The sequence below is a fragment of the Punica granatum genome, chromosome 2, assembly GCF_007655135.1.
Source record: "Punica granatum isolate Tunisia-2019 chromosome 2, ASM765513v2, whole genome shotgun sequence".
NCBI classification, from domain to species: domain Eukaryota; kingdom Viridiplantae; phylum Streptophyta; class Magnoliopsida; order Myrtales; family Lythraceae; genus Punica; species Punica granatum.
Window position 1 is genome coordinate 27,783,843 of NC_045128.1, and position 72,089 is coordinate 27,855,931.

General features: G+C 41.4%; 4 protein-coding genes and 1 pseudogene across 4 annotated transcripts in view; 3 read left to right on the forward strand and 2 right to left on the reverse strand.

Annotated features, from left to right (window-relative positions):
* Positions 1 to 24,610: 24,610 nt before the first annotated feature.
* On the reverse strand, positions 24,611 to 26,781 carry LOC116193847 (annotated as a pseudogene).
* Positions 26,782 to 47,059: 20,278 nt separating this feature from the next.
* On the reverse strand, positions 47,060 to 48,978 carry LOC116194566. The gene is made up of 3 exons (XM_031523416.1): positions 48,830 to 48,978; positions 47,431 to 47,716; positions 47,060 to 47,320 (listed from the first exon to the last, which is right to left on the reverse strand). Exons 1-3 carry the CDS (start codon positions 48,893 to 48,895, stop codon positions 47,304 to 47,306), a joined length of 369 nt encoding a protein of 122 aa, XP_031379276.1. The 5' UTR covers positions 48,896 to 48,978; the 3' UTR covers positions 47,060 to 47,303.
* Positions 48,979 to 63,315: 14,337 nt separating this feature from the next.
* On the forward strand, positions 63,316 to 67,168 carry LOC116196430 (protein NRT1/ PTR FAMILY 8.3). Its single transcript, XM_031526139.1, has 5 exons — positions 63,316 to 63,472; positions 64,268 to 64,373; positions 64,460 to 64,677; positions 65,111 to 65,667; positions 66,091 to 67,168. The coding sequence occupies exons 1-5, from the start codon at positions 63,419 to 63,421 to the stop codon at positions 66,911 to 66,913; spliced, it is 1,758 nt and encodes a 585-aa protein (XP_031381999.1). The 5' UTR covers positions 63,316 to 63,418; the 3' UTR covers positions 66,914 to 67,168.
* Positions 67,169 to 68,214: 1,046 nt separating this feature from the next.
* Positions 68,215 to 69,085, forward strand: LOC116193848 (short-chain dehydrogenase reductase ATA1; the record flags this gene model as incomplete). Its single annotated transcript, XM_031522595.1, has 1 exon — positions 68,215 to 69,085. A coding segment is annotated over one exon (816 nt), but the record flags the coding sequence as incomplete, so codon positions are not given.
* A 680-nt stretch (positions 69,086 to 69,765) lies between these two features.
* The window catches only part of LOC116196217 (NADH dehydrogenase [ubiquinone] 1 beta subcomplex subunit 7), a 2,415-nt gene continuing 91 nt past the window's right edge, over positions 69,766 to 72,089 (forward strand). Inside the window, exons 1-2 of the mRNA XM_031525836.1 lie at positions 69,766 to 70,187; positions 71,950 to 72,089. The exon at positions 71,950 to 72,089 is cut by the window's right edge and continues 91 nt beyond it. Coding sequence (XP_031381696.1) covers positions 69,858 to 70,154 — 297 coding nt within the window. The 5' untranslated portion in view covers positions 69,766 to 69,857 and the 3' untranslated portion in view covers positions 70,155 to 70,187; positions 71,950 to 72,089. The remainder of the gene's footprint in view (positions 70,188 to 71,949) is intronic.

Here is a 72,089-nt window from a genome sequence, read left to right on the forward strand (position 1 = left end):
GTTCACTATCTTAACGTTACAGTTCATCGAACCGTGATGGTTGATTCCCTGCGTGAACCGAAATCACGAGTATCCAAGCTTACTCACCCTTTGGTGGCGATAGACCAACTTAACCAATCCAGCACTCGGACCTCTCGCTCACCGATCGGGGATCCTTACAAGGAGATGAATGAATATACAAATAGAATCCTCACAATGTTCTCTCGAACAATTACAAAGTATAATAAATGAATAAATGGATCCCGATCGATTTGCATTGGGCCAATATTCCGCTCCGGCTCACCGTGTGTTTTGAAATGACCGATAAGTAAATTAGGGCAACGCGGACTCAAGGAGCCGGGGGTCGGGTCCGATCGATCCAACGGTCTTTGGGAGAACCGGTCGGTTCCCACTGTGTCCGATGGGCCGATCGAGCTCCCGGGTGATATCTAAACCCGTTTCACACGCTCAATCCAAATCCGCCTTCCACATAGGCCGCATTCGGAGTGTGACGGTGAATCGAGGCTAGATCCCATTCCGCATTCGGGTTGCACGCGCTCGGTGAATTAGGAGGCGTTGGACCTCGTGTTCGGTAGTTTGGGGCATTGGACCCCGTGTAACACGTAACCTATGGGCTCGGGCTCGAATCGCGATAAATCATCATATGCAAGGACAAAACAGAAGAAAACTGATAAAACTGACACAATACAGACAACAACTGACAATTGTCGGTGAATATCAACGAATTGTGTATTAGGCCGAATGTACGTGATTTAATCAGTTATTAGCCGGGGTTGATTAACAAACAATGTATCTATCCTAGGCAAGCACAAGTGGCGGATTGGGATGAGGTTCTAAGCCAATTACATGTGTGTGTTTGTTTTATGACTCTCATTCAGTTAAGTGTCACTGTGGTTTCATCGAATTAACCAAACTCGTGTTTTGACTCTAAAATGGAATCTATCATTCCGCTTATCCATTATCTAGTGTTTATTTAAGTCAAGTACATGATTAATCCGGTTGTTCGTATCTTGTAACTGAAATAAAATGATCCCCACTGAATCTACAATAGGAAGAAGGAAACACCGAAGACGAACGAAATGGGCCACACGAATGAAACTCGTACCCGAACGGGTTGCCCTTTTTCATTCATAGTTCTAGGTGTTTCCAACTCCCTAAACCTAAGGTATCGGTGAATCATGGAATGACGATTATGCCCTTGGATGATAAAATCGTGGTGTTCGTATACAAATTGGAGATCGTGTTGCACGAAGGAGTCTAAGGAGGACTCTCGTACCCCGACTCGGGCCGCCTCAAATTGGGCCCGGACTCGAGTCACGGCACGTGAGTATTCCCTAGACATCAATTCTATTCGTGTTACGCATCTCGGTATTTTGAAATTGTGAATTTTATTGGACAAGGGCATTCACGCCATTCCGTAAATCATCGATGCGTTTTACCAATTAAGGATCAATTAACCCGATTATTTAGTCCATGTGACTTAGTTAACCGAATGATGCGCATCCCGTTTTCCCATTTGTGAAATCCTTCAGTGATTATTGATTCACGTTGCAATTACGGTTCCGACGTGCGACGTCCGGATCTAGCAAGCCTAATAAATAATAATCATGTGGAATATGATTAAAGGGGAATATGATAAAAAGAAACAATTCCAAGGGTCGTCTTCGGAAGGACGGAAAGACCAAACGAGACTCCAAGGAATGGAAGGAGGGCTCGGCCATCCCCAAATGTGATCGGCCGAACACTCCTTGACCCGGTTCGAATCTCGATGGGTCTTTCGTGTCGTTCCTAGCCGATCATTGCATGCATCAAACAATCCGCACATGAGAAAGATGTATATTTCCCTAAATCGGGACTAACACGATCACGGTTTACATGAATAAACACACGAAGCATACAACGAGTCATATTTATGAAATTAACGAATGAACTTAATTTATTTCATGGCGGTCTTAGTGATATTACATGGGAAATACACGGCATCAAGGAGAAAGAAGAGCCCTAGGGGTTCGGTTAGGCCAAGGAGCCTCACGGGTCACCCATCGGAAGGGTATGGCCGTGAGCCCCTTAGACATAACCGAACCATCTAAGGGCTCTCCCTCCTAGATTCCGAGCCATTCCCTTCGATAGACACCTCTTAGCCACGGTTAGGACCTTCCCGAACGTGGAGATGGTCTAATCCGAGAGAATGAAGCGGTTATGGACTCGAAGGAGCCAAGGAGGCTCACGGCCCATCACCTATGAGGCTCGGCCGGGAGGTTCCGTGGCTCCATCGAGTCTATATCCGTTTCATTCCCCTAGATTCGGACCACATCACGTATACATGCACGTTTACACGATCATATAGACGTAGAATAACAAGATGGAATACGTACGTTGCATGAGGATGCATGGCAAGTTCGGATCTAAAAGAAAAATGAAATCTTGCATGCACACCGACTTTTAAAACGTATAAACACTTCATACAAGTAAAGATAGAAAGTCCTAACTCTTCTAAGTTGTAAAAGGGATGTTACCTAGCCTCGTGCACGAGGAAAAGAGTCGGGGAAGTGGTCTTTGAGAGTCGGAAGACTCGGTTAGGGCGAAGGGCAGTAGGCGACCCGGGTAGGCGCGGCTGCGGCAACCGCGGGAAAACGGCTTGGCACGCTCGCTCCGACCACGGAATGGTGCGAGGTCGGGCTCGTTGGACTCCTAAGAGGCAGATCTAGGTGGGCACGGAAAGCTCCGAGCGTGCCGAACCCTGAATAAGTCGGAAATGATGAGAGAAGTTCCAGTGAAAACACAGAAAACTAGTTAGCGAAAATGGGCAAAACGGAGGTCGTGCACGGTTGGTCGGCCCTCGGATCGTGACCACCTCTTCACGGGGGAGGGTGAGGGTTGTGAGGAACCCTTTAAATGTGATGGCACGACTCTCCGAGGTCGTGGGATGAAATGGCACGCCGTTAGTGTTCGGTGCGCGCGGTGAGGGTCTCGGGACCCGATTGCAACTTCGGCTGGAACGGGATCTTGGGGACCTCAAATCGAAAATCCAAGTCCGGAAATGGACTTAGGGGGTAGGAAATATGTAGGCTATGAAGTTTGAGAATTTTTGGGTTAAGTCGGGTCGGGTGGTTACCGGAATACCGGGTGGTTTTCCGACGGTTTTGGCCGGTTTCGGCCTTGGCAAAGGGTGGACGGAAGTGAGGGGATGGGCTGAGGTTTGAGAGAGTTCTTGAGAGAGATTGGCTTGAGAGAGAGTGAAATTCAAGAAGTGATTAAGTCTAATGATCAATGGGAACTTATAAGGAGGCTTAACGGTGTGATTAAATGATGTTAAGTGCGGTTTTTGTATGCTAAACTAGGGCTGCCGAATTTCAAAGGGATTAAGGGGGAAAGTGTCACATTGAGTGTGGGGAAAGGAAGAGGAGTTGATGGGAAGTGATGGAGTGATGGATGGGTGTAAGTGTGTAAGAAGAAGTGATGGGTGTAAGAGCCAAAATTCAAATTGTGTGGAGGGGGAGCTTTGGAGCCGACGGTGGGAGAGGCTTGAGCCGCGGCTTGGGCTGTCCAATCCGAGCCGAGGGTTGAGCCGTGGCTTGGGTTGAGCCGCGGCTTGATGGCTTGGCTTGGCTAGGCTGTGGGTCCCATCCGATTAGGAGAAAAGCCGGTAAACGCTTGAGACTTGATTGAGCTCGCGTCCGACCTCCGATGTCCAATTAATTTGAAGATTTGGAATGCTTGGACTACGAGGATTTGAGTGAGTCCAATATCGCCATACGTCGTGTGAATGAGCGTTCGGGCGACATGGCGGCCCGGGAGTCGGTTTTGCCCTGTTTGGACGTTCGGAGTGGAATTTGACACCCCTTGACCTCCGATTGATCTCTGTGCCTTCTTGCATTCGTTTTGGCAATCCTTTTGCCCCGTGGGGGATCGTTGGCCCGTTGTCCTCGGTCGGGGACCGTTGGCCCGGGAAGGCCTAGGGACTTCGACCGGGATTCTCTCAGTGTGCCCTGAATGCTTTGAGGTGCTCGGGGATTATTGTGAGGTGCTCAGAGATCGTCGTGAGGTGGTCGGGGATCGTTGTGATCCCTGTCTTCTGTGGACGTGCCCCGAAGGCTTGCCGGGAGACGTTCGTGAACACTGAAACGTCCCTCGAGAAATCGAGTCGAGTTCCGGAAGGTCATCTGAAGCTTGTTCCCCGACCTTGGTGGTCCCTGGGTGCCTGTAGGCCTATCTTGAGGGGCCGTTTGCTTGTCAGTGGAGCAAACCCCGGGAGCTTTGTCAGAAAAGGCGTCCGTGGGGAATCGGGGTGTCCCGGCTTAAGCAGGATGCCCCGGAAATGCGACCGGACGTGCCGTTGGTCACTTTGGCACTGAGAGGGATTTTTGAAGCCCCATATTGGGCACCTTTCGGTGCTTCGGTGACTCGGTGATGAATAGTGCCACAGTGCCAGCTTCGCGGTTTTCAGGGTTCTTTGTCCGTTCATTCTTCTGACCGCTCTCGTCTGCCTTTCTCAGTGGGCTATGCTCTTCTCCTACCGCTCATGACCTCGTGCCCGCGTATTTTGCCTCTGATTGCCGGGCGATGAATAGTATCCCGGGCTTCGGTCGGGAATCCTCGTGTGGGAAGCCGGTGGGCCAAAATGGGGTGTTGACAGCTTGCCCCTCTTTGGTTGCATGCTCGGTTAGAGGATGTAGCCAAAGACTGTGAGAGGCGTCCTTTTTGGGTCCCGGCGACCGCTTCTGTTGTTGTCCTCCGTGATAGCTTGCTTCCCCGTGTTGGATATTTAGGGAGGATGTGCAAAGGTACCCGAACCTGTTGCAAAATAACCACATGGTTAAGAAGCGAAGATTATGAAATGCAGGTGAGGGGTCTAAGCCCATAGAAAACGGTAAAATGGACGCGAAGTCCGGAAAGCAGAAAAGTTACTAGGCCGAAGCCCGTGGAAAGCCGTAAAGTTACTAGGCCGAAGCCCGTGGAAAGCAATAAAATGGACGCGAAGTCCGGAAAGCGATAAAGTCACTAGGCCTAAGCCCGAGGAAAGCAGTAAAATGGACGCGAAGTCCGTAAAGCAGTAAAGTAAAGGCGGGACTCGGCCCTGCGAAGAGTGAAGACGGGACTCGGCCTTGTAGAAACGCGGCGGTGGGACTTGGCCCTGCATAAAAGGTGGTGGTGGGACTTGGCCCTGCAGATGGGACTCGGCCCTGCATAAGAATAAAGACGGGACTCGGCCCTGCATAAGAGTAAAGACGGGACTCGGCCCTACATAAAAGTAAAGATGGGACTCGGCCCTGCAGAAAAGTAAAGATGGGACTCGGCCCTGCAGAAAAGTAATGATGGGACTCGGCCCTGCAGAAAAGTAATGACGGGACTTGGCCCTGCATGAGAGTGGCGGTGGGTCTTGGCCCTGCAGATGGGACTCGGCCCTGCATAAGAGTAAAGACGGGACTCGGCCCTTCATAAAAGTAAAGATGGGACTCGGCCCTGCAGAAAAGTAATGACGGGACTTGGCCCTGCATGAGAGTGGTGGTGGGTCTTGGCCCTGCAGATGGGACTCGGCCCTGCATAAGAGTAAAGACGGGACTCGGCCCTTCATAAAAGTAAAGATGGGACTTGGCCCTGCAGAAAAGTAATGACGGGACTTGGCCCTGCATGAGAGTGGTGGTGGGTCTTGGCCCTGCAGATGGGACTCGGCCCTGCATAAGAGTAAAGACGGGACTCGGCCCTGCATAAAAATAAAGATGGGACTTGGCCCTGCAGAAAAGTAATGACGGGACTTGGCCCTGCATGAGAGTGGTGGTGGGTCTTGGCCCTGCAGATGGGACTCGGCCCTGCATAAGAGTAAAGACGGGACTCGGCCCTGCATAAGAATAAAGACGGGACTTGGCCCTGCAGAAAAGTAATGACGGGACTTGGCCCTTCATAAAAGTAAAGATGGGACTTGGCCCTGCAGAAAAGTAAGGATGGGACTTGGCCCTGTAGAAAAGTAATGACGGGACTTGGCCCTGCATGAGAGTAAAGACGGGACTTGGCCCTGCATGAGAATAAAGACGGGACTCAGCCCTGCATAAAAGTAAAGATGGGACTTGGCCCTGCATAAGAATAAAGGCGGGACTCGGCCCTGCATAAAAGTAAGGATGGGACTTGGCCCTGCAAAAAAGTAAGGACGGGACTTGGCCCTGCAGAATAGTGAGCACCTACGAATCTCGTGAGACCGGGAATCAACGTCTGCCGTGGTTTTAGCTGCTCGGCACCTGTGACCCTAACATCATTAGCAAGTCGTAGTAAGTCATTAACGATGTATTGGTGTACCAATGCTTATGAAGATGATGTCATTGTGACACACGACGCTTCAGTTTTGGGTTCCCTAGGTGACCCGTAAAGAACTTTGCTTCGGTAAATACGACTGGATTCCGCTTTCAAAGGCCTCGAGGCGAGGCCTTCAGGGACTTTCTTGACCATGCGTGGGTATATTAAGACGTCCTCAGTGACGCCCTAACGACTTCGTCGATTGTTCGACGCGCTTGTCGGCTTAGGACCCTTCTCGTCAGGGTAGCGCAAGGCGGCTGCGTTTGTGACCCGTATGGGGAGTTCTGCGCAAATTTGACCAGACCTCAGTCTAGTCTTCCCAAAGTGTTATGACTAGGCTCCCGGAAAGGAATGTCTGGGATTTTGGCTTTGTGGTAGTCGATTGAGGGGTGACTGTGATCCAGTTTGGAGTTATGTAAATGATAAGGAGAAAAGAGAGAGCTTAGAGAGCACGTTGCCCCAAGCTAAAAGGATACACGGGTTCACGCCTGCAGCGAAATTTACCCCCCTTCTTGTCTTTCCGCGATATGGGCTGTGCCAAACTCCTCGGATGACGTGCTCGGTTGTCCAGTATGCCTGGGAAAGAATCCGCCTTGGAAAGTTGGATTGTGTTGAAAAGCCGATCGGGGATCGCTTTGGAGTGGATAACCTGGCCATTTCCCTTGGGGATCCCTAGCTCGCGCAGTGTGCGAGAGCCTAGGGTGACTGTTTTGTTTATCTCTCGTTTTGCTCTCCTTTTGCTACGGTCACCCACCTCGGGGCCGTACCTCTCAATCTAAAGGGGATGAACTCTCCTTTTGCCACGACCGCCCGCCTTGGGATTTTCAGTCGTGCCTCTCTTTTGCCCTAATTTTTGCCTAGGCCGCCCCCAAAGGGGGGTTTTCGACCTAGCGGGCTCGATTCTTTTGTCTCTCGAGTTTGCAAGGGTGAAGGGTTCGAAAAATTCGACCTCCGAGTGCGAGATATTTTGTCTTCGTCAAGGAGTTGCGACTGCTGCCCCCTTTTTGTTGGGGTTTGTTGATTTCTTTGGATTGGCGGAGCCGGTGCTTTGGTGAACCTCGGCATTGGCCCATTTTTTTGTTGGCGGGTTTTTCCCGCGTCTTTTCGCTCTCTCTTCTCTTCTTTGTTGGCGGGTTTTTCCCGCGTCTTTTCGCTCTTTTTTTCGGAGCTGGGGTTTGTTTTGTGCCCCGTGCCTTTGTTTGAAACTCCTCGACTTTGTATTGCTGAGATGCTTTAGTGTACTTGACCCAATCCCACTTCATGGGGAACGGTCTTCTCGGAAGCTTGACTCTTAGGCACTCGGAAGTCGAACTTCGTCATTTGCCCTTACAAGTACTATAAGTGAATTTCCCCTATTGTCTAAGAAAAGAAAATGTAGGATTGCTCCGCGAATAAACAACCGATGTTGCCCCTGTACGAATGTCCAAACGGGGATGCCCCAGTCTTCATTTATTAAGTTGGCCCGTGGCAAGCTTCTGGTGCGATATCCCCGATCGTTTCTTGCTGTTCAATACAGTGCGTGCCTCTTGGATGGTGCACGCTATTAAAGTTGTCGGATGTTCAAGGAAGACGGTTGCATCGATGCTGAGTAATTCGCTCAATTGTCTTCGTCTTCGGCTCCGTAGGGGGGTACCTCATGGTCGAACCCTTCCCCGATCGAAGTAAAAGGGTGAAGGGCCTGATAGAGTTCTCGAGGAGGTGTGAACCCGCGCATTGCTCTTTGCCTGGCGTGCCCCTGTGAAACACGATAAAGAAAATGATGTATTAGGCGATTATGCGGTGAAATGTGTGGTAAGAAATGTAAGGTGGACCCATGGGAAGTTCCCTCATCTAGCGCGCGACCCGCGGGTATCGCGCGTAGGGGACACTCAATTCCGGGAGTCTAATCATCACCACCGTGGGGTGGCCAGACTGTGTGTGTGAGTCGCATAGGTGTACTTTCCCCAATTGCGGGTTGGCATTCGCAACCGTCTTAAGAAAGGCTCGAGGAGCCGAATCCCATGAGGACAAACAAGTCGAACAAACCGACGAAGCCAATAGGGCATTCTGAGGACTGTCCCAATGCATTAAGATAATGTAAAGAGGGGGTTTAAAGAGGAAAATGTGTTTGCAAGGTGCATGGTTCTCCGTCTGTTGGTTAGTATCCCCTGCGGTGAGTGGCTTGGCGTCTCAAAAGCGCAGCTCGGAATAACACAAGACACTGTGTCGGTTGGTCGCGCTTGAGCGAAACCTAGCAATGAAAATAATTCTTTTCAGCAGGCGAAAGTGCTTGAAATAAATGAGGAGAAAGAGTGTACAGATGAGACGATTTCAAAAGCATGCGAAGGTATTTTCATTAAGATCAGCATTTGAGTTGCAACAAAAGTCCCTTTTTCGCCGTGCGGTTTATAGCCTCGACTGCACGCAGGGAACGCTTTTTCGTAGGTGGTCTCATGGGGAAATCGACCTTCCCTCTTTGACAATGTTCTTGTCCCTAGGACAAATACCGATCAGATTGATAGCCGCGTCAGAGCTTGATCCATGGTCGGGGAGAGGATTAGCCTGAACACTTGGTGGCTTGAGTTTTTTGAAAGAGAGTTGGTTCTTCTCGATCAGCTCCTGCAACTTGCCCCGGAGGGTGTAACAATCGTCCGTAGTGTGCCCCGGAGCACCCATATGGTATTCACAACGGAGATTCTGATCCTGATTCGCGGGATTGAACTGAGGATGAGGGGCCGCGGGTCTAATTTCTTTAGCTGCCAGAAGTTGGCGGTAGACTTGTGACTGGGGAACCGGTAAAGGCGGGTATTGCGGACGTGGCCTAGCCTGCCCTCCCTGTCGAGGTTGCAAGTTTGGGGTTTGTTGAGCCGTTGGGGGAGCTCCTGAAACCAGGGGCTCATTTGGAGGCGCCCAATGAGGGGTAGACGCGTAACTGTGACCATGTGGATGCGGGACCCGTGTCGGAGGGTAAGCCGATGGTGCCGAGTAGTTAATCGGCAGGGCCGGGTATTGCTGCTGGTATGGCATGGGTGTTTGGCGTCCAAGGCTGACGGCATTAACAGACGCATCTCTGCCCTTTTTGTTACTCGTTGGTGATGGCGCAGTAGTGGTGTTCTTTGATGACTGTTCCTCCTTTTCGGTCGGTCCGTCTATCTTTCCAAGCTTGATGCCCATGTCAAGCTTCTTCCCAGCGTCGATTAGATTGGAGAATGAGGAAGTGTGGGCCAACAAATGTGAGTAGTATATTCCCCTCAGCGTGGAGTGGAATAGCTGGATCTGTTGTGTCTCGCTGATCGGCGGGATATGCTTCGCCGCTTGGGTGCGCCACTTGGTGGCGTATTCCTCGAACCTTTGGCCTTGTGCCATCTCTTTCGTGCTCAGCTCTAGGAGGGTGGGAGGCGTCTCCGCGCAATATCGGTATTGGTCGGTGAACTTCCGGGAGAGATCCTCCCACGTCGGGATGTCCTCAGCCTTCAGTGACATGAACCAATCGAGGGCCGATCCCGACAGGCTATCTTGGAAGGAGTTGATAACAAACTCCTCGTATTCCCAATATTGTAGCATCTTTCCTCGGTAATGGCGGAGGTGGTGGCGTGGATCTGTCGTGCCCTCGTAAGTCTTGAATTCCGGGATCTTGAACTTTGAGGGCAGCCGCATACCCGGGAATAGGCCGCAGTCACCGTAGCGTGCGTCGGGACGAGCATCACCCGCTTGTAGAGCCCGTATCGTTTCTTCCATCCTCCTGAGCCTTCGCTCCTGTTCGGTGTCGGCTTCGGGGAAGAAATGCGTCGGTGAGGCGAACTGGGCCGCATGAATCGGCATGCCCGGTTCGTGGAAGGTGGTGCTTACGGGGGGCGGTGCCTGGTAGGAGAGGCTGGCGTGAGGCTGTAGAGGCGGATAGGGAGGAAGCTCCGCGGCTTGAAGATGAGTCGGAGCAGGTGTACTGGATGCCGGGAGAACCATCGGTGGAGGTACCGTGTGGGCCGATATGGGCACGGGCGGAGGCACGGACAGGACGTGCCCCGAGGATAGGAGGGTCGCCGGTGGAAGAGGGACGGCCGTGGGGGCCGGCGGTGGCGGATATGGGCTGGTGAAGGGGTGGGCCGTGGACGTATACAGCGTTGGTGGTGCGGGAGCTTCGACGTTCTCCGGGGCTTGGGTCGGTGGAGCCCACGGGGTTGGATCGACTGTTGGTCCCGGTCCCGGGGGAGGAGTAGAACTCGAGGAGGCCCGGTTAGGTCCTCTGAGCAAGGCGAGCAATTCCGCCATATTAGTGGCCATTTGGTTGACCGTGCCCTCGAGGGCCGCAATGCGGGCTTGGTCATTGGTGGCGGCGGATGTTGGTGAGGACGGTGGGAGAGGCGCCCCTGAAGGTGCCGGGGGTGGGAGATGCGTCGGAAGGGCGCCGGAGTATGCCGGGAGTACGCCCGCAGGAGTAAGAGGTGGTAGAGCGCGTGTCTGCGGTGGTTGAGAGAGAGTCGGGACCGAAGGGTTGACTTCTTCGCAAATATCGACGTGATCTCCTTCCGCCATCCTGAGACGTTGACGAGTCGGGTAGCGGTGTGACGCCAGTGGTAATCACCTAGATTCCAAGAATGTGTAAGGACAGACACCAATATCTCAAATGATAAGTGCGGAATGACAAAATGTATGAGATGCATGAGCTTTCAAAACACTAATGTCATTACATTGATTGGCTCCAAGTTCCATGGTTTTACAAAATAGAACAATCGGGAGAAAAGAAAGGAACATAAACATAAAGCCGACATCCCTTTGCGCTCGGTGGCCGCTTGAAAGTGGCGTGGGTCCGAGCGAGGGCAAAAATGAGTGCGCCTACTAATCCTAAGGATGGGCGGGGTTGCGCGCCCTCTTATGCACTCGATCCAACTCCGCGTCCAAGCGGGCCATCTCCCGGTCTAAGTGTGCGACCCGGGCGCGTGCTCGAGTCAGCTGTGTTTGAACCTCTCTGTAGTCGGCGACCTCTGCGCGGGCGTCGACAAGCTCGCAACGGAGCCTATCCCGTTCCTCCCTGACGGCCCGTAGCTCCGTGTGCATGGCCGCTTGGATAGAACTCTCGGCTTCGGGAGCGAGGGTGGATGTAGCGCGGGGAGTCGGGGCGGCCTGAGGCCGTTGTAGTGGTGTCGATCCTTGCGGGTAGAACTGGGCTACGTACGCTGAGGTGGCCGAAAATGCTCGCTCCTCGTCGGTAGGATGCTCGGGGAAATACAGGCGCTGTATGGTGCTAGCATCCCGCTGACGGCGGATCTCCCGAATCTGTAGGAATCTATCGGGAGCCGTGGACGTGGAGTCGGCCCATTGGATGCGGAAAGGTAAGCGGTCCGCCTCGGCGGGAATGTCCTGTAGGCCGCCGAGTTGCCTGATTACTCGCCCAGGAAATATGAGGGTGCTCCCCAAATGACTGAGGAGGGGAACTCCAACGATTCCGGGACATCCCGTGATCATGGGGCCGCCGGGATTCCATCGGGCGACCCATAGGAACCGTGAGGGTGTCAGCTCGCGCCAAAAGCGCCTCCATTCCGAGAAGCTGTGCTCGGGAGGTGGGATGCTCGGCGCCAAGCGTTCGATCAACGAGCGCTCGTCGGCGATGTAGGAGAACGGATGTGACAAGCAGAACGGGCGGATGTGGGCTAGAAGCCAAATCTGTAGCAAGTGCGGGGATCCTCTCATCCTTCCGCGCCGAACCTCCCTAACATAGTCAAGAGACCGAACGGTCTCGGCTAATAGAGCCTCCACATAACTATGGCCTCCCACCGCTTGGAGGACGACTTGGGCTATAGCCCCGTCAATGAGGTTCGGAGAGTACGGGAACAGGAGGGTACCAAAGACCAAGAGCAGGAATCCATGGCAAGCATCGCGCTGATAAGAAGCTGTAGTAGGCGTCATTGCGTGGAGGAGCGTCCAATCGGAGAGCCATGCAATCCGGATGCCTTGATCCCACCTTTGATGGAGCTCCTCGTGGATATCTTGAGCGGGTATGCGGAGAAGAGCGGAGAGCTGACCCTGGACGGTTGTGAACGGATTGGGTCTGAATATGCCTTGGGTCGTGGGTGTGGGCCTCTGGATGAGTGCCGTGTACTCCTCGATCGTACGAGCTAACTCTGTACCCTGGAAGTTGAATACTGCGTGCTCGGGGTCCCAAAATTCGGTAGCGGTCCTCATGAAGATCCAGTCTACCGGAGTCTCGGTGAGCATGACCATGTCTCCGATGATGTCCTGGATGAATGCGCGGTCCACTGGTCGGAGAGTCCTCCAGATACGCATGATGTCTTGCCTTGGTGGTGTAATTGCTTCGAGCCTAAGACCGGGAGCCGGGCGGTCCATCCTTACCTAGATGGAGGAGATGCCGGCTTAACGTTTTTAGGATCAAATCAATGTAATGTCCTAGATTTTTCGAAAAATGTATGCAGTGCGAAAAGATAAACTATAGTTGTGTTCTTTACAGTATACATCGCTCTTTCTTATAAAAACAACAAAATGCCCGTCCTAAAAAAAACTACGGGCCGACTCAAGGACTCGACTTTGGGTCGGTTGACGGCATGGAGGTAAAAATTGGTCCAGCATGACGGTCCCTGTGTATGCATGGTTTTCGGTGCTACTGGGAGAACCGCTAACTAGGGATGGGGGCTCCCGACTCAAGGGTGTGAATTCCTTGAAATCGAGCGAGGATCTTTGGGGGCCGGTTCGGTGGCATAGCCGACTCGATCCGTTCCCTTACTCGGAACCTCTGACTAACCTAGCTTCCTATATTGGTGCCCGTGGGATGTCGGACAAGGTCCCTAAGAATCTAGTATGATGTGCAATGCATGTGCAGGAAATAAGATGTGTAAAGTAGATAAGCGGGAAATGCGGAAAGCGGTAAATAGACAAGCAAACAAACAAGCGGGAACGAGCCCGAACCCTCTAAGTGTCCCCAGCGGAGTCGCCAAGCTGTGCGCACCCGAATTTAATCTCGTCGGGGCACGCATGCGCGCGCCTAAGCAAACGCGGCTTGGGGGTGTCCACCTTCCCGGGGACGCGCGACGGACGCACGTGAGAAGGAGTCGCCACTTGCCATTTTACGACCCGAAGGTCGAGGGCCGGCAAGTTACCCGGGTCTAGGGGTACGGGGTACACCTAAATGCTAAGGCAATGGTCGTATGGAACCGAAAATTCCGAATTCGGGGGTTCTATTACGTGCGGGCCTATATCCCGCACGCCCTTTCGGTACTCTAGCTTGCTAGGCTTGCCGTTTTGTTTATTTACCGCGTGATTTAGGGTTGCACTCGACTCGCTCGTTTTGACATCGTAAATTCGATGAATTGATCAAGTTGGGCCAAGAGTCCGAAAGATGAGTAGGCTTATGCATCGAGGAGTCGGTTCACTATCTTAACGTTACAGTTCATCGAACCGTGATGGTTGATTCCCTGCGTGAACCGAAATCACGAGTATCCAAGCTTACTCACCCTTTGGTGGCGATAGACCAACTTAACCAATCCAGCACTCGGACCTCTCGCTCACCGATCGGGGATCCTTACAAGGAGATGAATGAATATACAAATAGAATCCTCACAATGTTCTCTCGAACAATTACAAAGTATAATAAATGAATAAATGGATCCCGATCGATTTGCATTGGGCCAATATTCCGCTCCGGCTCACCGTGTGTTTTGAAATGACCGATAAGTAAATTAGGGCAACGCGGACTCAAGGAGCCGGGGGTCGGGTCCGATCGATCCAACGGTCTTTGGGAGAACCGGTCGGTTCCCACTGTGTCCGATGGGCCGATCGAGCTCCCGGGTGATATCTAAACCCGTTTCACACGCTCAATCCAAATCCGCCTTCCACATAGGCCGCATTCGGAGTGTGACGGTGAATCGAGGCTAGATCCCATTCCGCACTCGGGTTGCACGCGCTCGGTGAATTAGGAAGCGTTGGACCTCGTGTTCGGTAGTTTGGGGCATTGGACCCCGTGTAACACGTAACCTATGGGCTCGGGCTCGAATCGCGATAAATCATCATATGCAAGGACAAAACAGAAGAAAACTGATAAAACTGACACAATACAGACAACAACTGACAATTGTCGGTGAATATCAACGAATTGTGTATTAGGCCGAATGTACGTGATTTAATCAGTTATTAGCCGGGGTTGATTAACAAACAATGTATCTATCCTAGGCAAGCACAAGTGGCGGATTGGGATGAGGTTCTAAGCCAATTACATGTGTGTGTTTGTTTTATGACTCTCATTCAGTTAAGTGTCACTGTGGTTTCATCGAATTAACCAAACTCGTGTTTTGACTCTAAAATGGAATCTATCATTCCGCTTATCCATTATCTAGTGTTTATTTAAGTCAAGTACATGATTAATCCGGTTGTTCGTATCTTGTAACTGAAATAAAATGATCCCCACTGAATCTACAATAGGAAGAAGGAAACACCGAAGACGAACGAAATGGGCCACACGAATGAAACTCGTACCCGAATGGGTTGCCCTTTTTCATTCATAGTTCTAGGTGTTTCCAACTCCCTAAACCTAAGGTATCGGTGAATCATGGAATGACGATTATGCCCTTGGATGATAAAATCGTGGTGTTCGTATACAAATTGGAGATCGTGTTGCACGAAGGAGTCTAAGGAGGACTCTCGTACCCCGACTCGGGCCGCCTCAAATTGGGCCCGGACTCGAGTCACGGCACGTGAGTATTCCCTAGACATCAATTCTATTCGTGTTACGCATCTCGGTATTTTGAAATTGTGAATTTTATTGGACAAGGGCATTCACGCCATTCCGTAAATCATCGATGCGTTTTACCAATTAAGGATCAATTAACCCGATTATTTAGTCCATGTGATTTAGTTAACCGAATGATGCGCATCCCGTTTTCCCATTTGTGAAATCTTTCAGTGATTATTGATTCACGTTGCAATTACGGTTCCGACGTGCGACGTCCGGATCTAGCAAGCCTAATAAATAATAATCATGTGGAATATGATTAAAGGGGAATATGATAAAAAGAAACAATTCCAAGGGTCGTCTTCGGAAGGACGGAAAGACCAAACGAGACTCCAAGGAATGGAAGGAGGGCTCGGCCATCCCCAAATGTGATCGGTCGAACACCCCTTGACCCGGTTCGAATCTCGATGGGTCTTTCGTGTCGTTCCTAGCCGATCATTGCATGCATCAAACAATCCGCACATGAGAAAGATGTATATTTCCCTAAATCGGGACTAACACGATCACGGTTTACATGAATAAACACACGAAGCATACAACGAGTCATATTTATGGAATTAATGAATGAACTTAATTTATTTCATGGCGGTCTTAGTGATATTACATGGGAAATACACGGCATCAAGGAGAAAGAAGAGCCCTAGGGGTTCGGTTAGGCCAAGGAGCCTCACGGGTCACCCATCGGAAGGGTATGGCCGTGAGCCCCTTAGACATAACCGAACCATCTAAGGGCTCTCCCTCCTAGATTCCGAGCCATTCCCTTCGATAGACACCTCTTAGCCACGGTTAGGACCTTCCCGAACGTGGAGATGGTCTAATCCGAGAGAATGAAGCGGTTATGGACTCGAAGGAGCCAAGGAGGCTCACGGCCCATCACCTATGAGGCTCGGCCGGGAGGTTCCGTGGCTCCATCGAGTCTATATCCGTTTCATTCCCCTAGATTCGGACCACATCACGTATACATGCACGTTTACACGATCATATAGACGTAGAATAACAAGATGGAATACGTACGTTGCATGAGGATGCATGGCAAGTTCGGATCTAAAAGAAAAATGAAATCTTGCATGCACACCGACTTTTAAAACGTATAAACACTTCATACAAGTAAAGATAGAAAGTCCTAACTCTTCTAAGTTGTAAAAGGGATGTTACCTAGCCTCGTGCACGAGGAAAAGAGTCGGGGAAGTGGTCTTTGAGAGTCGGAAGACTCGGTTAGGGCGAAGGGCAGTAGGCGACCCGGGTAGGCGCGGCTGCGGCAACCGCGGGAAAACGGCTTGGCACGCTCGCTCCGACCACGGAATGGTGCGAGGTCGGGCTCGTTGGACTCCTAAGAGGCAGATCTAGGTGGGCACGGAAAGCTCCGAGCGTGCCGAACCCTGAATAAGTCGGAAATGATGAGAGAAGTTCCAGTGAAAACACAGAAAACTAGTTAGCGAAAATGGGCAAAACGGAGGTCGTGCACGGTTGGTCGGCCCTCGGATCGTGACCACCTCTTCACGGGGGAGGGTGAGGGTTGTGAGGAACCCTTTAAATGTGATGGCACGACTCTCCGAGGTCGTGGGATGAAATGGCACGCCGTTAGTGTTCGGTGCGCGCGGTGAGGGTCTCGGGACCCGATTGCAACTTCGGCTGGAACGGGATCTTGGGGACCTCAAATCGAAAATCCAAGTCCGGAAATGGACTTAGGGGGTAGGAAATATGTAGGCTATGAAGTTTGAGAATTTTTGGGTTAAGTCGGGTCGGGTGGTTACCGGAATACCGGGTGGTTTTCCGACGGTTTTGGCCGGTTTCGGCCTTGGCAAAGGGTGGACGGAAGTGAGGGGATGGGCTGAGGTTTGAGAGAGTTCTTGAGAGAGATTGGCTTGAGAGAGAGTGAAATTCAAGAAGTGATTAAGTCTAATGATCAATGGGAACTTATAAGGAGGCTTAACGGTGTGATTAAATGATGTTTAGTGCGGTTTTTGTATGCTAAACTAGGGCTGCCGAATTTCAAAGGGATTAAGGGGGAAAGTGTCACATTGAGTGTGGGGAAAGGAAGAGGAGTTGATGGGAAGTGATGGAGTGATGGATGGGTGTAAGTGTGTAAGAAGAAGTGATGGGTGTAAGAGCCAAAATTCAAATTGTGTGGAGGGAGAGCTTTGGAGCCGACGGTGGGAGAGGCTTGAGCCGCGGCTTGGGCTGTCCAATCCGAGCCGAGGCTTGAGCCGTGGCTTGGGTTGAGCCGCGGCTTGATGGCTTGGCTTGGCTAGGCTGTGGGTCCCATCCGATTAGGAGAAAAGCCGGTAAACGCTTGAGACTTGATTGAGCTCGCGTCCGACCTCCGATGTCCAATTAATTTGAAGATTTGGAATGCTTGGACTACGAGGATTTGAGTGAGTCCAATATCGCCATACGTCGTGTGAATGAGCGTTCGGGCGACATGGCGGCCCGGGAGTCGGTTTTGCCCTGTTTGGACGTTCGGAGTGGAATTTGACACCCCTTGACCTCCGATTGATCTCTGTGCCTTCTTGCATTCGTTTTGGCAATCCTTTTGCCCCGTGGGGGATCGTTGGCCCGTTGTCCTCGGTCGGGGACCGTTGGCCCGGGAAGGCCTAGGGACTTCGACCGGGATTCTCTCAGTGTGCCCTGAATGCTTTGAGGTGCTCGGGGATTATTGTGAGGTGCTCAGAGATCGTCGTGAGGTGGTCGGGGATCGTTGTGATCCCTGTCTTCTGTGGACGTGCCCCGAAGGCTTGCCGGGAGACGTTCGTGAACACTGAAACGTCCCTCGGGAAATCGAGTCGAGTTCCGGAAGGTCATCTGAAGCTTGTTCCCCGACCTTGGTGGTCCCTGGGTGCCTGTAGGCCTATCTTGAGGGGCCGTTTGCTTGTCAGTGGAGCAAACCCCGGGAGCTTTGTCAGAAAAGGCGTCCGTGGGGAATCGGGGTGTCCCGGCTTAAGCAGGATGCCCCGGAAATGCGACCGGACGTGCCGTTGGTCACTTTGGCACTGAGAGGGATTTTTGAAGCCCCATATTGGGCACCTTTCGGTGCTTCGGTGACTCGGTGATGAATAGTGCCACAGTGCCAGCTTCGCGGTTTTCGGGGTTCTTTGTCCGTTCATTCTTCTGACCGCTCTCGTCTGCCTTTCTCAGTGGGCTATGCTCTTCTCCTACCGCTCATGACCTCGTGCCCGCGTATTTTGCCTCTGATTGCCGGGCGATGAATAGTATCCCGGGCTTCGGTCGGGAATCCTCGTGTGGGAAGCCGGTGGGCCAAAATGGGGTGCTAACAATATATATATATATATATATATATATATAAACTTGAATACAAGTGCATTAAATGGTGGTCTAATTGTAAATATACACAGTTAATTCACATTAACAAAATATTTATCAAATAAGTAAATAAATAATAAAAATAAATATATATTCTGAAGAAATATATATATATATATATCAATAGACAAATATATATGTTCTGAAAATCTATTTTGGTAATTATTTTAAATAATTATCGGTAGTGATCTTATATTTGTTTAGATATATAAAAGACTCTATATTTGTTAGTATATTTGAATTTTTCATAATACTATAATATAATTCATTTTTTTTACTTTATACATCTTTGCTCATTTACTGTAATTATAATTAATAAATAGATCTATGAAAAAGAAGATTCACTTTCAGAGTTAACTATTTTTTTCTTATTATGATATAATTCATATAATCATCATAGGATTTAAAAGAATTCATATGGTATATCTGTAAGAGCCAAAATATCCTCATAGGTGTATCTTTAAGAGCAGAAATATCATCATGAAGTAAATATAATTTATTAATACTATTAAAAAGTGAAAATGAGAAAAAATCTTATATAAATTAAGTATTTCATACTATATTAAAATTTGCATAGTATAAAACAAAATTTGCACGTTATATACATTTGTAGTTATAAAATCCACATCAACAAATATTATTGAATTCAATTTCTTATATTATAAATAAATGAAATTTTCTACTGTGTTTTTTGTTCATAGACTCCATGCAATGCACGAGTCTAAAAACCTACTATATTAATAAAATAATAACAAAATTAAAAAAGAAAAAAGAAAACTGGAAAAAGGAATTTGGGGTAGGGTGGCAGGCGGGGGCACCCCCACCTCCGATTGTATAGATCTCAACCAAGATCTCAATGGAGAGACCTCAACTCAGAAATCGGGGGTGGGGAGTGCGACCGCCAGCCACCCCACCCCCCGACTGAGGTAGTCGGCGAGTTCTAAGCCCGCCAGAGACTTTGGTTGGGGGTGGGGTTCAAATCAAGTGCTACTTCTCTGTTTTTTTAAAAAAAAAAATTGTAATTTTTATAGCGTCAAATGACTCTTTTCGCCTTTCAAAATTTATGTGAGGGGCCCGTGATTCGAGTTGGCCTGAAAAATTGGCCAGAATTTCATCAAGGGGGTACTTTGCCTATTTTTCATTGAGCTTGGGGAGTAAAGTGCAAAAAATTAAAGATCAGGGGTACGACTAACTTACCCCTATGGTCTTGGGGAAAACAACTTTTTCCTCTAAAATGCAGTGTGAAGTTGCCGATATTCTCACAAATGAGTGAATTGGTCAAATCATGCATGGATTCTTTTCCCACGCGCTCTGAGGAATTGGAACCGATAACGGACCTATATTATTTTCCAGCTTTTATATATAACGTGCTTATATAGGGTTTTCAAAAATGTATGTATATATATATACACACACCATATACACATGCAACTCTTGCTATAACACTGACTAGATAAATGGGCTGCTTGATCGCTAAAGATATATTACCGCAAGGTAAATTAAGCTGAGCGCGCTCGTATGCCGCATTATTATCTGTTCGGGCTTTTCTTAGAACTTTCACTCTATTTCGAAATTGGGACAAGATTTTAGAACACCATACCTCTCACCCATAATGTCTCAGTTATAACAAACTATAAAGTTCCGCTAAGACGATGGAGCATAAGTAATGTCTATCTTGCCGATGTGATATAGGGTGTGGCACGAGTTAGGCAGTTCATACTTCAAACCAGTCAGGACATGACTGCATGCAGATTGGTGTGATTTGTCATATATTCAATATAAAAACACTGTGGTGCCTGGACAATTAACCGAACCGAACTGATATTGAAAATAAAAATAAAAAAGAAATCTAAAATTATGATTTCATTAGATTTCATTCATCCACCATCACAAATACTAAAGACAGTAAATTTTAAAATGTTCATCTGAAACTAGAAATAGGGATTTCAGTCTCTTTACCCTTTTTTTTTAACTTTTTTAAATTAAAATTGCTAAATTTCATATATAATATATTATAATATTGTTTTAAATATGCACGTTCGGGAGGGAATGATTAACCACGGTTTTCTAATTTTGAAAACTGTGACCCTCCTATAACCGATTTTCTTTTGAAATCATTAACCGAATATTTTCCAAAATCGATTAATTTATTTGTTTGTTGCTTACAATTCAACAAACACTTTGTTGGTAATATTGTGGGAGACATTACCCTCGCAATTCCGAGAAATCGAGCATTAATGGTTATTCTTCCGTCCAAAAGTCTGTTTCCCGATACTCAAACTTGTGTTCTCTTCCTTACGAAGGTTAGGATTGCTTACCACTCAATCAACACTTTGTTGGTCAACCGCCTTATTGTAGTTACTAAAACAATTCTTGTACTTTAATATAAAACTAATCATATGGCCTTCGCGTTGCTCATGCTTTGTTAATTGAATTTTTCAATTTATATATCAGATATATTTTTAGACTTTTTTCATGAGGTTCGATCCAAGTTACGAAGGTTCTTCATAATAATTATTTCCCTTAAGTAAAATTTATATAATAAACGTAATTTATACCCAAAGAACACTCAATCTTCTTCCGAGTGTGGTGGGTCTAGAGGTTTCGAATTGTCTATACTTTCATGTAATTCATACTTTAATAGATACATTCCTTATGTTTTTGTTTTGTTTTTATGAATAATAATAATAGTAGTAGTAGGAATTTTCAAATCCCCTTATACGCATAACCCTTGGTGAGGCCACCCATATATGTCCTTGCACATGAACTTCCTAGATCCATGGACTTGTGAGGTGGTCATGAGCCCGCGGAGAATAAACACCTCGTTATAGAAAAAACAAAAAAAATGTTATATATTTAATGCAGAAACTTGAACGGACTTTCAATTTTGAATTGAGGATTTGCCAGAAATGATTATGTGGCATATTCTCATTGTATGAATGAAAGCCTCTCATTGCAGCAACCTAATAAGTTTACTTTAAGTACCTTTAATCAATAGATAGATGAATATCTCAAGAGTAATATTGATAACAAACTGAAAGTACCAAAAATGTCCTCCTCCCCTGGACCCCTACAATAACATAAGCCTAAAGTCCAAACTGAAATTCAAATTTTATTGGGTTAAAAAACACTGAAACGTGCAGAGGAGTTCACAACAATTTATCTTCTGGAGTGGGCTGAGCTGCGGAGTGACAAAAAGTGCCGGCCAAATGAAGAGGGCAGTTCTCTCAAAAATCTGGAAAAAAAAAAAAAAAACTTTGCCGAGTTTACGCGTCCACCTTGTGAGTCCACCCGAGTCTATGATGACTTCCGAATTGATCATGAGTGTTCTCCATACCGTGGGTTAGGCACCTCAACTAGTTTGAGTTTGCAAGTCAATTCACGAGTTTGACAACTACGCATAAATTCATCGGAAAATGGGAAATTACCGTGTGAAACTCTATCGCTAGTGTAACATTCAGGGTATATTACAGAAGGGCACAAAAGTTGTCTAAAAAATGTAGCACTTTTTTTTAAAAGAAAGATCGAAACAATTTAGTAGACAAAGTTTAAAAATGTTGCAATCGATTACAATCCGTTATCTCTGAGCTGACACTATTAGCAGAAGGTAACATGGAAGATGGACAGGGCCCAATCATTACAATAAAAAAATTCATTTTTCATAAATATTAATTGAAATTAGATAAGTAAAATAGAAAAAATTAAAAAAGAAGAAGATAAAATTAAGGTAAAATCTAACCGGAAAAGGGGTAGGGTGCCCCTGCCGACGACTCCACTCCATGACCAAGGTCGCTAGAGCGGTTTGAGCACCGCCAACAAACTCAACTTTTTTTGGGAAGAGCTGTTTTCAAGTAGTCTTCGATCGATTATGTATTAATCAATATTCAAGTTTGGGGGGCCGGGGGGGAGTTCGCCGACAGGGGCGCCCCACCACAAATTCAAGAGATCTCCCGAAACAGGGGTAAGGTCGCCAACGAGGGCACTCTGTCCTGAATTGAGAGAAATGCTTAGATCTCTCAAGAGTTGAGGGTGCAAGCGCCACCACCCCCAATTCTTGAGAGATCTGCTTTGATCTCCAAACTCGAGAGATCTATGCAAATCTCTCGGTACTTGGGGGTGGGGTGTGCGCCTGCTGCCGATCGCATACCCCCAACTGAGGCCTCTGACAGGGTTCAAACCCTGCTGGCGACCAAGGTGTTGACGACTCCCCATCCCTGATTTAGTTGAAATTAATTAAAAAAGAAAGAAAGGATTAGATTAAATTTAAAAATGAACTTTTTATTCTAATATCCTTGCCAGGGCGGAATTATTGACAGAATGTTTTTTATTGCAACATTTTTAAATTTTGTGTACTAAATTGTTTTAATTTTCTTTACTTTATACCAAGTGTTACATTTTTAAAAAGATTTAGTACACCTGTTGGAATTTACCCTAACATTCAAGACAATAACAGCTATAATTTCGAAGGAATAATTGAGTTTTGAGAGAATTCAGAATCAGAATATGGACAATCATCTTTCGTTGCTGCTCTCCATATATTGCAAATTCTACAGTAGTCTCACAACCATTGCTGTGGGCCCTTCCTTCTATTGTTCGTGAACCACTTGAAGGTTCCACCAAACAGATAATGAAACTACAAAGGAAGGATCCAAGCCAAGCGGTGTTTGATTTATTTCAAAAGGATTAGTCAAGCAAGGTATTTAGATTTGGCTGTAGTTTGACATTTTGTATTCACTTCCATTGATTCTAGATATGCTTCCAAGATGTTATCAATGTCTTGATTGTAATTTGGCAGTGGACAAGCAAAAAGATAAGTTCCTGCCATATATTTATGAAGCAAATATTGGACTTAAAATCTACAGAAACATGAAGACACAAAATTCGATCGAGAGTCACCGCTGAAGCTTTTAATTCTCTGATCATTGATCACTATCAGGCGTCGAGAGTTTCGCGCATCAAGAACAGGGTATCTAGTGGAAACTCAAGCAAGAGTCACCGTCTTCAACATTGCAGCGTTTGAAGCATCGATCCTCTACAGAGAAGGTCTTCCTAATTTCACGTCATTCCCTCTATCACCACCCTCCCAGAACTGTAAGCAGAGAGCACGGTGGTTTCATGAACTGGCCCGAGAATTTCCACGAGGCAAGGCAACATAAACTGGACCACGAAGAAAATGAGCACCAGCAAGGGAACATTTCTCGCAAGCAAGCTTACCATATATGGCAGCAATATGGTAAGTTCCTCAGTGCTTTCCTTAACAGTTAATAAAAGATAAAAATAAAATTTTAAATTCAAAAAAAAAAAAAAAAAAAAAAAAGAAAAGAAGAAGAAGCAAAAGGAGTTTGGTGATCACTGATCATGCCGCACCCTTGTCTCCGCCACATCGTGGCCGCACCCTAGTCTCCATTGGATCGTGAAGGGCTGCCACCTCCAGTACCATGCCAAGGAGGAGCAGCCTCAACATTAGGAAGTTGGCCAGCAAGTCCTGCCCAGGCCCCAACCTCCCAATGCAGACACGAGAGAGATCCCCGCAGGCAATGATGATTCGAGTGATGAATCAGGGGCTGATGAGGTTACAGTGAGGATCGATGCAGAGTCGACTCTCCTACCGTCAGGCTTCTAGAATTCTGAGCCCTCCCGGTTTATAGTTTATGGTCAGAATTCTTTTTCATAATGTTCGCTGCTATGAATGTAAAATCATCTGCGCTTTCTGCTGCTCTGCTTGTATAGAAGAACTACCACCATGGAATAACGATTAATGAGTCAATAAGAGAGCATCAAGAAAAATTCAATCCAGCATCAAGAACACTTGCTTTGCCAAAACATGTCTGAAGATTATTCGCCTTTTCCTGACGTCTATTCATTGGTTTGCATTTGTGTTGCAATTTTTACAAAGAATTTTTTTATTTACGGTAGATTAGCAATAATTATGAATTCTCTACAAATATACTGCCACCTCGCACCTGTATAACAGAAGGATGTTTGGCTCTGGTCTTTTAGACAAACAAAGAATCAGATTGCATTCGTAGATTGTCGGTTACATAACATATCCTTTAATTTGATCACAATTTTGGCCAAATATCGAACCATTGGACGGCACTGGATTTCAGGTTTTGCTCTCACAATCCTGACTGCAAGGATAATTCATTATTAATCATTTTTTATATTATTTTCTGTAAGGTCTTTTCATGCTTGCTTCCCGATTATGGCTTTGGCCGGAAAGTATATATCGACTTGATAATGTGGCAACCCAATCATCTGAGATCTGGACAACATCGTATCAACTAGAATATGGTCGTTATAAAACCCAAGAATTCCATCGCTAACATACACTTGAATAGGTGTTGATTCCCACTTGGTCCCTAGTAATATACGAGAACTAACAAGAGACCATCAAACTCGAGATTATATCTCCCATAATAATTAATGACCTGCATCTATGTAATTCTTATAACTCCTTGTTCCAACTTTCAACAATTGAAATACCTACTTGCTACAACCCGAACAAGAGACACCGAGGCCTCATCACCTTTTTATTCACACCTTATAGAGCACTCCCGCTTCAATTTGCTGCTGTAACGGGACCCCGAGAGCAGGGAGAGCTGATCTGCAGTTGCTATGGAAGACCTCGTAGAATGCAGGAAAGACCTTATTGAACCACCTGCAATCAGGCCCCACGTATAAACAGGCCTTCCTACGGACGTGGACCAAGCCTTGATGCTTTGCCTCTTCTATTTTGGAAACCTCCTGCTCGAACTCCAGAGGATCAGAGGACAACTCGAAGCTTGACATGCTCCTCAAATGAGCCTGCAAGCAGCACATGACTTGGCCTACAATTTAGTCCCCCTTGAGATTAAGCAAGTCTGTGTATTCGTATTGGATCACACAACTGTAGACCCCCTTGAGCCCAAGCTTCTTAACCACGGTCCTCTCAGGTGAGGCTACTTTCAGGACCAACAAGTACTGGAGGGTAGTAAAGATCATGACCTCGTGGAGAGACCTCATGTTCATTATATAGTGCCCGAGGATTGGCGTCAACCCATCCTGAATGTTCGTGTAGAAGAAGCAAGCCTGGGACCCTCTGAACGCCAGGATCAGATATCAGGATACCAAGTCTCTCGAGATCAATCTAGTGGGTGAGCCCATAAACATGATGAAGGCGAGGATGATTGATATTGCAAAGGGAATCCATCCGCCTTCTTTGATCTTGGCCAGGACCGCAATGACATAAACACCTTCCATCACGAAGAACACTGTGAAGTAGAGAGCGACAAGGACTACCGGTGTCCGCCATATAGTGATCATAACAAGTGTCAGGAGTACAGTCGTGATGAGCATGACTAGACCTACGACGACACCTGAAACAATAAATTATTTATCGATTAGTTGAATCTAATACAGGACATAATATATATTCGACCTAAGTCGTTTCCTGAATTATGAAAACTGAAAACTGAATTGAATGCAGCATGCAGGAGAAATAAGTTTCCCTACCAAAAGCATTCCCGACGTCCTTCCATTCTCCAAAGATAAGAATGACTGTGACACAGAGAACCGTGAGAATGTAGTTGACTTCCGGCGAGTAAACCTCGCCTTCATTGCTTGAGGATGTGTGGACCACCTTGACCCGAGGAAAGTAATCTAGTACAACAGACTGCTTGATCACGGAAAAGGTCGCTGAGATCAGCGATTGCCTTGCCACAATAGCCGCCGATGTGGAAATCACAAACATCGGCTAGTAAATGCTGTGTGGAATGAATCTGTAGAACCCACTGTCATGATCGAGAGGGTGCTAGATTAAGTAAGCAGTCTAACCTGCATACGTAAGGATCAATGATTGGTAAATAGTGAACACGAATGCTATCTTTGCAGAAAAGACCATTTGTTAGAACTGATTGATGAAGAACAGATTGACGAACAGGAATTAAAAAAAAAAAAGAATGAGTAGAGCGAAATATCAATTACCTGAATGGAAGCTGGATCGAAATGTCCGAGATCTGCAAACATTGCTTCCGAACCAGATCACAAGGAGTGATTACATAAAGCAGCAAAACAGAAATAAATTTTTAAAAGAATAATTCTTATAGCTTCATTTTATGAACCATGTTTCTCTTCTTAAGATAGGTAAAAATAAAATAAAAATAAAAATAAAAAACAAAAAGAACGATGATCAGAGATTATATAAAGCAGGCTTTACAAATCCATTTTTCAATTAGATTTTCGACATAAAGGCAAGGCAACCAAGTATGGTGATTCCCATTTCTGATGAGATGACTATCTCAAAGCATGCTTACCTGTAATACAGAGCATGGTACCCCGAGGTGGCAGCCGTGCTTCCTGTTCCTCATGAAGTAGCGGACAATGTAGACAGGAGAAAGGGCCTCGAATATGCCCACGTAGTTCTTTATGATGCTATAAATTCCAAAGAGCGGTGTGGACAGTGTCCATGCCCCCATGATTTGGGGAAAACGGGAAGCTCACCTTGGAGGTCCCAAACTTTTGGAGAAGGAACAGCACTATCAGAACTAATGCCAGAGAGCGTCCACTAGAGCTGCAACAGTGAATTTGATGGAGTCTGTCAGAGAGAGCTGCTACAATGTCGGATAGATAACAGATTTTCTTCAGGCTGTGGACATTCAGTTAAATTCAGTCCCGACCATTTTGCGTCTCTTATCAAAACAGAAATCCTAGCAGTTTCTTACTCTTGACATTTTAATGAACACATTGGCTAAGGCAGTCTATTAGGATATGAGGCACCTGTGGTCTCTCTACTTCTGTTCGTTCCCTGGCCTAACTAATAACATTTCCGTGCATAGAAGAACTAACAAGTTTATGCAGCATAGAAGAGGTAACAAGTTTCTGTACTTACATTTGCTGACAGATGGGAAGGTAAATTACTCCTTCCATAGCCGATAACACAGTAAACAAACCCAAAAGAATGAAAGAGTAGCATCCTGAAACGTGATTCTTAGGAAGCATAGATTACAATAAGTATTAGGAAAGAAATTTTGTAACGTGAATAACCAGAAATTGCAGGGGTAAGGACACCATCGCCGATAAGCATGCACATGCCCAACATAGCAAAGCAAAGGAGTACTCTTCTACCAACTATACTCCTTTTGATAAATTTTGCAAGCCTAGTTTTCCTATCAGCAGGAAGTGTAGTTTTTGAGATAGTCGAGTTGGAATCTATACGTTTGGAGTTGCGAATTCCGATGTTCATATTTTTACAGAGTAAAAATGTCCCGCCTGCAACAGATGAAATGTCTTTAACATGTAAGAGCTCAAGAAAAGGGAAAAACACAGAGTAAGGAACTTTAGCTCTTCGAATTCACTATGACGGCTCATCATGCACACTTTCATGGAAGGAGAAAATATAATTTTCTTGTCATTCCATTACATTCCCATGTCTGCTCATCGTACCGAGCAGGCCACATAGATAAAACCGTATCTGTTGTTTACGGAAATCGAGTGATAATATGCGAAATGAAACCTTAAATTAGACAGATTAGATGGCTGCAAATTGCAATATGGTGCTCATTATAGGATCAGAAAAGTTTCGTCTAAGAAAATTCAGGTGAAAGTAGGAAACTAATGCAAGCAACCAACTTATGCACATTGATCGGATTAACTTTTATGCAAGACAGATATATAGATAGGTCGATAGATATACCTTCGCCCTGATCATCGGCGTCGAAAGCTATGCAAGTATATTTGACGACTCTGATGAAAGCGAGAATCCAAAACATGATACCGTACACTCCCAAGTAGTCGTCCTGTGTCAGAGACGCCAATGGCATTGACGGATACACCTATAGAGGAGACGTGACGAGGCTCCCGAAAACGACTCCGAGCGTCTTGTATGCAAGTAGCAGAGTCCCCCATCTACTCTTTCCCTGATGCTTTTTTTTTTTTGCCAACAATTAGTTTGCTTTGTGAACTTCAGTTATAGTAATATTCTTTTTGTTTTTTTTTGCTCATGAGACTATACTCATAGTCATACTATACAATTTGATGCGAGGCTGTATTATATATCAGGTGAGCTCACGCAGACAAGTTCTTAGGAACGAAAAAGGAGTACATGGAATGTGGGAAAACAGAAAAACCGATGACAGATACAAAGTTCCCGGGGCAACGGAAAGGGTTTTCCCAGCCAAAAAGCTTAAAAATCTTTTTCACTGCACCGAAAAGTTGACTCGGACCTGCTCTAAAACAAATCCTCGCAACAGCTAACAATGGCGGGCAAGGAAACAGAGCAAGGCTCATACATAAAACGTTCGATATCACAGTGCTCAGAACCGAGGAGTAAGGACAGGAACATGGAGGGAGACAAAAACAGAGCATCCCACAATGCATGTCAGAGTGCAATATTCGCAACTGATCCGCAGCAAAAACAGAGGATTTAGAATGAGGTCCCATCTTCTCCCCTGTGATTGGAGCTGGGCTGCGGGGTTGATGGAGGACGTGGCCATTGAGGGACGGATCAATGGAGACCTCAAAGTGGGTCGCGGTCGGCTCAGTGACCCCGCCGCCGGTTACGTCGCGGTTAGTCGCGCCCGACATTGACCGGAAACGGAGCAGCAGTGGAACAGACAGAAGACACCCCCACTTCTTCACTCTTCATTCTCAGAGGGAGCAAGGGAGAGGAGAGAGAGAGAGAGAGAGAGAGAGAGAGAGAGAGAGGTAATATGTGTTCTGTTCTGTCTGCAATGGGCTGCTCTCTTCTCGGGGCAGAGCAGCTTCTGCTCAGTTTATATGCGTGGGAGATGAGATATGACCGTGTCATAGACACGGGGAGGTTGGAAAATTCTATGACGCAATTATTGTATAGATAGTGCAATAACTGGCGAGATGATAATGAGCGGTGGCTATAGGGGTTTGCTCAGAACGCTGGAATATTCACTGCAGTTGTTGCGGAGCTTTCGGGTATTAAGACCGGCCTCGAGCTTGCTTGGGGCCTTGGTTGTAGACGGATTATTGCAGAAGTAGACTCAGCAACTCTACAAGGCCTAGTCACGAAGCATGAGAAATGCTCTCCACGTATCTATTCCTTGGCATGTCCGGTTCGAGCTTTGATTAGAAGTGGCATGTTCAGTTTCTTCTGTTGCGTTTGATTTCATAATAGGATTTTAAAATCAGATTTTGATTTTGAAAAAGAGTTGTATAAGTGGGGCCCACCCTTTGACTTTGTATGAATTATGTTGTTTTGTTGTGGAAAAAAAATGATATAAATGAGACCCACTCTTTGACTTTGTATGAATTATTTTGTTTTGTAGTGGGTAGAGTTAAGTTAGATTGTGATTTTAAAATAATATCCTAAAACCAAACAAGCCATTCATATCTATCGAGAAGGCAACATGCGTGCGGACCGACTTGCTTGGAAGTCCCCGAATCTCTAGTGGGGAACTCACCAATTTCACTCTCCACCGAAAAAAAAAACAAAAAACAAAAAAAATTCAAAATGCAAAGAAATGAAACGGGCTCTAAAACTCTTCACTTGATGAATAAATGTCACCTGATCCACAGGTGTTCCTCATGGATGAAGAGGTAATGTAGTGCTTTCAACTTGGTTTCATATGGTTTGTTTTTGTCTCATTCATTACTACTGTGATTACGTTACCTGCAGGTCGCCCTTGACAATGGGCTTCCCTGTAAGCTTTTCACACAATTCCTTAGTTCGCGATTGATCGACCATTCCTATGCCCCACATTAAATTATGCGGTTAAATTTTATAATCCTTTCAGCGGTTCAAATTAATCTAAGTAAATATTCGGTTGGCTAAATACGATAAATCCCTGCCTAATCACATTTCAATGCTATTTAAATTAACGAGGTGAAGAGTTGAGAGAAGCGCATGATATATATGCGAAAAACTGTGTTGATTCATGTTTTTAGTGAAAGAAAGAAACACGGCCAATCAATATATACACGTGAAGCTATGACTTCCATTAACTAGCTAATTATCGTCATTGCTCTCCTCTTCGGCATGGAGGGGCAGTGGCGATGGCGGCGGCTGAGGGACAGTGGCAGCGACGGGAAGAGGGGCAGCAGAGAAGTGTCAAGTTTTGGAAATTTGAGAAATAGCCGAGGGTAGTTCTGTAATTTGAATTGTTATTATATGTACCTTATTATAAATTACGTACATAGAGGTGGAGCATTGCAATGCAGTCTCTATTAGACTATTACACATAGCAAATCCCGTCCGTAATTGCTATTACATGCATAATAGGAATTACATACATAATAGATCCGTAATGTAATACTATTAAGGCCAACCAAACGTGATAGTCATTCAATACAAGTGCAGCTACACCTTGGAAGATAAAATTGAAGTTTGAGAGAACTGAGAATCGGAATACGGACATTAGAGGATGGAGAAGGAACTAGAGTTACTACTCTCCGTAGGAGCTCTGGAACTCGAACCTGAGTGCAGAACGTGAGGAAAACCAATAGTCAAAATGTTACGAAAACCAATAGTACGTGATGTGATGGTGCAATCTAAGTCTCATACTTACGCCAGCATCATCAGATAACCATGCTCTCTCTTCAACAAGTATATCGATTTCTTCCTGCAATGCCTTGAGATGTCTCTTTGCCACCACGATCTCTGGCTCTTTTCTGGCAATTTCTTCATCAATCCCCTTGGCGGCTTTCGCCCTATAGTCTTCCGAGTCTTCGGATGCTTCCTTCATTTCTACCTAGAAAATATTTTCACGGTTAATAATTATATATGTATACCCACTTGGTATAATATCATATGCAACTTGAAGTAGTTCTCAGAAGGTGGCAAACATGAATTGACAGAGAGAGAGCTTTCACTATATATATATAAATATATATGTATATGTTTTTTTTAGAAAGCGTCCGGATTTCGTTCGACTTATCTCACGGCTCATGTGAATACTCTGCAAGCCCACGGGACATATAAGTCCAACCACAGGCCGTGCAAGTAGACTAATAGGGAGTATCCTCCTACTTGGAGTTTGGAGCGTGATTTGAACTTGAGACTTCCCCTTAGTAATCATACCTTTTAACCACCAGGCCAATCCTATTAGGTTAAGAGCTTTCAATATTTATACTTATAATCAATTATGTTATGGCGCCTCCTGCGCACTCCTAAACGAACTCTAAACTAGTATAGTGGCATTTACTTCCCTGATTATCTTTTCTCTCAATAAATTTGGTGCTGACAACCTCATGGTTTTTCAGGAATTGGCAAAACTCGGAATATGGGACTCACCGGGGGGATTATGCACTCAATATGAGCATCAAAGTTATCGCAGTCTGCACAATAATAGACACCACAGTCCGGATTCCTGATTTCCTCGCATTTGGCGCAGTAATGCACAGTGGAATGTTGATCCACAAGCCTATCGCGGAGAACTAGAGGATGGCAGTGCCACTGATGCTTGATAGTAGCCGGGAGGGAAAGGCAGCCATGGTGAAGGTTGAAATTGCATGGCACACAGCGATAGAAGTCTGTATTGCAGCTCTTGCCACAAGAGTTGCATCGGAGGTTCTTAGCCCACTGAAAATAAGTCAGCATGTGCTCGTGACGCTGATGCTTCAGGCGCGGTTTCCCAGAAGCACATCCAATTTCCATATGAAACTTGCAGTCAGTACAATAGTAAGTTGATCCATACCTGGTTCTACCACTAGCTCCGCAGATAAACCTTCCGACCGGAGCCTCAGGAAGTAGAACAAGTGGATGTGCTGGGTGATGGGGGTGACATAATTCTGATTTTTGCTCCACACATGATTTATGAAGCACGGTCAAACAGGGAGCTGCGCACCTATAGACAAGACCTTCAGGAGGGTGCCCACAAGCAATGCAACTAGTCGTTTCTCGAATTTTACTATATGAAATTGTCATCCAATGGCCGTGGACGGAAGGACTAATCATTCCCTCTAGAGTCCTTCGGAGATCAGAGAAAGTGTCAGGCAAATTTCCATTTAGAATCTCTTTGAAAGCAAAGAGAGTGTGAACAACACATTCTAAATCGATGGTGAAGCTACACCTTTCACAACGGTAAGCAAAGCCAGAGCAATCGCATGAGCAGCAGCCACAACGAAATTCCTCTTTGCTGGACTGGTATTTTGCAGCTTCTTGGAGCTTGAGATGGCCATGGTCTGAATGAAGGAAGTGCCGAATCTCAAGGGGTAGCTTGGCGCACGACTCGTGGAGGAAGAAGACGCAGTCCTGGCAACAGTACGCTCCACCTAACAACTTTTTTCTGCAAAACTTGCAACATAGAGCATCGTTGTGTTCTCCTATGTGGAGCAATCTCAATGGATGTTGGTGTGAGAAATGATTGATCATTACCATGCTATCCTTTTCCTGTTCCTGTGAAGGAGGCGGAGTTGAAACCGCACAAAGCACATCAAGATATAGTGCACATTCATCGCAGCTGTACGCAAATTGATAGGAGTTATCACAGCCTCTGGATTTGAACGCTTTTTTGGGACTTGCAAGAAGATTAAGTGGGTGTTGGGGGTGCAAAGGGTGTTGCATCTCTCTTGGAAGTTCGGCGCATGATTGATGAAGCAGGAAGATGCAGCTGCGACACCCATAAACAAGGCCGGAGATCTGCCTTTGGCACGCTCTACAATCAATCCTGTTTGGCAGTTTCACGTCGAAGGAGGTCAGGGGATGCTCATGAGCAAAATGCTGGATCATATTCTCCTTCTCGTCTTCCAGCCCCGTAGGATGAATTGTTGAAATTGCACATGCCACGTCGAGAAAAAATATGCAATCATAACACTCATAGATGTAACTACTCGAGATGGGATACATGCAACCGAAGCAGGATGAACTGGAAACGCCTTTGTAGGAGTAATGCTTCTTAAGGATCAGCCGATGTTGGGGATGAGCCGGATGATGTATTTTGGCAGGCAGTGTGAATCATGATGTGTGGATGAAGAAGTTACAGTCTAGGCAGCAGTAGCTCTGGGTCGGACCGTGAAGATCAAAACTGCAGAAATCACAAGTGATCTTGCAATTTTCGCTCAATTCGTGAAGCAAGTCGTGGTCGTGCCTGGGATGATGAAGGCTCGACATTTTCGGAGAGAACATGGAGCAAACGGGATTCCTTGAACGAAGTCTTCTTTCACTTCACTTTCTATTGTGAAGCTGGGTCATCCGACGAGTTGGAATACCATATTAAAATGTATGTCCCAACACACATGCATGTATTTTATAATTTTCCAGTTGTGAATACATTGACGTTTGAATTCAGAGTTTAACCTGTTTGTTTTCAGAGTCGTGGTTTTAGATTTTAACTTTAATTTTAACTGAATACACTACACAACAAAACACACATTTCAAAAGTCAAACTGGTGGGCCCCATATCTTATTAAACATACAATCCCATTATAATTAATTATCTATACCTTCCATTCATTCCAATATTACCGGTTTCCTCTTGTTTCCGCATTCCATATTGCATTTGCAATACGATTACGTAATGCATCCATTTCCCTACTTCTCATGTCTACATCAACCCGATCCCCAGTTAGATGAGGAGGATTTCGGAATTCATCGTAATATTTCCATGCATTTCCATACTCTTCGAATAATCTATCGTGATAATTATTTAGCCGAATGAAATTGTGCAACACGAAGCATGCAAGAGTAATTTGTCCTTGGCGAATCGGGCCGTAATTTGACATTGTCCGCAGTATTGCAAATCTGTTCTTCAGCACCCCAAAACACCGTTCGATAACATTACGAACGGATGCGTGACGTTGATTGAATAACTCTTTCTCCGTCGTTGGTGGGGTGTCGTCATTATAATCACTGCGGTGATACCTTTGGCCTTTGTAAGGAGCCAGATAACCGGGAATATTAGGGAATCCTGCATCGACCACATAATATTGCTCTGCAAGCACAAATGTAGATCTAAAATATAACAGAAGTAGAATGTATTTATGAAAATACATACGCGATTGACAAGGGAACATACGATATGAGCATGAAGAACTTACCGCCATATGGTGCAGGAAATAATTCCAATGTAGCGGCATCAAACATAATTCGAGAGTCATGAGCAGAACCCTCCCATCCAGTGACGACATAAGTGAACATCATGTCATGCGAACAAGCGGCGAGTACATTTTGCGTAATCTTGTTATTCCGATCGCGATACGCGCCTCTCACCGATGATGGAACGCAAGCAGACACATGGGTCCCATCGATTGCTCCAATGCAATTCTACAATAATAATGAAAAGAATACGAATTACATTATAAAGCACAAAAATTAGTGGTATTTTAATTTATCACATGTACGACACATACCTGAAAGAATGCGTACCATTTTCAGCAACTCTGAATTTCCGATTGCATATCAACGTTCCTCCGTCTTATATACGTTGGTGACAACAAATGAATTCCATGAGCTATTACCTTGATGACTCGTGACACCGTCTCCTTAGAATGCTGAAATCGTTCGGCAACCACGGCCAAGCGAGTACTATGTGCAACTACCATTAAGAACATGCCGACCATCTCCTCCACGGTCATACCATTCCTGCTATTTTTGATTCCACAGTTTGCTCTTAGCGTATCGCACAAGTTATGAAATACGTGAGGGTTCATCCTGAAATTCTCGTAACACCTTGTGTCATTGCCAAGAACTTCCTCTATGTAATATCTGCCTTGTAGACGTGAGGTTTGACAAGGAATGTTGCGCGGGACATCTTCTTCGGCCGCCGCAATCTCCAGCGCCAGATACATCCCTATAAGTTGGGCATCTCTTGATTGGTTATCATTTCTTCGTGAATTCCCGTGTCTTGACATTGTGTGTTCCCTTTAGCTTAGCGAACTATATCGACAAACAAGATGGCAGATTACCAAAAGCATAGAATTGAAATGATATGGTCAAAGGAATCAAGATTAAAATGTAAAACAAATGCAAGTGCAATGCACAAACATCGTAATTGCATGTCACAAGAGTCACATAAAACAAACACATAGTTCAAGCAAAGTAATAGCACACGCAACAAATATAAAACAAAGGTTTGGTAAATGACATAACAAATAAACTCTTAGTTATAAAGATATATTGCAGTAGACGATGGACCGTGGCCGTCCAAGGGTCAAGCAGGCTACAAACCCATGGCAACCTTGTATCATCGAGAAGGCACATGAACATACGCCGTGTGTGCTCCTCCCTTGAAAGTCGATCACTAGCAACGAGATGCTCTTTTATGGACATGGATGGACGCATTTTATTGAGCACATCCATCGCCTCCTCGATGCTGCCCTTCGCTGGTTTGTCGGGGCTCGTCGCGGATTTGCTTTTCTTCGTTTCAGGAAGGGTACAATTTATGTCCTTGTCCCTATTGCTGAGATTGCACTTTAACATGTCAAGGCACTCCTGCAACCACGACCCGGTGGTCGAACTCCTTTTGCGCACACGGCGACGGGACCCAGTAACAACTGGTCGGTAACCTCATGAACGGGGTCATCACTATCGCCGGATCCCTCTTCAAGATTGATCGGTTCTTTCCCACGGCTTGACGTTGCTGCTAGGAACTCCTCTTCCATGCGTGCATATGTTTCTGGGCTCTTTGGTGGGTCGGTGGATGAAATTCGTAATGCACATGTTGCTGTCTTAGACCTGAACAACTCTTTTAATGATGTGTAATGCTTGCAACCTCTGTTCTGAAAAGTCTTGAAGCTGCTGTTCTTCTGCATGTTCAAAAAAAAAACGCAACAAATATAACAGTATGAACTACTTTATGTGGAAAATTACAAACTAAAAAATGTGTTAGAAGTAAAGGTTAGTGTTACTATACCTTAATAAACTTATCCCAGACATTAGCATTCGCCTTTACTGTATTGGTTGTCTCATCCCAGCCGACTCCAGTGTGCGCAATCAGCTCGGTGAACTGCGTGTATTGGATCCCCAGTCTGCGTAGTTTCTGCTTCAACTTGTTGGCGTCGAGAATGGTGCCTGGAAATTGCTCTTCCAGCTCCTTATTCATTTGTTCCCAGTCACTGGCTTTCCAATATGTTGTATGCGTCCTTGTGAACTTCTCGAGCAAGATGGTAATGAAAGCGTTCTCCAGCGCTTCAGTCCACTCAAGTATGCCTTCACCCTTGGGGGCCATGTCTTTGAAAGAACTATAACAACAACTTATACTGCGGTGATACAATAAAATATGACAAACAACAATGTTTGTGTGCACTTGTTGAAAATTCAGCAAAAAAACAGACATATAAATATGCAGGCAAGGCAACATCTTCAGTTCAAACCGCAGAGAATATGTCCAAATTCGACGTACAGACTTACAGAAGTGGATTCAGGTGCTGAGATCAACATATATTATTTGATCATAAGAGAGCAGTTATTTATAACATGATTGCGAAAATAATCAAATACAGAATCGGTTATGAACATTCAGACTCGATTATTTCAGTCAACCCACCGACCAGAGGAAGAAACCTTTCTCTTTTCCCAGAAAAATTGACAGAAATAGCTCGATTTTTATGTTAATTCCCAAGCTGCTGTGAGTGTTTTTTCTTTTACTACTTTTGTGTTTTTTTTCCTTCCTTTCAGTTCTTAGTTCTTTATAACCATATGTCATTTTATCCAACTGGGGACTAAACCGCACAATATCTTTTGCCCAAAAAGGCAGGGGATGCTAGTCTTGATAGCACTTCTGCACAAAGCAATGCACTGAAGCCTAATAAAAGTGAGAACACAGCAAAGGAAAGGACATCTAAAAAGAGCAAGAAGAAGGAGAAAGAGAGGGAAAAGGAGAAAGAGCAGGTTGATCAGTCGTCTGTGCAGCCCCGAGCTGGAAGGAGGCTTCAGGTTCTCCCTTTAGAAGCATCCATCATCGGTGTCTTTTTGCTCATACTGCTCGGCGGCTTCTATGTGGTAAGTGGACTTTCTTTTTTATAATTACAGTGAGTTAAGAGCATACTTTCTCATTTTGAGTAACAACTAAAAGTTTAACGAATCATCAGCAACAAGACCAAGCAGTCACGAGCTAGTAAACAACTCAACTTACACGACAAGGGACCTTAAACCCTTCCCTAAAGCCATCAATAATAAGCAACAAGACCAAGCAGTCACAAGCTGCAATAGAAGCCATACCGCTCGGCAGTGGCACGAACCATCAACATTCACTAAGCATTTACTTTGGATGAACAGCACAGTACGAAAGCAAAAGCAACGATTACATTGTAATGCTATTTCTAATAACCCCTTCACAAACATTTCATCGAGCATGTGTGCTGCCTGTGACCAGGGGAACCAAACAAATGCAACGAGGAAGGTTTCAGACAAACAGAACGCAGCAAAACAAATCAGTATTCCAATCCAAAGCAGCGGGAATCGACAAATTGGCCAACAGCAACAACAAATTCCACCGCACAGAGGGCAATCAAAACGAAATCGACGCAAAATCATCAGCAACTTCGACCAACAGAAGCGGCGAAGAACTATCCTCAACCCGGCATAAAAATTAGGGAAAATCACAGAATGTAACTTGAAATTGGAGGAAGAAAGTACCTTTCACTTCGATATGGAATTGGCTTCGGACGAAGACGCCTCTTATACCGTAACACCCACTGGTAGGGGCCCGACAAATTTCGACGCATGTCCACTGATTCCACTGACGACCGAATTCTGCAGGGGGGACTATGCGGCTTCACATGTTCGTAGAGGATATGACCTTTTCGCCTCTCACAGACAGATTCGCAAAATAAAGCTTCACGGATGTAGATCGCAGAAGGAAGAAAGTTGGGGAGGCAAGGCAGTGAGGTGTCTGAACATTTCTTCGTTGGGTAGGGGCCAACCTTTGTTCTTTCAGTCAAACTAAGAACTCTAATTTGCACGGCCTGGGGTGTGGCGGGGGCAAGGGTAGATACAGGATGGTGGACCCCACAAACGGTCAAATTTTTTTTTGTCTTCTTCTACAATCACAATCACAATCACAATCACAAATTCTTGACTTTAACTCCGAAAATAAACGCATGGAAAGTAACTTTGATTTTGATTTTGATTTTGATTGTAGAAAATGACAAATGAAATGTGATTATAAATTTGACTTGGGAAACGTGGGTTTTTGTTGTGTAGTGTGTTGAGTTAAAGTTAAAGTTAAAAATTTTGACTTGGGAAATGTGTATTTTTGTTGTGTAGTGTGTTGAGTTAAAGTTAAAGTTATAGTTAAAATTTTTTGTATGGGAATCCAAACGGGGGAAAGTCGTCGTTCTTATCTCGCATGCCCTTAAAATGTTTGTCAACGACGATTTGTTACGTTTAACTAAAATATTCAAGAATTTGTTGATTTGATTTTTCAATAACTTATATAAACCAATACATGACTAATGATATAATGGCTTATCAAAAAAGAAAAAAGAAAAAAGACTAATGATATAATGATTTTGATTTATAAGTTAAAACAGTTGTTTGCTTGTAGAATCATTTTAAGGAAGATGTTATCTTCATTTTTTTTTTTGGCAAAATAATGATGGCAAAGGTAGTAGGTTTCACTTCACTTTCAATTGTGAAGCTTGGTCATCCGACGAGTTGGAATACCATATTAAAATGTATGTCCCAACAAATGCATGTAATTAAATATGTTTTACTCGGCTCAACTGAATTAGTCGAGGTCCAATTGGGCTTTCAGATACCAAGATTCACCCCGAAAATTTTATAATAAGCTCGGGTAAAAAATCACTCTTTTGTTCATTAAAATTTTATAAAGATATTTTGTATTTTTTTTAGGTTAATCACTTAAAAAGGCACGATTTTTACACTTTTTTTTTCTAAATATAGTACAACTCATAGAAAATATCACAAAAATGTATGATCTTTAGGATTAGTTGTGATTCTAGTACGATATTAATTATTCCGTCGAATGTAACCGTAACGGTGGACGTGACTTTAACGATGCCACGCACAACAAGATTGGCAGAGTAGGACTTGCATGCTTTTTATTTTTAATTAAAAATAATTCTAAAAATAAAAAAAGAATTTTTTCTTAAAGGAGCGAAATTGGAGAAAGAGGGAAGGGGCTGATGGTGGTAGACAACACCGGGTGGGGCCGCAGGCCACAGTAGAGGTGGCCCGCGACTCCGATTTGGGGGGTGGTGGCCTCAATCGGGACGTCCACTAGCTGAATCAAAAAGCCCCCATTCGGGGTTCCTTCGAATCCGGCGGTGGGGGCCCCAATTGCGGCCACTACTACTGCCCCTTCCCCTTTCCTCCAATTCCGTTACTTTCTTTTAAAAAAAAAAGAATTAATTAAATAAAGGCATGTGGGCCCCACTCATCCAATCCTATTGTGCCGCGTGGCACTGTTAACGCTAGGTCAGCCGTTATTGTTATATTTGACAAAATAATTAACGTTTTGCTAGAATCGTAATTAAACTTAAAGGTCGTGCCTTTTATGATATTTTTAAAATATTGTGTTATATTTAAGAAAAAGTGCTAATGTCATGCTTCTCTAGGTGATTAATCATTTTCTTCTTTTTTTTGTCTATTTTCATCCTAAACTTTTTTAAACTGAACATTATTATCAACTTTTCGATTTTGTTCACTTTTAGTCCTCCATCACTTTTTCTTACTAAATTATTGTTTTTTTTATACATTTATTGTAAATGAAGATGATCAATTTTAAAAAAAATCAAAAGAAAAAAAAAAGAACGCCTTGTCTTCTATATATTAAATGAAAGTGTAAACAAATTGAGTGGACGCAATTGTTAGTTTTTTTAATGATTCATCAATCGCTAAATTATATTTATTCTTCTATTATTTCATATATATTATATGCAAATAATAAGAAACAAAAGTAATTATAGCGCTTTTGCCTGATTATAAGAGACACATGATTGATAAAATTTCAAATTTCATCAATTAATTAATCTTTACCGTTGAACATCAACCTATGCTTTTTAGCTATAGTTTTCCCTTTGCAAAGACCCGTTCCTACGCGTTTATATATTAGCACTAGACTCTGGATTCATTAGAATATTTTTATTGCATATAAAATAATAATTTTTCTTTCAAACTCTCCCTATCAATCATTTTTCAAAAAAGAAAAAGAAAAAAGGGTTCCGAATTCAATAAATAAAAAAAATGAAAATTCGGAAAAAATTTGTATATGTGCAAAAACATTAATAAAGTTATTTACAAAATAAAAATATATATTCTTTTTCTACTACTTGTAGGGTCTACATATACATTTTCTTTTTACATGCACACTTGGTATTTGAAAACGCAATGAGTTCTATTTAGCTAATACTAGTTCGAGTTGGGTTGGCCCCATTTAGAGTAGAATTCTCCCATTCGAAAATTTTTTCTATTCATAATATTCGAATTCTAGATATTGCTCAAGAGGAAGAGGTGACAAATTGATAACTCGATGAAATCGAGTTAAGCTCCGCACTATTGAGCTATTAATTGGAACTAGATGCTTGAGATAATCAAGTTTTAGGTTGTTTTTATAGGTTATTATTAGTCTTAATTTTATTTTATAAGTCGTTTAGTCTTTTGATCTCTTTTCCAAGTTATTCTTCGATTATTTCCTATGTATTGCTTGCTATTTAATCGGTTCTATGTAGTTCATTGCATGGAATTATCAAGGGAGAAGGCTAGTTCATTGCATGGAATTATCAAGGGAGCATGTGGACTTCTTTGTCGGGCCGGGCTTTGGCCTATTCATGAAGGGCCGTGGAGATTGTTTCTAGAAGTTTCCGGATGTGAACTTGATTCGGACGAATATCAAGGAGGGAATATCTTGAAGATATAATTTTGGAACAGAAGATTATCATATATATCTCTTATTACATAATTATAGGAATTTTGATTCACAAGAGATATACCATGATTACATCTAGAATTTTCTTAAACAAAAGTTTGTGATATATATATATATATATATATATATATAAAATTTGGGGCCGTGACATGTAGGTATAGACATACAGAGAGAGGCGACTAGCTATTGGAGAGAACACAGAGAAGTGGGCTTTTGGGTTTTCGGCTGCATTGTGCCGATTTCTCCTTTCTCCCTTGTGAACTCTTTTTAATTTTAATGATTATGATGAATTCTTCAATGTGTTCTGTAGACTGTATGGGCTAAGGTTTTATTCTAAGATTGTGATAAAATCTACCGCGTAATTAATTTATTGTTCCATCTCGATCTTCTTGTCTTTGATTTCAATTCATTTATTGTTATCTGTGCTTGATGCTTTCAATTACTTGACCACTAATTGAATTGATTTCATAATCTAAATTAACTCGAAAGGGAATTCTAGGTTTAGATCGAGGCAATGATAGCTTAAGATCGACTTTGATAGTTCATTTTTAGGTGAGATTTGGGTATATGGTTAGTTTGTGAGTATGATAGAAATATACCTAGTCATCTTAGGTAGCCATATTAGGATTGTTTCTTAATTAATTTACACTAATTCAGTAACCATAGAAATATAGGGGATTGGTTAGTGTGGATATTTTCTTAGGAGATTTGAAATAAACTTAAGAATAAATTAGAATGTTAGGTTAATGAATTGAGTCTTAGACAGGTTAGTGATAGGGAGAAATCGCAGTCCTAAGTAGTCGTCGCTGATTGAATTTCCGATGTTAATTTCTGCTTTTAGATTTTAGTTGCTTTTTATTTTTCTCAAAATTACCGCCGATGAATTGTTTGATTGACTTCAGCCAGGATACGATAATTTTGTTCATTAATAGGATTTTTAGGAATAATCTCTGTAGGACAATACTCGATTCACCTTTGTATTATTTGTTGTGATCGGTATACTTGCGGGGTAAAAATAGACTAATACAAACCACTTGAACCACCACGTTGATCTACAGGATCTATTTTTAGTACTTAATAATAACTTAAGGGTTTTTTTTTTTCAGTTATACGGAAAGTCCATGTGTCGGGCCCGTTTGGTTTCATGATGTGATTTTAGAATCATGATTTTGATTTTAACTCTACCCACTACACAACAAAAACACACGTTTCCCAAGTTAAATTCATAATACCATCTCATTTGTCTTTTTTCACAATCAAAATCAAAATCAAAATCAAACTTAGTTTAACTTTGAAACCAAACGCCACCTATATAATATAATCGAATAAAAATCTTAAGGGCTAATAAAGGGTACGTACAGTCTCACAATGAGTATTGAAATGGTTATTTATAGGGCTATTCTAATATATACTAGTAGGTATACACGTGTTGCAGGTGAAATTTTTTTAAATTCTATCAAGATTACTACGCTTATATGTTCCTTACGAGCCGTGCTCATTGGTTTTAAAGTGCAGAGCTTTAAGACAAGCATCATAATGGTTTTAAAGTTCGGCATTATGTAATCTCTTCAAACACATTTTACAAAATGGTGTATACCTCTGGACCATTAAATGGTACGTCTCTCAATAATCTTTTTGTTTTGTAGGAATCATAACATCAATCACACAGATTGTTCTAATTCACAATATGTCTACTTTGAGACCGCATCTAGGGGGAGAATTTTCCCGTGTGAATACTTGGGAAATGCATGAACTATTAATACTGCACTAAAGCATATTATAACTTAAAAGCTTTTTTCAATCATCTGCAAAATAAGATTCAAGGAAAATTAGGCAAAAAGAAATAAGGCCCAACAAACTAAACGACAAATCAGGACCACGAAATTTAAGGATTTGACCCTTCACTATGCCAATTGGCTTACACACAATTTATAGGAGAAAATTCATTACCTAAAGAAAATAACATATATCACGCCCTATCTAGAGATCGATCTTCTTGAGAAGAAAATTTATTGGAACCTTAGAGCAAGTCACAACCTTGTGGGCATAGCATAGAAACATGGACTCCGTCCTGACAATTGCATATTGTCATAATCATATTTATGGTAAGCTGAGTTGGCTAGAAATTACTTTCAAGGGGAGTGGAGTTTCAAAGTTCATCTCTTCACTGTGATGATCGTCAATCTAAAGAATTTTCACAGCATTGCCTTCTCAGCTTGATTTATCAATAGATGGTGATGCAATTCCTCCCATCAAATAGCCAATTGTGGTACATAATGCCATGTCAACTCTCGAGCGCCACTACCAAGCAGAAGAAACTATACTTCTTTAAGAAAGCTACAAGATAAATTATGGAAAGGTAGTAATAATAAAATGTCAACTAAGTTATGGGTATAAGCATAATCAACTAATTCCAGTTTAGTTAAATATTTTCTATGCTATGTAAGACCTAACCACAAAACCAAAATGAAAGGTCATATAGCTTACGTTGGTGTGTTTGGATTGAGAGTTGAGTTGAGTTGAATTTGATTTTAATTGGTTTGTAATGATTATATTGTTGAATTATGAGAAAAAGTGTGAAAAAATAATAAATAATTGAGAGAAAATAATGATTGTGTTGTTGAATTGTGAAAAAGTAATAAATAGTTGAGAGAATTTAATATTAAAAATTGAATTGAATGGTTAAAAATATTTAAAAAAATAAAAAAGTAATGATTGTGATGTTGAATTGAAGATAAGTGAAGTTGAGTTGAGTTGAGTTGAAAATTATTGCGAATCCAAACACACTCAGCATTAAGATTGCACTTATCCAAACAAGTCCCGTTATGCTAAAGTAAAATCCCATAAAAAAAAATAGAGAACAATATGTATATTAAACTGATAATTATAAAATATAAATGAAAGATATAACGAGGCAAAGAGGGACATTATAGGAGCAATTTCAAGTTTTACAAACCCAGCAAGTATTATTATGAGGATCAGGCAAATTTTATGGACAAAATTAAATCACAATCAACAAACTTAGTGACTTTTAATCAACTAAATTTTCAGAAACCAACATTGCAATATGTATATTGGATGAAAGTCGTATAAGGCCTGACAAAAGGCCTCCATTTTAAGATTAAATCCATATATAGACCGTATGTGGGCTCATGATGATTAAAAACCTTAAGGCTTCAATGAGTAATATTAATGCTATCCTAGATGAATTGCCATACTCACTTAGCTGAACTGCCTTAGGGGAAAAAAAAAAAAAAAAAAGAAGCAAGTTTTGCAACTTGGATCTAGCCGTGAATATTTTCTTCCGTACTTTTAACCCAGTACAACAGTGTTCTGTTTTCTTTTTATTTTCTTTTGTTCTTTATGTAGAAAGGTAGACACATTAATGTTATATATATATATATATATATATATATATAAGCAATCACTGAATTTTCTGTACCATAATATTATAAAAATTATTGACGCTTTCTATTGAATTTCCATTGGGTTTATACGGATTCAAGCCCATATCCACTTAAAAGTTCAAGCTGATAAGTGGCTGAATTGACCTCGAGCGGAGCTCGGGCGAGGGGGGACACTAACACGAGGCGCACTCTTGGCTGCATCGGACATACTGGGTCTGGCGTGGTGTGGGTGCGCACACGCGCGTAGGCACGCATACGCGTACGCGTAACCTAGGCTCTGATACCATATTGAATTTCCATTGGGAATATACAGGCTCGGGCTCATTTCCACTCAAAAGGTTAAGTTGATAAGTGGTAATACCCAAGCCATATATTAACCCATGGATTTTCCTTTTCTTTTCCGATGTGGGATTTATCCCATTTTACTCCTCAACACTTTCTTCTCTATAGTGAGCAGTTGCCGAAATTCAAAGTTTCAATTGAATAATGAAAAACCAATGGCATGAACTTTGAGGCGCCTTAGACTCCATAATTGAATGAAGAAGTGCAATGGTGTGATTAAATTAGAGCAAACATAAGCCTACACATGAAACATAAAACATACAGTACATAATAGAGGAGATACAAACCTGAGTTGAAGAATATAAACATTGCCGATGGCCCAAGTAAAGATAGTAAATTGTTTTATACTTTAAAACAAACACAGGCGGAAAAAAAAATGCATAAGAACATCGACAGAAAGGCAAATGATTTGGAAGTTGTTCGCGAGTAAGAAATCAGGAAAGAGTTGTAGTTTAACCCACTCAAAAAAATGGAGCCACTTATTGGCAATACCATCAAGCGGGCGGATCATTATCAATCCGAGCAGCGGTTGAGCGTTAATAGCAGTTGAAAACAAAGAGTAGATGGGCAATGCTTGCCGTATTAGAACAATGGAATGATCCAACAGAATCCCAAGTAGCTTTTTGCAAAGCAGTATTGCCGGGGCAGCTTTTCGTATGAGATCAATTTAGAAGGCAAACCCGTCTTTCGGAGGAGCTCTTTACATTAGAAGGTCTGTAAGATTAGAATTGGCATAAGAGAGAAGAAGGGAGGATGCATGGCACGAGGCAGAAGGCAGATGAAGTCCGGAGGGAGCGCGAGTCTCTGTATCGAGAGCGAAGAGAGAAATCGTTTGGAGATGGCGACGGTTATGCAACATTTAGGCAGGTTTGCATTTCCGCGATATTGGCATTATTTTTAGAAATGAAAAGAGGGCCGAACCGAAAAGGCACAAATGGTAGCCGTCCACGTTCTTTATTACAGGCATGCCTAATTATTAACTTTTTTTTTGTCAACTAATTATTAACTTATTGATTTTAATTATTACACGTTATTATAATATTCTCGACTTTTTAACATTCTAAATTTTTTATAATATTTTATTGATAAATTGCTATATATAATATTTAATAAATTTAATTTTCTTTTACAATTTGTATAAAATTAATAAATAAAAAATAATTTTTTTAATATCATATAATTATTCTAATGCCTTGAGCTTTCATATTTGCGCATTGCGTAGTAATATAGAAGATAGTATGATATCAAAACTCAATATTTTCCAAGGTAATGTTGTTTGGTATGCTGGGAAGCAGGTACACTAATAAACGTAGAAATGGTAGCATGGACACTAATAAACTTAGAAATGGTATCAAGGAGAGGTATGTATTTTCTATACTTAGTTATATGACACCATTAGAACCCAGTCGTTACATCTACATTCAATGAAAGTTACATTTGGGGAAAAAAAAAAGGATACGATTAGATCCGTTGGTCACGTCTACCAATTGTTCAAATGGGGAAAAATGTGCCTTGAAAACTTGGAATGGGTAAAATTAGAATTAAGAAATGTGAGAAACAATTATTGAGTTTCGTATTGTTATATTAGTAGTAGCAACAGCAACAATAATAATAATAATATTGAATTAAGAAGAGTCCTAAAAATTATAATTACTAAGAGATGCCACTCAAAGAGGCATATCAGTTATATAATAATCAAAGTGCGATAAAAAAGTAAAATATGTCCAGACATGTTGAAAGATTAAAATAAATATTTTAAAATATGTTCATGTACATTGAAGAGGAAAATTTAAAATTTAAAAAATCGAGAAATTCATTTCTGAGCTTCACACTTTTATATACGTTATAGGTTATAGATTATAGATTATATATAGGTATAGATTATAGATAATGTTATCTTTTTTTAGAGATAGATGCAGTTTGCCTCTGAACTATGAAATGTTTTTAGACCACCAGTTGGAGTGTTCTTAGCTAGTGTTTTTGGACATCTCTTGCTAGTCAAAAAAAAATTCGGAAAAAATAAATAATGATATTGAAATTCGAATTTTATCACAAAATTGAAAATTTTACTACGCTATAACTCTTAAATCACTCAATGAAACTAAGTATGGTAAAGGCCTGTAACTTCCTTACAGCATTTAGAGTCTCACCATAAAGAATTTTAAAGCCGAAAGTAGTATATCAGATAATATAGCTCAAGAGACACATAATAAGGACGGAAGTGCGTAGACATTTATTATATATATCGAATTCGGCGGTAATTAAGAGGCACATTTTCATCGGGAATAATAGTAAGCCTCGAAGCTTATGCACCACAGGATCATAGTTTAAACATACTACGACCCTTTACATAGAGGAGAAATTATTTATTGCGAATTAATCTCTAATTTCGTAAGCAGTGATGAGGCTGCTGCTCCTTTCCTTCTCCTGTTAGGTTAAGCTCGGCCTCGATCTCTATGGGACGATGTACCCTGCAGCACGAGAAATCGACAAAGAAAAACTCAAGAACACATGCTAGTATGTGCACCTTAGTAAAATGTTTTATTAGTCGAATGGGGATATCAAGTACGTAGGCACTTACTTCCACATTTCTTCCCGACAGGTCGGTTCCTAATGTTGCACCTCTTCGGGATCGAAATGGCGGTGGCGGGCATTATCCCTGCTTTCTTGGCCAGTGGAGACAGCAGCACCGCGCACAGGCACCGTGGGGCAGTTCTGATGAGTGCATTGACCTTGGCACAGCAGGGTCGCGTAACCAGAGCCCGGCCGCTCCTAGCAGCACCAAGGCATGGGCTCAGACTGGCTGCTGCAGTATTGATCGGCGTCCTTCCGCACTCTCCAGCACCATCTGCTGCCAGAAACAGTTCCTGCACGCCGTGTTTTTGTGAATACGGACGTCTATCTGGTTAATCTGTTAATTTTGGATACTATCTGTACATGCGTTTTATTTGAGAGGCTGCACGACTATCTCTATCTTTACTAAGATTTCTACTCCAGCTGGCAAACCGGACGATATCGACCTGACCCAATATCTGATGGTACCCAAATTCTTTTACCAATGCAATGTTTTGACGAGCGGATTGGACTGGCCGGTTCAACCCAACTGGGGGCTTATCCAAACCATATAGTTTTCTTAGAACCAACAATAAGAACTGGAAAACCCGCCAAAACTGCTTTATTGACCGGTTGGACCATTGCAAATTGAACCGGCTTAATTAGATTTAATTTGAAAGTTAAGTACGTAATTGATGTTAGGAAATCAAAATTTTATACCAACTTGTCAAAACAATCTTATATTAAGAATGGCATGAATTTGACATTCGAAAACTGGAGCTTAATTCCAAATAATGAAGTATAAATAAGGAATAATAGCGCCATATAGCCTAACGTTTGAAGGAATTCTTAATTCTAGCCCAAACTTGATTTTTTACCTGAGATATCCCAACGTTGACGTATTGGTTTCAAATCTATCCCGACGCTAACTTTCCGTTCAAAATTGACGGAAATTGCACACGTAGCACGTTAATTTTGTAACAAGTGTCGGGATAGATGTGAAATTAACATGTCACGTGTGCAATTCCGTCAATTTTGGACGGAAAGTTAGCGTCAGGATAGATTTGAAACCAACACATCAACGTTGGGATATCTCAGGTAAAAAATCAAGTTTTGGCTAAAACTAAGAATTCATTCAAACGTTTGGCTATATGGCGCTATTAACCCTATAAATAATGCCTTAGTTTGAGTTACAACAAACTGCAAAGACGATCGCAATAAATAGTTACGTTAATGATTCATTTGTAACAATGTGAAAGGAGTAAATTCTGAATCGACAAATAAGTAGTTCAACGAAACAAGTAAAAAAGGAACTATTACCATATTAAAAAGATGGGGATCATTTCAACCGAATCATTGATTACCATATTATTGTACGTACTACGTGCGGATGTTACAACGTAGACTTGTAGCATCATTACACATACCTTGGAAGCCAAGAGGAACACGAGCATGCCAAGCAGAAGACCTTGTTTAGTAGTGTTGAACGCCATTCCTATCAATCAAACCTGGACAAATTTCTCACTTGTATGGACTGATATTGGCCCTGTTTGATGGGAAGAAGTGGATCTCCGAGGGCTATAAATACTAAGATGGTAAGTGGGAAGAGTGATTGCTTTTGCAATAGTGGGGTGGTTGGGGGAGCAAACGTGGAAGAAATCAGTGGCTTCATGTCCCAATCTTAATTCAACAAAAGTGATGATTTTAATTTTTGAGAGGAAAGATCATAAGAGAATGTCTCCAAACTCCAACCCATTATGCCTATGCCTGTCGTATTGACACATAAGAGCATCCTCTCGCATGTTCTCTTTCTTTTTGGGGATCATTGTGTGGGTTGTACCGTTTAGATAGAAACTTCTGCTTTTCTAGATTTTTGTTTCTTTCAAAAGAAATGAGAGTTCTCATTTGTTGTTTAATTAGTCCTAAGCAGTTTAATCTGATTTGACACATGATTAGTCCTTTGTTTAGTTTAATTATAAGTATAAAGAGTTATTCAGCAAAAAAAAATAAGTATACAGGGTTTCGACTATTACTTATTACATTACATGCTATTCTTTCCCCCTTTTTTTTGGGAGATCCTTATTACATGTTATCAGTCGGAGCTAACAAGACTCGATTCTCGATCAAAATATGAACGATGTTTTTGAAATTATCCAAATAAAAATTATGTCAATATCGTCATAATATTACTAAATATGTGTTGATTCATCTATATTATTCTCTTCAAATGAATTTCAAGTCATTCAAAAAAATATCAGCTTGTTGGATTTCACAGAGTGACACACGCTTTGTCCTGTATATAATTTCATTAATTTGTTCACACGATAGACAACCTTGAATAACGTTATCTCAATCTAGACGTGAGGGGTGTTAAATACTAAATTAAAATATAAGGTGAATTTCAATGAAACCCTTGTAATTTTATAAATGGACGATGGCGCCTCTCTTCATTACAAATAGGACATTCACCACCTCTTTTTTTCTTTTATAACGTGACAGTTCACTAGGCACAAGCGCTAATGTGGGACCTCAAAAATCATTTTTAATATTAAAAAATCTAAAATCTTAATATAAAAATGAAAAATAATAAATAATTTAAAAAAAAAAAAAAAAAAACAAATGGAGGTAAGTGACCCACTTAGGTGAGGTCGTCGGAGGCATGCAGGAGGACCCCAGCTGCTTATCGTGCCTTCTCTCTCCCCTCGAAGATTATCGAGGAGAGAGAGAAGGGTTGGATATGGTTGTGGGTGCTCTCTCACCGGTGATTTACCCCTTGTCTCTCCTCAAAAAGCCAGAGGTCTTGGAGCTTCAGGGGACCTCACTTGAGGATTGGGTCGCTGGCCAGGAGCCAATCTTCCCTGGCTACATACGGTTTTCTCCATTTTTTAAAGTTTTTTAATTTTAAATTTTGAAATTAAAAATGATATTTGAAAGGGTCACATTAGCATTGATACCCAGTCAACTGTCACATCATCAAAATTAGAAGTGGTGAGTGCCCAATTTTAAAAATAAGAGGTGTCATTTTCCATTTATAAAACTATAATAAGGGGTGTCATGGGAATTAACCCCAAAATATACCTAAATACGTTGAAACTTCAAAGGTGCATTTGGTACCCGAGACTGGACGAGATATAACAGGAGATGGGATGTGATGGGATAAAATCATGGACATAGAAGTCCTAATTAATTATTTCGAGCATGTTAAGAATTACGATAGGGATATGAAAGTAACAATCATGATATCCTCAAAAATTATATTTTCATTTTGGAATATAAAAATAAATTTAGAAAATAAAATAAAATAAGAAATTAAAAAAGTGGTAATCACATATGGCTGAGAGGGGCAGTGGGCTCGCTGCTGGCCACAATCGCCTTGGCAAGGTCAACAGAGGCTTCAAATTAGCTCACCGACAAGCTCAATGGAATCATTGGTGGTCGGTATCGAGGCTCACCAAGTTCGTCTCGCCACTGCTTGATGTCAACCACCAGTGCCCCGGCTGAGGTCGTCGGCAACTCTGTTGCTCTTTCCATGAGCGACGCATTTTGTAAATTATAAGATAAAACAGTGGTACTTTTGTGATCACACATAAATTGTTATCCTAATCTGCCTTAAATTTCACCTCCGATATACGCAGGATTGCCCATTAACAAATTATCATGTCCAATCCGCTCCTTTATCCCATCCTGTCCACCACGGAAAACAGATTAGGGAAATTCATATCTGCCACTAAACCCGGTAGAACAACACGCACAAATCATATATAGAGTTTTGAGATATGCAAATAATAGAAGAAGGAGTTCCCATAATTTAAGATACCTCGTAGGACAAGTTTACGTTCATGTTGAGTGACCTTTGGACTTATCACTTGCTTCCCATGACATAAAATGTTGGCGACATGTCCTCTTGAAGGTCCAAAATCACTTTGGAAGTTAATATATTAGTAAGTACGAGGAATTTAGTAGGACGAGCCGAAAGGGCTAATGCTACTGCGAAGTATTATGGAAAGGATTTTCATCGGTCGATGAGTGAAAATGACGGAGAGTCCGCAGGCAGAAGCGTCAGAGTTTCGGGAATATTAGAGGCTTTGATTTTCATTTGTTTTTCCCCCTTCAAATTATGGGTTTCTTATTATTATCGTCATGATCATTTCTATATTTTGAGTACTTTGAGTTATTGATTGGTCTTTAACAGTTGGATACAATTAGAAGGTACAACGGATTGGATCGATAATTATATGAGGCAGCAGACGAATAAAGATGTTTATGAATTTGGGGTGAGCATCGATCTTCCATCCCAATAGTGCAGAAAAGTCTTAACCTATGGTATTTGGAAAATTCTATGGAATATACATCGGAAATGCATATGTATATATTTATTTAAAAAAGGTCAAGTAATTTACTCGAAAAAATATAAATAATTTTTGAAAAAATAGTATCATATAGCACGGATTTTACCCGATTTTCAAATCCTAACACTTTTTTAAAAGTTATCATGCCGTAGCACAAATGACCATTTTCATTTCATATCTAACACGCCATTTAATTTCCGTCAAAGACACTATCAGTAAGCTAAGTTAGCTTGACCGTGAGCCCTCCCCACATATGTGGACATGACAAGTCGACAAGATAATAATAAAAAATTTACAAATTTACAAAATTAAGAAAAAAAAATAAAGGCCGAGGTGGGCATCTGGCGACATCGCCCGAGGTGGGCGATCGGTGGGGGGTGCCGCCCAACTGATCTCGGCTCCCCAATTTATTTTATTTTTTTATTGTTATCTCGTCTACGTGTCACCTCCATCTATGCAGAGGGGGCTCGCCGTCAAACCAACTCATCTTATCGTTAGTGTTTTTGGCGTAAATTAAATGGCGTGCTAGATTTGATAGGAAAATGATCATTTGTGGTAGGGCATGGTAACTTTTAAAAACGTGCTAACATATGAAAATCGAATAAAATATGTGCTATATGGTGCTATTTTTCCTTATCTTTTTATATGAATCATACATATATTTCAACTCTATATATTGCCGACAATTTCGTGGTATTTGCATGCATATGGTTCGAATCTTATCAAGTGGAGTCTTGAACAAATTTTGTAACTTCTCTTTTCGAAGTCCTTTGAAATCCTACATTGAGTTGTGTTAGAAATGCAATTAAATTATAATTTACAGTGTCAGTCAAGAAAGGAAATAAAAAAAGCAATATGAAACAGTTTTTTTTTTCAGTTTCAAATAGGAAACAGTTTTACGATTATATACAATGGGAGCCTTTCTTTCGGTCCCTATTAAGAGCCCACATAGTGCCACATAGGCACCACATCATCTTAAAAGGGACTAGCCAAAATGAGGGGCCAGATACTCTGATGGTCTATCCCTATTGTGATCTCACATTTTTTATATAAAAAAGAAAAAGAAAAGAAAAGAAAAGGCAATTGTGTGGCTACTGCATGCCACGTGGCAGGAGAAGTGAGCCCGCACGATCAAAGAGCGACTTTCAATAAAATAAATAAATAATAAAGCAGCTATTGTTGAGAGCCTATTGAATTTTCATTGGACTCGCACGGGCTTGGATCCATTTCCCATTAACTCATGGATTTTCCTTTTCTTTTCCGATATGAAATTTATCCCATTTGACTCCTCAACACCCGCCCTCACGTATAACGTGTGAATTATTTTTGCCTACACGTTGTCACGTGCCCTTATACACCCGCCCTCAATAACTGATCTCGAGCTGGGCTCACCTTTCGTGCTCGGGCAAGGGAAGATTTTGGCTGCTCTCGGATATGTTGGGCTTGGGATGGTGTGGGTGCACATATGCGCGTAAGCGCGCATACGTGTAACCTGGGTTCTAATACCATATTAGATTTTCATTGGGAATATATTGACTTGCATCTATTGTCATTTAAAAACTCAAGCTGATAAGTGGTAATATACAAGCTATATATTATCCATTTTACACCTCAACAGAGCCGCCATCGAGTCCCTCTTCAGCTCCCATCTTCAATGGGAGCGGGTTCCAAGGGCCAGTCCCCCTTCCTGCCAAGTGGGCAATAGGGACCGGCCGGGGATTGCCATTTGAGATGGCCTAACTATACATAAATGTTCTTTAGAAGAGCTGACCTTCCCTTATATTGCCTGACCTTTTGCAATACGAACAAATTGATAGACATTTGGTGAATGTAATTGTTTTGACACATTGTTTGTTTACATAGCATAAATTATTTTAAGTTAATATGTTGGTAGTTGTAATTCATGTCTAATAATATGGTGAGACATATTGAATCCTCAAACTAATAGATTATTATGATAATATAATTCATACTCAAAATTCTTATAAAGTTTTGTATGATTGTGATATGGAGGTGAACTCCGACCCACATGGCATTCGGCTCGGAATTTTATAGGAATCTTGGCTGGACAAACAAAGGTCCAAAAAGGCTTGTAAGCCCATGACCGAGGCCCACTCGACCCATTATCAAAGCCCATTCCATCCCATTTGACACTCATTATCTCATTTCTTCTATAAAAGGAAATTGAAAGGTAAACCTAAAAACTCTCCCTTTATTCTCGACAAAAATCGTCCCTAACTTGAGCATTGGAGTGGGGTCTTGGGCACCAGCCCGAGAGCCCTTCTTGCAGGTTATGGAGCGGTGATCAAACTCAAAGGAGGACCTGAGATCCTTCTTGATGGGAGTGGATTTCGACCTGAACTTTTTTTCCGCATCACATTGAATGATAAGAAGTATTTAAAGATAAAGCATATCGTGCTGCTCTGAAGAATCAAATTTATGATATCCGAATTATTTTAGCGGATAGTGGTCGACTAATTTGTTTCTAGAAAAACTATTATCTATGACATGACATAAACTCTTGGTATTTGCATTAGTGTTATTAGCAACATACAATTTTGTATTTTTTTACCGGATTTTATTAGATCGCGAAGAGATTCCATGAATAAATATCGCGATTTCCAACCCATGTAACGTCGGCCTATCATCTAATTATATATATATATATATATATATATATATATATATATGAACAACATGAATTTTCTATATCTTAGGAGATTTGAAGAGTACCAAGATTCATTATTCTAAGTTAAATTCGACATAGCTGCTTTATCTGGGTATGAATGAGAGCTCTCCACAATACCTAACATGCGTTCGAAAGCTTCTCTGGTTATCTCTTCCCCTAATTATGTCCAAACAAATAATTTTGCCTTTTTCTTCTTCTTTTTTTGGGACAACATTAGGCATCGGGCTCTTCCCCAGCACGCTGGCTTGACTGGATTTGTGCCCAACAAGCTTCTTTATCATCGCTTTCCTTTTTCTCGACTAATTTTCTTCTAATTGCTTTATTTTCTTTTTTGTTTTTCAACTATTTCCACTACATTCTTTATTACGTCATTTTCCACTAAAACATCATGCGTTGAACGTTAATCCCTCGAGGACCTAGATGAATAGATCCCAATACGTCATTTTTCATTAAAATATCATGCGGTTAGTCTCAGTTTAATCTTAAATTATTGAGAGTTAATTCCACGCGAAAAAATAAAATAAAAATACATGAGTTTACAAAAGATTGGGTTTTACAACCTACTAACTCGAGTTTTTGAGTTGAAAATAAACTCTATCGCTTATAGGCACTGTGAAATTTTATATGATATCAGAACGGGTTATACTTTCACAGGTCCGTATGAGCTCATACCACTCCCAGCCTCTTTAATTGTCTCTTTGTCGATGGCAACCAAAAGTGTGCCCCTATTAACCCAAATGTGGAGCTCGTGGTCTCTTAAATTATCTCTTTGTCAAGGGTAGCCAAAGTGCGCTCGTGTTGGCCCAAGTGTGGAGCTTGTGATCTATTTAATTGTCTATTCGTAAATGTTTGGCTCGTACTTAGTTCTTGAGGACGGGTTCTTCAAGTCCATGTAGCACGTATACGTGAATATCAAAACTACACGTTGTCACATGAGCGCGGGTGTTGTGAGTTAATCCTACACGGAATCATAGAATAAAAAATTATTGATTTATAAAAGATTATATTTTATAACCTATCAGCTCGAATTTTTAAATTGGAAATAGGCTAAATCGCTTATAGGCCTAGCAAAAATTTTACATAGTATCAGAGCATATTACGTTTCTGCACACTCGTGTGGGATCATAACACACGAAGTCTCTCTAATTGTCTCTTTATCGAGGGCGGCCAAAGTGCACCCATATTGGCCTGAGTGTGGAGCTTCTGATCTCTTTAATTGTCTATTTGTCGAGGGCAGTCAAAATACGCCCGTGTTGGCCTGAGTGTTAGCTTGTGGTCTCTTTAATTGTATCTTTGTAAGTGCCCGGCTCATAGTCAGTTCTTAAGAGCAAGTTCTTCAAGTCCACGGGGCTTATGTAGGTGAAATATCAAAACCACAAGTTGCCATGTGAGAGCGGGATTATAGAGTTAATTCCACACGGAAAAATAGAATTGAAAAGTACGAGTTTATAAGAGATTGAGTTTCACAACTTACTAACTCGAGATTTCGGGTTGGAGATGGATCCAATCGCGTATGGGCCTAGTGGAATTTCACAATCATCTCGGCATTCATGTATCAGGATTCTCTCTAGTTATTAATCATGCCAACTAATATATGTTCTTTTTCTTCATTAACCAGTCACTTACCCCTGATGGAGGTCACTAGTGAGGTTCGACCCCGTCGTTGACCTGATCGATTAGATGGGTAATAGCTAATAGGGATGCCCCAACTCCCCGACCCATTGAGATCTTATTACCGACAACCTCGATAGTGAGGGGTTGACAGTGGGTAGGGACGCCCCTATGACATCCCTTTTGTTTCTTTTTTTTTTAACAAATTTATTCAATTTGATTTGTTTTTAATTTTAATTTTCAAAAATTGTTTTTCATTAAGGAAATTGCAACATAGTCCCATTTAAACGAAAAATGTGATATCCAACCAAAATGATAAAAAGTGGAAAGATGAGGATGAATATGATAAAAAATAAAAATTCAAGACGAAAATGCAAGAGTATCAAAGATTGAGGATATCAAATGTTTATATATATATATGTATATATATATATATATCATTTCTTTGGTCTTTTTCTCGAGTAGATCATTTTTTTGGAGCATACTCTGGTATTCAGAAGTCCAACGGGTCCTGACTAATGTATTTTGAATTGGATCGGCTCACTGACGGGTAAAGCTTAACCTTTACATTGCGCATTTGCTCTCTTTTTACATCTACAATGGCCGTCCCAACTTGTGGGTCATACACAACCCGAGACAACCCTGCTCTTTTCCCCCTATTATGGGGGGAACAGTAGCTAGGTGATAAGTTTTCAAAAATCGAAATGCGGTGATAACTTATGCTCATAAAGTGATAACAAGGCCAATTTGTACTAACTTATTATACATTGTACATAAAAGACATTACATAATTTTCAAACAGTGATAAGCTCGGTTTAGGAAATGATAACTAGCCCCGCTCAACTAACTTGTCAAATCATCTACTGAGAATGTCGGAAATTTTCATTTCTAAAATAAGCTCGGTTGAACAAGTATCTCATATATTACACTCTACTTATCTCGACTTCCCAAAAAGGTGACAACATTAGACCGTGAAGTGATAACTAGGACAAACTGAGCTGACTTATCACAGCTAGAGCAACGGTTATCCGAAAAATCAATGAGGTGGTAACTAGCCCCATTTCATCTAACTTATCAGATCATGTATAGAGATTATCGAAAAATTCCATTTATAAGATAAGCCCAGTTGAATAAGTAAAACCATACAAATTGAACTAAGTTATCATATATTTCACAATACTTATCTCATTTTCCCTATAATGTGATAACCTTAGACTGTGAAGTGATAATTATGACAAATTGAGCTAACTTATCACACCTTCAACAATGGTTATGCAATAAGTCGAATGCGGCGATAAGTTGGGTTCAAGAAATGATAACAAGCCCAATTTGTACTAACTTATCATATATTGTACAAGAATTGTCACATATTTTTCAATTGTGATAAGTCCAGTTGAGAAAGTGATAATTAGCACCATTTCAACTAACTTATCAGATCGTGTATTGAAATTATCAAAAAAATCCCTTTCTAAGATAAGTCCGGTTATACAAGTGATAAACCCACAAATGCTTTGCCTGAGAATGAATTGTGATATATCGTCGAATAAGCCACTGTTCCATTCTTTAAACTAAGTTATCACATATTGTACTGTACTTATCTTGATTTCCCTTTTCACGTGGTAAGCACAGACCGTGAAATTTTAACTAGGACAAATTGACCTAACTTATCACACCTTAAGCAGCAATTATCCCAAAAGTCGAAAGTGGTGATTTGTTGGGTTCAAGAAGTAATAACAAGGTCAATTTGTACAAACGTATCATACATTGTGCATGAATTATCATATATTTTTCAAATTGTGATAATCCCAGTTAAACAAGTGATAACACCACAAATTGAACTAACTTATCACATGTTGTACTCTAATTGTTGCACAAATTTACGGGCCGTTTGGATTCAGAGTTAAAGTTACTTTGATTTTGATTTTGATTGTGGAAAAAGACAAATGAGATGTAGTTATAAATTTGACTTGGGAAACGTGTGTTTTTGTTGTGTAGTGTGTTGAGTTAAAGTTAAAGTTAAAGTTAAAATCAAATTTCGGGAAAACAAACGGGGTAGATTTCGTGGTATCCGCACTTCAACAAGAGATAATAAGGACAACTTGAACTCTTTTTTCAAATCTTGTTTTCTGGCTATTATAATGATCTGACTATGTCATTTCTCCACCTCAAGAAGTAATAACGACATCGTTTTACTTCTTTATCATATTTGCCCATTGTTTATCGCGACTGACGTATTTTGTCGTCATCAAACATCAACATGTCATAGCTATACTAAATTGAACCATCATCCCTCATTGCGCAGTGGTTATCTTAAAAAATTTAATCTGTGATAAACTCTTCTTTTCCATTACTGTCTTTCCAGCGAAATTAATTTTCGAATGTTAAAAATAAATGATTACTAATACTTTTTATTAATTAGATCAATTTTGAATATTTTATTGACCTTTTAAAAATAAATGTTCTATTTTTATAATTATTTACCCTAAAACCACAAAAATTACAAGATTTAAAAAAAAAAAAAATTTCCACGGTCGACTGATTGGAACGGTCGACCGGCAATTGTTTACTTGCTATGGTATGTGGTACTTGACTGTCTCCTTTTGGATGGAATCAATGCATAATTTCCTTCCTTCGGACTACTTAAGCCAACTTGATCTTACTGATGATATGTACATACATATATCCATCGATAAGCATTCGTGGCCCCATAAGAAAGCCGCGTCTGACGTGACTCGGCTGATGAAAGTATGTACTCTGGCAATAATTATTGGGAAATACATATATCGGCCATGATGGGTAGAGGCTTGCCACTGCGTGTGTCAAAAATTGGTCGTCATGCCCCGTGAATACTACAGTATCAATTTTACAACTTGCGCGTAGAAAATGGAGAATACTAGATTTTTTTTATTACAAATAACTTTTCTTGATGATAGATATTATTAAAATATAGTTTTTTTTGCTCGGTTATTAAAATATAGTATTATAGTTCAGTTATGTTTACTTTATTCATGCACGGAAAACTGTGAAGTTTAAGGAAATTTTTGTGTCCCTGCGGCCGCGGGGAAAAATTTCAGTAATATTTTTTTTTTCTGGAAATTGAGGCTCTTGGGGGATGAAATAGCATTAAAGAAGTCGCATTTGTATCAAAAGGGAGTATAGTACTGTGACGCACGCTCTCATCTGTTAATATAAAAGTCATAAATTTAATATTTAATAAAATTACTCATACTATTTTATTAATTATTTAGAATTTCTCTTTCATTATTCTAAACTTTGCACGTAACCAAAAAAAAATTGTGATGCAGCCTGGGCAAGACCACTCCATAACCAATTATTGATCCTGGTACAACCTCCGTTAAATGATTATCTATTTATTTATTTATTTATTCATTCAATAATAACAAAATATAATTGCACAAAAAAGTTGATTATACCCGAATTTTACACTCTTATATATGATTAATAATCTAGCTTTTACTAGTTAATTCCAAAAGGATGTATTAGTGCATAAAATATTTATTAATCATCTCATTTAATATTTATAATATATTTATTTAATCACTAATTCATATTTATTACATGTATTTAGTTCAACGTTAACGAAATAACTTATTTTCTTCTTGTGTTTTATATAATGCTTATGACTTTTGTGTTATATCAAATATTAAATTTCATTATATAAATATATATATGATTGTAAGTAGGGGTGATCGGTTCCGGGTACCCTGTATTTTTCATAATATCCGGACCCTACCCTATAAGAGACAGGTTCCAAGATTTTGGAACCGGACCATACCCTGTTGAATCATGGAACCGGAACCTACCCGGAACCTGTATTATACCACAGGTTCCGGATACCCTGTTGGAACCTGTAAATTTTTTCTTTTCACTAAATAAAATCGAAAATATCACATACATAATCAGTAATTACGCCAAATAGAATATCAACAAAATTTAGATTAATCTACAACAATGAAATAATAATATGTCTCATCAATCCATCGACAAAATTGAACATCCATAATACGATCTCACACAACAAAGTACCTATATTCTGATTCATTAGAGGAAATAATAACTTTACTATTTTCTCTTTTTTTTTAATAAATAACCGGTTCCAGGTACCCTGTAGGCAGGAACCGGAACCGGAACCTATTTTCACAGGTTCCTAATTTTAATACCCGAAACCTAACCTATTTTCAATACGAGCTACCCGGACCCTACCCGTTAGGGTAGGTTCCAACCGGTTCCGGGTATACCCGGTACCCGTGCACACCCCTAATTGTAAGTTGATCTCACCATATGTTTATCAAATTAGTGATTTTGTTTTTGTGAAAATACTACGTATGATAAATTAATAATTTTTTTTTGGTTTTTCTATCATTTTCATTTTCTGAGTTCGTTTTCATACATTTATAGCAGATTTTTATTATAATTATGCAGATTCTCAAAATATAGTATTGTTTATTAAAAACGAATAAATATTTTCAATAAATAATTTCAAATTTCAAATAATAATCTTATAAATCAAATTCAGCTAATATATTGAGCGGTCCAGTAAGTACTTTACAACTAACTGATTCATTTAATATGCAACTGTGTATATATATATATATATATATATATATATGTAATTGTCTAAAATAATTAATTACATTACACACACATATCTATATGCAACTTATAAGAATACTGTATATGTGAGGAATTAGTAGTTGCGCTAATCTATATAAATATATAAGTTGTATCCCTTGCAATATATAGAATTAGAGAAGCAATTTTTTTAATGCTACATGGGTAGAAAGGTCAATATATATGAAATAAAATGGGTAGAAAGGTAAATGTCCATTGAAATAGGGATTAAAAAGTCAGTATCTAAATTAGATATTTATGTCTCTGTCAAATTGAAATTAAATTAAATTTTAGAAAAACAAAATTAGTAAAGAAACTTTACTTGAATTAATTTATATAGGTATCTTCGTCCTCATTCTGGAAAATTTTATTTGTAACAAATTAATTTTAATTGCTAGGCTAATTGTACAATCTATAAACGAACTACAACTTTTAAGTGCATAGTTAAATTTATTATTAGACTATTGCAATACAAATATCCTATTATTTTAAATTGTTGGAAAATTAATTATTGCAAATAAAATTTATATTTTACAACAAATTAATTATTTTATGTGCATTAAACTATGATTATTTGTACTTTGTATTCTGCATAAACTTTATTTCAATTAATCTATGTAGGTATTTTTGCCCTCAATTTGGAAAATATTATTTGTAAAAAATTAATTTTCAAGTAATAAGTTAATTGTACGATTTATATAATTGAACTAAAACTTATAACTATAAAGTTCAATATATTATTAATATATTGCAAGACAAAGTTCCTATCATTTTAAATTTATGTTGAAATATTTATTATAGCAAATAAAATTTATATTGTATATAACAAATTAATTATTTATGTGTGTAAAAAAATAAAATTATGTGGACATTATTTCCTGCATAGTTTTTAAAAACTACTTTATTTAAAATGAAATTATAATTAAATTTGAAAACATAAAAAATTCTCCACGAAAAAATAAAATTACAATCACATCTAAATAAAAAAATTCAAAAAATTTCTGTAAAAAAATTATCCATGCGACGCACGGGTGAAAGAAGACAAGTCTATTTAATACTACATATACATTGGTAATCAACTATTCAGAAAAAAAAAACATTGGTAATCAACTAATTATCTTTTAATAGAAATTGTATTAATGTCAAATTAAATGTTTATCGGTTTTATCCGTAAACTAACTATAATAATTATTTTAAGACTAATGATAATTACATTTATTGGGGTAATTATTTGCCTATACGTGTTTTTCACGTGAATTGCATATTTTGAAATAAATATTAGTTGTACATAAATTGTAACATTACTTTTCCATTCCTTTGATGAAATATCTTTCGTCGCACATTTTGATTTTATTTGAATTTCAAACTTTCTCATCTATTATTTTATTATATTCTTTTTTAATAAGTCATAATTTTTATGCTCAATTTAAACTTACACTAATTAACAATGCAACAAATGAGAACATATATAAGGAGTAAATGAATCTAGATACAAATATAAAACAGTAGACAGAGCTTCCCCCACCATCCGCCCAAAAAAAACAGGTTTCTTTTGTGGGCGAATTGAGGAAACAAATTTTGTATATATATATATATATATATATGAGATAAAATGTGTTTATTCGGATAAAATTATTAAATGTTTATAGTTTCTCATTTACATAAATACTATAAGTACTTATATGAAATATCAGCTAATTCTTATAGACAAATAACAAAGATATCAAATGGGAAACTGAAATAACTGGACTAAGACTACAATCAAGATTTGTCTAAATATATCAAAATGATATATGATTACCTAAAAAATTAAGCTATATATATATATATATATATATATATGAGCGGTAAAATTTTTTTGCTAGAATACCAATATGGGTTGATTCAAATAATTAGAAACTTATTCAACTTAAATAAAGTTTTAGATTCGAGTATCGTGCATTGAGAAATTTCTCTATTGGTAAAGCTTTACTTTTCAATTGATTGATCTTGTTCGAAACTGAATTAGTTGAAATCTTTTAGGCATCGAATCCAAGATGTGCACATAAAAAAAGATTACATTTACTCCTTAATAAACTGATTCGATTCGAACAGGATTAATCGAAACTTATTGAATTTCGAAGTATCAGCACGCACACCCAAAACAATGTTGCCTAGAGTTCAAATTAAATTAAAATATGTCTAAATACATCAAGATTGTGAAAATAAATATAATTATGGAAAATCAAAAAATGACTTTCCGCCGGAATTACGATTCCACTTCTTCGTGCCACAATTTTCCTCGGGCCCGAAAGGATAAGCTGAGACGGACAGGAGCTACCATTCCAACTTCCAAGGCAGTCCCCGCAGCAGCACATTAAACTCCGTGGGGCCCACCACGACCCATCCCCCAAGGTTGAAATACTTCTCTACGGCGGGAGCGTACTCCCACTTCCTCTACCATGGTAGGGTCCCACCTCCACAATGAGAGATACGGAGCATGCACCGGGAACATACAAAAAGGGATCCCATCTCCCATACTTTTTATCTCTTTCCCTTCCGAGTCACTTCGTCGATATTCCGTGAAGACAAAATTCATCCAATCGGACGGTGAAGGAAAGGTCTGACCTTTCCCCTTAAATAGTCCTCTCCCCAGCTGAATCTCTTCATCCCTTGCCTGCCTTCCCCCCCTTCGCCCTTTTCCACCAATTTGGATTGGACTCGGAATCGGAATCTCTACAGAGTGCATACCGGTAATGGGCTCTACGGTCGAGGACGAGCGATCCCGCCTTGAAGTTGGCCTCCTGCAGGTTCTGAACTTTGCTGCTCTGTTGCTTCGATCGGAAGAGTTTTAACCCCATCTTTTATCTCCTTGATTTCGATGGCAAACTTGATGAAATTGACTTTGTGTTCTTCTCTGTTTCCTCATTTGCGTGGTGATGTTCCTTTTTGTCCGACAAAACCGATGCGGGCTTGGTTATAAATGGAAAATTTTGTGACAGCTTGAGCCGTTGGGTTAATCAATCAGCTCGTGCTATTGCTGCCATTGCAGTTTGAGTAGCTGGGTGTAGAGGGGCTGCTCTCGCGGTGCGATAATTAAGTTTAACCATTCTCTGTGATGGATTGATCGAGCAAAAGTTTTTGACTTGACTTGATTATAGAATTTCTGTTCAGCGGGCAGGCTTTGTCGACACCGTTAATTCGAACAGCTTTACGTGCGAATCGGGTTATGTATCGCCTGATGGTTTAGTTGTTATTGCAGTGTGAATTCTCGTTGCGTTGTTCGAGGATAAGCCCGACTTTAGCTCAATTTTTTTTGAAAGCTAAACACAAAATCGTGTTCATGGTTGAGATATTTAGCGAAAGAAAAGTGTTCATGGTTGAGACACCGTTCTCGGTTTTCGCGGATTTTCTTTTCGGGTCAAAATAGTTCCGTAAAGTGGAATTCAGTTTAGCTACTATGATTCTGCCGTCTTTTCCTCAGAAGAATTTGCTTGGCAGGTCAATTATTATGTTGGTCGTACATACTTCTTATCTTGTTAGTTTATGAAACTTCAATCTACCGGTGCCCATCCCATTTCTATATCTGATTTTTGATATAACAGGATGGAGATGACAAGCTCTACACTGGGGATGGTTCTGTTGATCTCCATGGGAACCCGGTTTTGAAGAGCAATACTGGGAAATGGAGAGCTTGCCCCTTCATCCTAAGTAGATGAAACTTCCTCCTTCAGTGCTTTTGCCCATTTTGTTTTCTTTCTGCATTGACACTGATAATGAGTGCAACAATTTTGCAGGCACTGAGTGCTGCGAGCGTTTGGCCTACTATGGGATCGCTACGAATCTTGTCAGTTATCTCACCCACAAACTGCACGAGGGAAATGTTGCCGCAGCTAGAAATGTTACGACTTGGCAAGGGACTTGCTATCTTACTCCTCTCATTGGAGCAGTGTTGGCTGATGCTTATTGGGGAAGATATTGGACAATTGCCACCTTCTCCACCATTTACTTCATCGTAATCTCTCTCTCTGTCTCAGCCCTAGCTCTCACGCACTCACGTAGTTTAGGTGCCGAAGCTGGACTAATTAATTGGAATTGGAGAATCATCTTACTATGAAAATATCTTGATGTTTGATATAATTAGTTAAGCTAAGAGGAGGATTTTGTAGCTGTCTTCTTTAAGAGGTTAGTTATAATGCAATGTTCAGACAGCCTATTTTAATTTATTTATGTTTCTGGACGTTAATATTTCAGAAAATTTGCATCTGTAGTTTCATTACTATTATGGAATATATTCTATAAACACATCTACAGAGTAGGTTCCTAGCAGCAAAATCCTGGTTAGTGAATTTACATGCTTTTGTTCATATCTTCCCACTTATGAATATAAGCAGTTTGTACACAAAACATTGAACTTTTCACTGACACCAACTGCTTGTTTTGTATAGGGAATGTGTACTCTGACTCTCTCTGCATCGGTCCCTGCACTGAGGCCTGTAGATTGTGTCGGCTCCTTATGCCCTCCCGCTACGTCTGCACAATATTCAGTATTCTTCTTTGGGCTCTATCTGATTGCTCTTGGCACGGGAGGGATCAAGCCCTGTGTGTCATCATTTGGGGCAGACCAATTTGATGATACAGATCCTCGAGAAAGAATGAAGAAGGGTTCCTTCTTCAATTGGTTCTATTTCTCCATTAACATCGGCGCTCTCATCTCTAGTAGTTTGTTGGTGTGGGTTCAGGATAACGCAGGATGGGGATTAGGGTTCGGTATCCCTGCATTGTTTATGGGTCTAGCTATTGGGAGTTTCTTCTCAGGCACTCCCATTTATAGATTCCAAAAGCCAGGAGGGAGCCCCATTACGAGGGTATGTCAGGTTGTGGTTGCATCATTTAGGAAGTGGAATGTGAAGTTGCCTGAAGACAGTAGTCTTTTGTTTGAGGTCGGAGAGAACGGCTCCGCTATTGAAGGGAGTCGGAAATTGGAGCACACGGACGAACTCAAGTGAGATATATCCCTCACCAATCTTTTGGTTAAATACGACTATCTAATTATTTGATGATTAAAAAAGAAAAGGATCGTTTTAGCATGTCCCTGGAAATTTCTAAAAGTAAAGATATGGTTCTCTTATGTTCTTAGGATAGTTTTCCATTTAGTAAATGAGGAGGGGAGACTGGTCCACTGGATAAATTAAGATTGGACCAGATAATGCTAATGAAAACAGTAGCATATTAGATTGTGTTTCATCTGTCAGGGAAAAAAACTTACATTACTTCCCCTATTCTAATGACTAATTTGCCGGAGCAAGTGAGGAATCTGTCCGTCAAACTGATCTGAAACCTTGCTAACCATGTAACGTGTTTGAATTGCTTGAATTAACTTAGTGAGAAGAACAAGGAAACTCATTAATATATCATTATGATTTAGGTGCCTTGATAAAGCTGCGGTTCTCTCTGAAGCAGAAATCAAGAGTGGAGACTACTACAACCCATGGAGGCTTTGCACTGTAACCCAGGTGGAAGAACTGAAGATCTTGATTCGAATGTTCCCGATCTGGGCCACTGGAATTGCATTCTCTGCAGTTTATGCACAGATGTCCACCATGTTCGTTGAGCAGGGTATGATGATGGATACGACGATTGGGTCCTTCACTATTCCACCAGCCTCCCTCTCCTCATTCGACGTGATCAGCGTGATCTTCTGGGTCCCAGTTTATGACCGGGTCATTGTGCCAATCGCCAGGCGGTTCACTGGTAAAGAAAGAGGGTTCTCTGAGCTTCAGCGGATGGGCATCGGCCTCTTCATCTCGGTCCTGTGCATGTCTGCTGCCGCAATCGTGGAGATTGTGCGACTTCGGATGGCACACGATCTCGGACTGGACGACAAGGAGGTGGCTGTCCCGCTCAGCATACTTTGGCAGATTCCACAATATTTCCTCCTTGGTGCTGCTGAGGTCTGCACCTTTGTCGGGCAGCTTGAGTTCTTCTACGACCAGTCGCCGGATGCCATGCGGAGCTTCTGCAGCGCCTTCTCTCTCCTTACAACTGCACTTGGGAACTACTTAAGCTCGTTCATTCTGACCCTTGTGACCTACTTTACAACCCGAGGAGGGAGTGCAGGGTGGATCCCCGATAACTTGAACGAGGGTCACCTCGACTGCTTCTTCTGGCTTCTTGCTGGCCTCAGCTTCATGAACATGCTGGTCTACATTGTGTGCGCAAAGAAGTACAAGCAGAAGAAGGCCTCGTGATTCAATCCATCGTGGAAAGAATGGGTGTCTTCAGCAAGCCTTCCTTTGAAAGGCCTGCTTCTTCTTATAATGTGTATATAGTTTAGCGTTCCATGTTGGATGTGAAAAGAACATCTGAATGGCTTCAGATTCAATTGCTTTCACTTCCCTTGTAAAATTAAACATCACGATAGCAATGCTCGAACAATTGAAGCTGCTGCTTGAAAATTCACGATGAAACTGAAAAGTCATGGAAGATTTGTGGGTTCGACGAGATATTTGTGTCTGTTTCTGCTGCAGTGACTATCATTGATCGAGGACAAAAAACATTTGAAGAGCTGGACACGGCTTAAACTTTTAAGTGCAGCTGCAACTCAAGGGATGCTCAAAGAACAGCTTGTACTATGTTGCCTTTCCATTTGATCTATCTACTAGACAATTTTCTCATTCTAATTTCGAAGTGTTCGTTCCGGAATGAAACTCAAAAACTTAGGGAAGGAAACAAATTTTCTTCATCTTTACTTTACGAGAGATGTACTAAAGCCAATTCTGAACCCGTGACGGAACGCTTTAAGTACCGATTAATCAAGTTTGGTTATCTTCATAAAACTCAAGTTTGGCTGTCTTCGCATAACTCGTTATTCAAATGGCATGATATGCCACCTTCATCTACCCATTTAGGTATTGAGCCCAAAAAAAAAAGGGGGAAAAAAAACCATCCTATTTAGGTGAAATGGTACTTACGTGATGAAAAGTGTACGCCTGAGCATTTATCGTTGAACAATTTAACATGAACCGACTGAATTTCCTAGTATTCGTGAAAACAATTTCGATTAGATCAGGATTAGAGGGAATTTGGCAACATAGACACACTAAGAGTGAGAGAATTGATAGTTTACAGGTTTGAAGTAGCTGATGTTAATAAAAAGCAGGCAAAGTGTGTGATTTGAACCTTGTAATTTGCAGGGAAATGCCTACAGTTTTTAGGGTAAATTAAGTCTGATCATCCTTATAACGGTGATCAATTCAGGCTTTATAAAGGGAATTTGTGCTTCTGGTTGATGACATAGTTCAATGCATGAAATGGATTCGCAAGAAAAGCAAAGATTGCCGGTGCAAAGGTCGGTATAGTATGTGCTTCACCGGCGCAAATTCGTGTTTTTTTTCCTTTGAAATTTTTTTGAAATATAAGTTCTTGTAAACGAGTTTATGAGAACAGTGAAGAGCGGAATTGTGAAATCGTGCTCGATGTGGTGCAGATACATGAATTAATCTCTTATCATATTAGGAACACTAATCATATTTATTTTATCTTTTCTTAATGTTCACCTCTTTCAAGGTTACCGGGTAAGGTTGCAATCATAACCGGAGGTGCGAGAGGGATCGGAGCGGGCACTGCGAAACTCTTCGCCCAGCACGGCGCACATGTGATCATTGCAGACATAATAGACGGACTGGGGACCGACCTGGCGGAATCGATCGGGGGCCGGTACATACACTGTGATGTTGCGAAAGAGGCCGATGTGGAGGCCGCGGTGAAGTTTGCATTGGCATGGAAAGGTCGCTTGGACATCATGTTCAACAATGCCGGCGTCTCTGGGCCGGATGGGAGCATCATGCGCTTGGACATGGACCGGGTGAAAGCCCTGGTCTCGGTGAACATTAATGGGATCGTGCATGGGATTAAGTACGCGGCCCGGGCAATGGTGGAGAGCGGAAAGGGAGGGTCCATAATCTGCTCGGCGAGCTCAGCAGCCTCATTGGGCGGCCTCGCGGGCCATGCCTACACGATGTCAAAGGGAGCCATCCTGAGCCTCACTCGTAGCAGCGCTTGCGAGCTAGGCCAACACGGGATCAGGGTCAACTGCATCTCGCCTCACGGGGTGCCATCGGAGATGCTCTTGTTCTACTACAGGCGGGTGTTCGGGAGGGACGATGTGACGACCGAGGAAGTGTCCAGCGCTGTCGGGGAGAAGGGGAGCCTCATAAAGGGGAGAGGCGGAAGCGTGGAGGATGTGGCCCATGCCGCGGTCTTCTTGGCCAGCGACGAGGCGGGGTTTATCACCGGCCATAATTTGGTGATTGATGGGGGATACACTTCTGCTGCGACTGGGCTGAGTTTTATCTACCAGTCCTAAAGAATTAGATCACATACCATTAACACATCTAAGTTATTAGTATGAAATTAATATATATCTAAATGCCATTAGAAAACTGCGATTTCATTTGCAATATACAAAAGAAGTGTTCACTTTGAGAACGAATATGGTTTTTCCGCATTTCTTCTTTTCCATGGTGCAACTTTTTTTGTATGCTCCCCTTCGGAGACTATGCAGACGCTGCTATTACTGCCTGTCAACATACATCGCACGTCTTCGAACCGATCTCTCCAATACGATGTTGGCATGTCGAGGCCAAATCTAACCTCATCGTTGCCATTATATGTTGCTAGCACGGTAATTACAGATGCCTCCAGAGGTTGCCTAGACTCAACAAGCCTCGTCGTGGGCTTAGGAAAAACCTCGGACGCGGTTGTCCTTGCCCTGAGCTCACAAGCCAAGGGCGAGCCCGTGGGCCATCTTAGAGGCTCAACCTAGGAAGATATCGAGCCTAGGATTTCTCACTTGCCTCCCTAGGGCGAATCCCATTGTATCGATGAGACTTGGTCCAAGTCTATCAATTTCGAATACATAAGATGTGGTAGTATAATTTGTCGACTGTATCATAAATTGTTTCATTTCCTTCATATTTTTAGAGATTCACTCATGTAATCGGGTCTAAAACCCGGTTGACCCGACTACTCTTCGGGTCAGTACGGCTTCTCTCCCAGCCCTGCCCGTAGCCATTTTTGACCTGTCCTTAGGCTTTTCAGCGTCTTCCTCCTCCCCCCACCAAATACCTCAGAGAGCATAGAACGCCTCGACAGAGACACCGAAAGGGAGACTCGTCGCAGAGTGAGAGAGCAATGGAGGTGCCCGGATCGTCGAAGAAGATGATAGCGACGCAGGAGGAGATGGTGAATGCGAAGGTGCCGTTGCCGTACAGGGACCAGTGCGCCCACCTTCTGATCCCTCTCAACAAGTGCCGGCAGGGCGAGCTCTACCTCCCCTGGAAGTGCGAGGCAGAGCGCCACGTCTACGAGAAGTGCGAGTACGAGCTCGTCATGGAGCGGATGCTCCAGATGCAGAAGATCCGGGAGCAGGAGGCCAAGTCCAAGCAGTCCCAGGGCATCCCCCTCATCCCTAAGACTGCCAATGCCTAGTTCCCAGTCTGTTCTTCTCCCCCTTTCTCTCCGGTCAGTTGCTTCCGTTTCTCTAATTGCCGATCGCTTGCGAGTTCTGCTGACCTATTCCCGATTCTAGGGTTCGTTGTTTGTGCCATTTGTGGAGTTCTAATCAAACCCTTTCATAGGGTTTCCGATCAATTGAGCTGTCGTTTTGTTGCATTGCTAGGCAGTAATAGACCTGCTTATCCGTCAATTTGCAAATTTATTAACCCATTAATCTTCGTATGAGGAATTTGATGGTAATTTAGGACTGAAGATTGCATTTTTATCGGTATAGTCTGCAATTTGAGCTGCTTTCTTCGTTCGGATTGAGAAATGTTTGTTCTTAAGCTACCAATAATATGTTATTCATCAGTGATGAAGGCAGATAGATTCAATGCTAATAGTACCATGCTGCCTTCTTGCTAAATCGTGTACCGAGATCTCCCTCCGTAATACCTGTGCCTGTGAATTGAGAATGTGATATAGTTTGTTTTGCTTGCCTCTAAATTTTTCATATTTTTTCTTGGTTATACTGGTTGTATTTCTTATTTTTGGTAATAGGTTCTGGATTTTGAACAACCAGAAGTCAAGTTTGATTGATTGGTCTCTTTCGGAAAGTATTGCTAGAAACTTGGCGCCACCTTTTCCGTTCTTCCCACTTCCCTCTCTCTGTGTATACTGGCTTACTGTGATGTTCGTCCATTATTGCTGAAGGAAATTACCTTGCTGATCCTTGACATTTTGACCCTGAAACTCTTATCAGAAAGTTTTGGGAATTTTCAGAAATTGCAATTGTTACTGGAGGATGAGAGGAAGGTGGTGGTGTTTGATAAATTAAGTGCTTAAAATTTAAGCACTTAGTTAGTTAAGAAAAGAAGTGTATGAGCAGATGAGAGGTTTGATAAGGATGAGAACATGTATTTTGAGGAGTTAAAGGTAACAATAAGTTAAAAATGACTTATTTTATTAAGTCAAATTTTTTTACTTAACTCATTAAGTAGTTTTTGACTTAATGATTGAGTAGTAGACACTCATCTCTCATCTTTCCCTTCTTCTCCCATTCATTTTCCCTCATAACTAACTTGTAACTAATTTTTAAGCACTTATTTGATTAATTTGAAACAAACACATCCGAAGTATTTGAGGTGGAAGAGCTAGTGGATGGATAGAGACTTGAAAACAAATGGCTTTATTATACTCTAGGATTATGTTCATTCTTTATTCCCATTATCTCTTTGAGGAATCACAGGGGGAAGTGCCAAATTTGGTTGCTTTTGCATGCACTTCTAAATCGGTTAATGAACCTCATCAAATGTTAGTTTACAGATTTGTTCAACTTTTTTAGGAGTATGTGCTTGAAATAACATTGCAGTTGTGCACAGCAGATACGGGGTAAATTTGAGTCTTGACAGTGATCTGTTTTAGTAATTTCCTGTGGGTTGCATTCCGTAATTGGTCTGATGTGTAAATGAGGGGATTGTTAAATTATAATTGATAATTTAACGTACAATGTGGGTGCATCTTTCTGTTTACCTAGGAAAAAATAATCTCTTCACAATTTGGATGGAAGAGGTGAGCAGAACTGGGGAGGATAAAATTTTCATCTGCCTTCAACTATGTAGGATATGCTTTTATTCACTTGCTATTGCCTCCATGCCCCGACTGTTACATGCTCTGGGTGTTTGACTTATCCAAAATGTGCCTCTATCACTCCGTGCATGACCAACAATTTCAAAATGATCAATTTAGTTGGTGCTTTCTATGACATTAGCTTTAACTTGTCTTGCAGGAGAGAATGGACTTGCCGAATGCATTCGTATTTGCTGCTGGTGAAATTGGAAGTTGCGAAGCTTCTTTTTTAACTGTTGTCCAGATGAGTCCATAGACTGGCAGTTTCCCATGTTAATCCTGTTTAGATTTCAACTACCT

Coding starts and splice junctions, on each gene's coding strand:
- LOC116194566 (XM_031523416.1), bottom strand. CDS start 48,895: ATGGCGTTCAACACTACTAAACAAGGTCTTCTGCTTGGCATGCTCGTG. Junction 47,717..48,829: donor TGTTCCTCTTGGCTTCCAAG/GTATGTGTAATG, acceptor CACGGCGTGCAG/GAACTGTTTCTGGCAGCAGA.
- LOC116196430 (XM_031526139.1), top strand. CDS start 63,419: ATGGGCTCTACGGTCGAGGACGAGCGATCCCGCCTTGAAGTTGGCCTC. Junction 64,374..64,459: donor AGCTTGCCCCTTCATCCTAA/GTAGATGAAACT, acceptor ACAATTTTGCAG/GCACTGAGTGCTGCGAGCGT. Junction 64,678..65,110: donor TCTCCACCATTTACTTCATC/GTAATCTCTCTC, acceptor TGTTTTGTATAG/GGAATGTGTACTCTGACTCT.